The sequence below is a fragment of the Poecilia reticulata genome, linkage group LG4 (assembly GCF_000633615.1).
Source record: "Poecilia reticulata strain Guanapo linkage group LG4, Guppy_female_1.0+MT, whole genome shotgun sequence".
Lineage (NCBI taxonomy): Eukaryota > Metazoa > Chordata > Actinopteri > Cyprinodontiformes > Poeciliidae > Poecilia > Poecilia reticulata.
The window spans coordinates 9,248,237-9,320,325 of record NC_024334.1 but is presented as its reverse complement, the minus strand read 5'-3'; the positions used below and the strand labels follow the sequence as shown (position 1 = coordinate 9,320,325).

The window sequence follows — 72,089 nt, the reverse complement described above, 5'->3', positions numbered from 1 at the left end:
TCTGTGCGTAAATGCAGGCAACTTGTTTAAAACACGCTGCATGATGTGTGGTCACGAGGAGGCCAATTACAAGAGCCCCATTTGTTCCGCTCTGGAGGGCAGAGGGTAAGTGCTCATTCTGGTCTGGTTTGGTAATCTCGGCTATTTTCCCAAGCGGTGTGAAAATGTGTTTTTAAAAGATATCGATCGCAGTCATTTGAGCTTGAAATGCCAGAGAAAACGAGGCCGTCTCAGTCGGTCGAATGTCAGCGAGCTAAATAACACCCGATGACACACTGAAAAGGAGAAATTTGACTCAAAACAAATCTCACTCTGAAAAGCCACTTTGTCTCTTATCTGACATTTAAAATGGATGCCTGTGATTGAAAGCCAATTTCTTATTGTTAAGGTTTCAGCTCACCTGCAAAATTAAACTTTGATGCCACCGTTCATACAAGAGTTGACTTATTTTAGGTCCTTTTTGTAGCTGTGGAGTCTGAGCCCCAACACAGGCTTAAATTGGCATGTTGAATGTTAAAACCCGTGACTGAATGAACGAGTGAACAAGTCTGGCTTGTTCACAAGAGCTGAAGAAGGAAGTTTATTTTTGTTAAGCAGAAAACGGCAGCATGAGTTTTTAGAAAACTCAGTCTGAGTCGAGCACAAGACTTCTAGAACAATGTTCCAAAGAACATTGTTCTAGAACAATGTTCTAGAACATTGTTCATTGTTCAATGTTCATGTTCAATGAACAATGTTCTCATTGTTCATTGTTCAATGTTCATGTTCAATGAACAATGTTCTAGAACATTGTAAGGTGTTCCCGTAAGGGAACACCTTACCCCCTGCGCTGGCCTTGACAGATTAGCCTAATGTAGAGATGTGATGAAGACAAAAGTTTAAAAAGGAGAAGAAAACTGGTTACATATTGTCTAAAATGGTTAAATTATATAAGTAATATAATTTATTTGTATGATTAAATGTGGATTTTTCGCAATGTCATAATGAAGCCTCATTCTGAGTAGCATGTACCTGTCTCCTCAGAGCCCCKGACCCTGATGCTCACGACGCCCAGATTCCTGTTGAGGAACTTCCTCGGTACAACACACTCAGACACTTGCACCTCAGCTATAGTTTCCCAACTGAGTTTTGATATAAATTGTGTTTGTTTTAGATGTGAGTGCAGGGGCTGTAACGGCCTTCTGAGACCGGCTGTGGTTTGGTTTGGTGAGACCCTGGATGCAGACATTCTCTCTGAGGCAGAGAAAGTCTTGGACAGCTGTGACCTGTGTCTTATAGTAAGTGTTTGGGATGTTTTGTCATTTAAATAATTTCTGATAAACATTTTTACATCATTTTATAGCCTTCTCTTCTAAAGTGAGAAAAAAAAATCTTATTCAGCCTCAGTTTTAGCACAACATCATTTTTTTGTGTGTTGTTAAGGAAACCGTAAAGGGACTGGTGTAACATTGGAGTMTATGTTAAACTCCAGAGTCCATTTCTAGAGCTTTACAATTACTTAATGTTCACTTGCACTTTTGCCGAATCCGAGATTGAAAAATCAGACTGAAAGAAACTAAGAAGTCAACAAAAACAACAAATTATTGAATCACCAGGAAAAAAAACCCATGATGTTAGTTTAGTTAATGYTTATTGAATGTTGGTAAATTACTGTTAGATCTGGCATAATTTCAGCATTTTAATGTCATCTAAATATTATCACCTGTGGAGAGGTTTAGAAAGTTAGGAATTTTACTTCTGGAAACCCGAGAATATCCTAATTGTGAAATTTTACTTAAGTAAAAAAAAAAAAAAAAGATTTACACATTGTGAAACTGAGACACAAATAAAATTGACTAGACATACTATATTTCCGAGAAGTTGGATTTTGTTCGGAATTAATTGGATTCTTCACATCTACTCTTGTGATACTTCTTCAGATTCAGTTCCCAGAGTTATCAGTGCTTCTTAGACAATTTTATGGAATAAGTACAAAATATAATTATGAATCTATAGTCTATTTCTTAAAATGCAAATGAGCTTGAAAATTAAAAAAAAATGCTAATATTTTTCATAATTTAAAAAACTTTTTATGCATCTTTTATGCTTAGGTCCCACTTAATAAAGAAATTGTGAGGCTATTTAAAAGTTGTCCAAAAAGTCTTTTTTCATATGCCCATTCTGTTAATTGTTCCTGCAGGTTGGCACCTCGTCAGTCGTGTATCCAGCAGCCATGTTCGCTCCTCAGGTGGCAGCCAGAGGTGTCCCTGTCGCTGAATTCAACTTGGAGAACACTCCAGCTACTGAGCGCTTCAAGCAAGTTTTTATTTTGACCTTGACACAAATCTCGCGCTTTATGTTCATTCATGTACATCGSTCACAGTGACACCTGTCTTGTYGGTAATGTTTCCTTCTGGTTACAGGTTCCACTTCCACGGCCCTTGCGGGAACACYTTACCCCCTGCGCTGGCACGCCACGAGAGCGAGGCGCACTGAAAGCACAGCTGTGATTTGTCAAAATAGCGAGACTTGTGCCGGTGATGTGAAGGACGTGGAGAAGAGGACAAAAGGGAGACTTGTTAACAGTATGCACACTGTACAGTGATCTTCACGATTGAGCAGGGTTTTAATACGGTGATTTCAGTATCTGTGCTGTGGGGCCTGACTTGTGAAAYGGATATTTTTTTAATGAATGGCAATTAAAAAGAGAAGTTACTTCTACTGTTGTGACAGCAGGTGTCAGTGTTTAGCTGCTGCTAACTTCCAGAGGTTGTGCGACTGCTGACTGGGATGACAAGAGACCGAGCTATGGGTGTATAAATTTGGATTACGATGTCTCTTGTGTTTATTTTATTTTATTTTATTTTATTTTATTTTATTTTATTTTGAGGTGGGCAGGAGAAATAATATTTAATAAAAACTGCTGAACTCAATGTGTGCGTGTGTGTACGTGTGTAAACCAGCAGCTGAAAAAGAAGTATCTATAGGTTTAATGCTTCAGTACAAGCTAAAACTTAACCATGATCCTCTCCCTTTACTTTAACTTGTTTTATCTGAGCATGAGCTCTACAGTGGCCAAGTCAAGATGCACCATTGTGCAATATATTCCACAGATATATATCGAATACAGCTCAATGTTCATATTACAACAACCTATTGCAGCTTATAGGAGGGTACATTGCATAAAACATTTTTGTTCTTGTGTTGTGATTCATCTTAATTGCTGTTTCAAGATGTTTTTGCTGATGATGGAGAGAAGCAGATGAACTCCGTGACCTAGCTAGCAAGCATTCTGGATCTGAATCCAGCTGGAAAATTATAGTGGAAAATATTTTTACAAAAATGATCCATCCCACAGAGCTGATCTGTCATCTGCAAAATGAGGATGCTGGAACCTCATTAATAAACTACGCTGTTTATCATTAGTGAAATTGATGCAAAAGTACTAATTGTGGCGTTTTATTTCATTAGCATGTATTTTGTGACTAAGCAAACTGAACGTCTTCCACGAGAAATGATTCCATTTTACTGCCGAGAGTTGAATTTGTGCTGAGGGGAGTGTATYAGACAGATTCTTGGTTTCTAAGTAAAAATCTGATTATTTGTGACACTTGTGTGCGTGGGCACAAACCATGCCGCAGAGTTCACTTCCAGTTTCACAATATGAACATGAGCACAAGCTAAATTCAGGCTGAGTCCAGCTCTGACAACAGACGTTATCCAGATCTGTCTCATCATTATTGTGATACTCAAGGTAGCGTCTAGAACTCGCACTAGTTTCTTTTTCTCTGCTTTTACTTGCCCACCTCTCTCAGTGCTGTGTTGCGTCTCATCTGTACATCTGCCAGAGTGCTGTGTCTTAGACACCAATCATCCTTCCCTCCCTCCCAAGTTACGCCTCCATCACCTGCTCATTAGATAGAGGATGATGGTCCGATGGTCCCCCATGACTCCGCTCCAAAAATAACAGAGCCAATTTCCCGCCTGTTAGGCGGCGATTTCACACCAATCTGAGATGTACTGCCCAGCACGGCCTTTCGTAGACAAAAAAAAAAGGGTGCAAAAGTAAAGAAAGCAAGGCAGACAATAACATTGGTCATACACAAACAAAGTCTTACTTCTATTAACACATTGCCTTTGTTAGTACATTTCCATCAATCATTGCACAGCATTTAATAMTTCACATTCCAACATTTTAAAATCCCTCCTTCCGAACASAATGAACCAATACTGTACCTTGGATTAAAAAGACAGAGTCTTGTTTTCATCTCTGACATTAAATCAGACTTAACGTCTCCCTTTTTAGATCAGTTCAGGTCAATGTCTTCAGAATTTTATTTTTCAACTTTCTTCAAATTCAGAAGCTTACATATATATTTTTAGATGTCATACATTTCAAACTATGAAATGGATGACATGTTTTGGTATTCTTCCACAAATCTCTCATAATAGTTGGAATCTTGGGTCATTCCTGCTGACAGAGCTGGTAGGCCGCCTTGTTGCACAAACCTTTTAAGTACTGCCTACAAAACATTGTTTTTTTTGTCCACAATTTGATTGTATTTTTAGGGTCATAGTTCACATGGAAGACCTATGTGACCCAAGCTTGAACTTTCTGGTGGTTGTCTTGAGATGTTGATTCAGTAATTCCAAACATTGTTCAATCTTCTTAATGTCATCTATTGTGTAAAGAACACCAGTCTCTCCTTCAGTCCCTCCCCACAGCATGATACTGTCACTTCTGAACAACATAACTGAGAAGATATTCCTATGTTGCAAGATTCCCCATTTTTTCCTCCAAATGTAACAAAGGTTCCCTGTCCTTGCATGGTTTGTTTGCAAACTCCTAGACAGTTTAGAATGTTTGTCCAGCAAACTAATTTGCACTGGTGACTGAGCCATTTTCACATGCAAAACAGTAAAAGTTTCTGTTGAGCAGGCCCCATTTGAACCTTCATATGGAAATGAGATTTTGTCTTAATAAGATGAGTTTGCATTTTTTTAAATTGTCCTTTTGAACTTAGAAAATTTTAAAAAGTTGAAAAGACGCCTTGCTATTAAATTTCCAACACCTCTGCTGACAGGCTCTTGGCGGTGAACTGCTGAGCTGAATCAAGGATGTAAGTCTCACTTGAGCAATTTTGGAGCTCAGTCTTCATTTGTGGACATCTTAATAGAAATGCTTATTCTATATCCTTAGAATAAGACAGTTCACTAGTTTGCTGAACCTGCTAAAGACCCTTCCCTGATGCTGGTTAAAGCTGAAGTGGTTTGTTTGACTTCAGCTTGAGGGGAACAAACCACATTGGTGTTAGAAAATATTGCTTGGTATCTCAAATTAAGAAAGCAGGTGTGCATAGAGTCTTTACAAATTAATGTGGACTATTTTTGAAGAGATGCCCTTGTTTGCAGCAGTAAATGTAGCAAAATGTTTATGAATTTTGTAGAGCAACTTTTAAACTCAGGCTGCACAGTGGCGCAGTTGGTAGAGCTGCTGCCTTGCAGCAAGAAGATTCTGGGTTCAATTCCCGGCCCTGGTCTTTCTGCATGGAGTTTGCATGTTCTCCCTGTGCATGCGTGGGTTTTTCTCTGGGTACTCCGGTTTCCTCCCACAGTCCAAAAACATGACTGTCAGGTTAATTGGCCTCTTCAAATTGTCCCTAAGTGTGAGAGTGTGTGTGTGCATTCTTGTGTGTCTCTGTGTTGCCCTGCGACAGACTGGCGACCTGTCCAGGGTGTACCCTGCCTCTCGCCCGGTACGCTAGCTGGAGATAGGCACCAGCATCCCTCCTGACCCCACCGAGGGACAAGGGTGCAAGAAAATGGATGAACTTTTAAACTCCAACTTCACCCACATGCATTTTCCTATCATTTCACTTGTGCCACTGCTGCTAGCACCGTCGGGTTGGGAGGCTTTCACATCATAATGCAAAGTTGACCCAATTTTGCAACATAGTGCAAGTAAGTGTGGCTGAACTGAAAGAGCCATAGGGTGTACTTGTCTGTTCTGTTGTGCTACTTCTAATTCCAGTTTAATTGCACTGTCACTACATTTAAAGCTCAGCTTAGATGTGTATTTGTACAAACTAGACTTGGAAGAACAGTTCTGCAAGGTAAATTTGATTTAGGACATGGGAAACAGGCAAAAGCGCTTCTATGGGTTTGCTGTAAAGCAAGCGCATTTTAAAATCTGGATTAAGGAATATTTTTGAAGTTTTGTCTTGAGGCCTTGTTTCCACGAGAAGGAAAAAAAAAGGTTTTAGACAGTCAAATTGATTTAGCAAATAAGTTGTTGGAACAAAGTGTGGAGCATTAATGACTGTAATGCCAAGTGTTGGGCTGATCTTTGGAGCCCATTTTTAACTCTGCACGTGTGTGTGCGTGTGTGTGTGTGTTTAGGTTGTAATTTTGTTTTTATGGTATTAAGGGCCAGTTTAACTCTTGACCTACTGTCTTTCCAACTGATGGTCAGAGTACATTGTGTACTCCTTGCATAAAACACTGTAGAAGGAGTCCAAGGGGAGGACAAAGGTTGAGCCAAGCCTAAACAAAAACTGTCTACAGCAGATCAGCAGTATCTGAAAAGTGTTATCTTTAAAATGAGTTGCAACCATATGTCATACTGCGCTTTTTAAATTTTGTTTGGGAATTGAGCTTCCCCAACAACAGGCAACACTGTTTTTAATTGGCACTTTGCTCAGTTATCTACTAGGTATTTACATAATATCTTCCTATAGCTTGATGCTGCCAAATTCCTGTTTCACTATGGAGGTGGTGTTTTTCAGGAGGATTGTATTAGTGAAGTGGTGCCCAAAGTCTGTCCTCGAGGACCAGCATCCTGCATGTTTTAGTTCTCTCCCTGGAGGTAGCAACACCTTTCTCAGCATATCAATGATCTTCTCAGGCCTTCTAATGAGCCATCATTTCACCCAAGTGGGTTAGACCAGGCGGAGAACTAAAACATGCAGGATGCCGATGTTCTCAAGGACCACTTAGTGTTTCATATGAAGCCCAAAAAAAAAATGGTGTCATGTAACCAAAATAATGCGCTTTGTCACAGAAACTATAAAAGACTTTAAGAAAGCCTGGAGAAAAAAAATGCCTAAGACTGCTTTAAATTCTAACCAAAAAACTAGATTTTTTAAACCAAATAAATTGACATCACACAATATTGTATCTATGTTCTTCAAGCAGTCAGAGATAGAGGTTAAAATCGCTCGGAGCTGACCAAGTGTGGCAGTGAAAAGAAGAGTTACAGCATCCTGTCCTCCTGGGCCAAGGCCGGATCAAGGTTGCGGTAAATGTCTACGTCAGTGTCACTGTGTCACCAACCACGGCTCCAGTATGTTTATATTTCTTCCTACTGTAGCCCCTCTTCGAATTCAGTTTTATGAGCTGGGTGCCCACATGTTACCTCTAATGGAGACGGGCTTATGTATTTCTGGGTGGCTGTGGGTCTTAAAATAAGGAAACAGTTTATCTGTTTTCCCTGAGGTTTGTATACTTCATTTTGCACAAACATTTGCAAGTAATAAATAACTATTTGTTTAGGATTAGCACCGGGAAACACATGTTTGACTTCCTGTATTCCTGTCGATGAAATGGTAATTAAAAGGAGAAAAAATAGGATGCACACTAATTATAGACCAAGAATGAGGTTGCAGAGATATAAAACACAATTATTAAAGCAAATAACTCTACAAGGATTTTTTGTGCTATTTTGATCAGTGCAGATCCTGATTTTCTAGCGTCCCAAAGGACGAAGCTAATGCAAACACCTCAGGTTAACCGAATAGACTAACTAGATTAAATGCACAGTGTCCATGAGTGTGCGTATGAATAATTTGTCTCCGTGTAAATTCTCTGCAAGCCAACAGAAATTCCAATTAGAGAATATTTTCCCTGCAAACTGGAGCATCATGTTTTATTTAGTCATTTGGCAAACTGTGAAAGTGAATTTACTTTGAGCCTGGAGTCCAAACGGGCCGCCCCATGTTCAGCAAATATACCTGCTGCTTTCAGCGCCATCGATTTTTCATTCACACCCAGAAAAAAATGTATACTTCATTCATTCTGTGGAGAAAATAAAACGAAAGCAAGACCTTCTGTGGTTTTACTGTGCAGTATTTATTCAATACAAGTGTTCACAAAGGAGGAGTTGTTTCCAGGATATGTCTATAAAGATCTTGTTAAAAATGAGTCAAGTCATAAAGGGGAATAATTCTATGCACCTTAAGTGTTGCATTTAATCATGATAAACTTGATCACGTCCCCTTACTCTTCTGTTAGTTTAAATCACAACAATCACAACCACATATTTTATTCCAGTCAGAGTTAACCTCATATGAACATGTTTTCTTACACATTTGTTAAAACTGTCAACCATACTTGTAAGCACATGCTGTCACTTCACTACTCCTTCTCTAGATGTCACCGAAACAGGACCTGAGCCTGTGAACTGGCAGGAGGAGAGTTCACTTTAAATAAGTAGACTTTGTTTTCCTTTGTTTTATCATTCAGTGTAATCTGTAACAAATAGGCTACGTAGGCGTGTACGCGCGCGCGCTTTGCGCGCGCACACACACACACACACACACACACACACACACACACACACACTCCCGCACGAGGCCTTGTGTCAGGTGTGTCGTGCAGCGTTACTGTTTCTGTGTGCCATGTGCATCTTCCGCATGTTATCTGCATTTCTGTGGATCAGGTGTGTCTTGTGCTAATTTTGTGCGCCACGCGCATGATGGGCATTGGGGAATTTGTTGTGTTCGTGTGGGTCAGGTGCGATGATGGCTTTCCCGCATGCGTCCCTGGCCTCACGCATTGCCTCCCCCCTCTCTCTCTTTCGTTTGTCGCTCTCAATAACGTTTTAGTCTCACTCTTAAACTTGTGCTGTCCTCTTCATCATGCAGCAGCCCAGCCATTCGAAACCCGTTTTCAAAACGCCGTGTTCAAAGTATCTCAAAGGACGAAGATTAAATGCACAGTCCGAAATTACGTTCCTGACTACGTCATTTCCGAAACGTAGTACGGAAATTACGGTAAGTATTTTCTGTCCTACTATCAAACAAAGAAAGAAAGAAATAAGCATGCAGAGTTAGCTCAGTTCCATTTGAACTGGTGTGCTTCGGTAAATGAGCTGTCGCTGGGTCTGGCATGAGACAAAGGATGAGTTAGTGGAAAGTTACCTTATGATTTGTGATGCTGTGACAGAGATCAGAGATCTCTGGTAGATGCTTTTCAGGCAGAAATCAAGGATATCAACGTACTCTCTATTACAAATGAATGGTTTTCACTTTGTCATCAGAGATGCAATTTTATCTCACTGATTATTATTATCTATTCAGAAAGTTGGAAAAAAAAAGTTTCACTGGAACTCAAAAATATACATTTATGTAAACACATATACTTCAAACTTGACATATGAGTATGCCTGAATATAATAGCCGTATCATGTCAGCAATTGAACAAAAACTGTATTTCTTCCCATGCTTTCTGCAGATTACAGTTCCAGACTCTTATCTTTTTAAACAATTGTATGTAGTAGAAGGTAATAAGGAAATTGTGTTATTTACTGCTGCATTATGTTCTAAAATAGTTGGTTAATAAAAACATGCATTTGCCTAAAATTATTGACCTATTTTTTTTATAATCATAATGAACTAACTGAAGTCCATCACTAAATTATTCCACAACAATGACATTTTAAAATGTATAGGTATCAGCGACACTACCTTTGCATTTACTTGGTATTGGATAAATACCAAAATTTTCAGTATCTCRCATCGCTAAGTCAATTCAGATTTTCTTTCCCAATTTCTTGAAACTTTCACTTCTGCAGGTAAGGTATCTGAAGTTGAATCACCAAATTAATCCACGCTTCAGTTTTTCTTCCCTTTACCTAAGGGGTCATATGTTCTTCCTACATTTTCAGTGGGAATCTTGCAATAAAAACTTTATTTGATGCATATCTGAGTTAAAAAAACATTCAGATACAAATAAAGGAAAGACAAATTTAGGCAAATTTAGGGCAGTATTGCTTCTTAATGACACAATCTGTGAGATGCCCGCTGAATAAGACTCCAAAACACTGTGTGTTGTGACTGCAGAAGTTCAGACTGAAGTCAACAAGTACGATTGCCAGAAATGCTCCAGGGTCTTCAGTCAGACATTACGTCAACATGGAGTTACATTCAGATTAAATGAACGAACTGTGATTGTGTCTTTAAGAATCCGTGTGCTTTTTCTCTCAACTCGACATTTCTTTCCTTATGCTTCTAGTTCACATGCTTTCTTCACTTCCAAGGAGTCAGTGACCGCTGTTGACAGGTCACTTCAGACTGCGTTGTTCCTGTCAGGGAAAATCAACCATGATTACCAAGTCTGCATTCATGGAGCAGTTTTGGCTTAAAACTTGCTATGCACCCTAATTAACTGTGTTCAAATAAATATTTTCAAAACACACGTGAGTCCAGGGAAGCACTTTATTGTTGCAAGCATGTCTGTCATTGTTTTCACMGGAGGCCAGCAGGTCTTGTACAACAGAAGAAAACTTTCAGACCAGTCACTTTTCTGTGATTTCTAATTGAGTGAACAGAAAGCAAAAAAATAGAATAAAAACTGCATCTTTACAGCATAATCGACCAACTCATGATTTGCATTGCATTTGGTGAATTTACAGAGCCAAAAAAGTAAAAAAGTCAATTTCATTTCAAATTTTTGCATTGGGACCCCCTTGGATTGGGTATTGCTTGAGAATTCTTTTGCAGCATCCTTGTTCATGTATTTATCAAATTTAGACATTACAATTCATTCACAAGTCATTTTCTGCACTGTCAAGATTAGTCCTATTTTTGACTCAGTCCACGACATTAATAACGAGCAGCATGTGTTAGCGTGTGTGAGCATAGGCATTTCTAAAATTCTTTATTCTGTCATTGTTTAAGAAATCCTAATATGTCCACTGTCTTTCAGGACTAGTTGCACAAAAGTTCATCAGAAAACTGTTGAGATGTTACAAATGAGATTTTCAGTTTAACTAATAATTAGCTTTCTCAGAGCAAGATTTTTCAAATTCAAATCTCATGATTGTAGAATATTTTAGCTAGCTGAATATTTCAGCTAGCTGACAGTAAAAAACATTTTTCTACTTCTTTCAGTGACTTTTGTACTTTTGGTGCTTGTTTTTGGTGAAGAATAGTACATAGAAATTATAACCTGACACAAAAAAAAGGCAAAGAGCTTGTTAGTATCAAAGTATCCAACTGTTTGAGGATAAGAAGTTGAGAAGAGCAAACTATGGCTAGACATTGGAGCTGACGCCCCTGGCAGAGGAATGCTGTTGTCCCCTGATTTCTGTTTGCTGAACAAAACAGCATCAGCAACAGGAAGATTGAAGATTTGCACATCTTCAGCCATGTTTTAAGATTCACAACACAGCAGGCGTTTTACTGATTGGTGCTGAGTAATATGCTGGTAATCAGGCTCTCAGTGGCGTGTTTGTGCTGTCTTTTTCATTCCTATTTCTATTAATATTCTTGTACCTTCTGCCATGGTGCGTGTGTTTATACCTGCTGAATATATCTGCGTGCAAGCATATATAGATATATGCTATTTCTGTGTGCTCGGCAGGGTTTAACTGAATTAAGATGACTGAGGCTGGTGCTCTTCCCAATCGCCCCAGATTGGGTTTTTGGAGTGAAAATCCTCCAGGGAAGCACTAATCCCCGACTGTCGGGAGCAATTTTTATTCCGTAAGCAAAGCTTTCGCTCTCCATCTCTATCTCTCTCTCTTGCTCGCTTGCTTCCTCTCATGCTCCATCGCTCTATTTATAGCCCTCTTAAGCTGCTCTGCGTTCCACTGTTTACATTTAGAACCCCAGTCTTTAGGTTTAGACCTCAGCCCCTTCCTCCCCTCCCCTCACTCCTACTTATCCTCTGGTTTTTCAGAAAAAGAATATAAAAAAGATATCTCCAGATATGTAAAGAATGACGAATATGGTGATTTCATGTGTAGGAAGAGGTGAATGGATAGAGGTAAGTGAAAGTGAAAGAAAGTGGAGGAAAGACAAAGACAAGAAAGATGTGAAGTGACAAGCAGATTCGAATGAGTATTCCAGGCAGTCAGGCAAGCTGTCTCTATCAGAAGACAAATTCTAACAGAAAAATCGTTTGCATGAGAAAAGGGGTGTAGAAAATGAATGAATTGTTGAAAAACAGGTTTAGTAAGATCCAGATTTCTCTTTTCCCCCCATCCCCAAGTGACTGAAAAGTTGATGTTCCATTAATTTTTTTCCACAGAAGGTTATAGTTTAAACTAGCAAGAACTAGTTGTCCCCAACTCAGCGTTTCACATGGGCTGATGTTCTGTAGGTTTCAAATGATTCCTGTTTAATCTCGTCTTGGTAAAAAAAACGGCCTCAGGAATATTGTTTATACATTTTTTTTACTTTCTCCAGAGTTCCTCAAGAGTTAAAAATATAACTGATCTATAGCAGGTGATTAGCAGAGCTCAAATACTAAAATATGAAATTGAAAAACATATTTCATCATAACAACTTAAAATCTAATCAATTTTGGGCAATGTCACAAACCTTTTTATTAAACCACAGAGCTTTTGCATCAGATGGTTTTTTTTTCATTAACATGCAAAAATTCAATTCCTGACAAAGCTGCGCAATGTCAGCTTAACGTTCTATAAAAGTAACTCGCAAGTTCTCTGAAAAAATCTTTAAAAATCCGAAAAGTTCCATATATTTCTGAGAGAGTAACTTGTTACTTTCAGTGGATAATCTAGAATACAACATCAATGCTCAAATGTTTTAACAGAACGAGAGTATGCTAGGCAGTTTTAACTGTTTCACAATATCTGATATAATTATGTGATATTCTGAAACATTCACTAGTAGGTTTAGAAGCAAATGCATTGACAAATTCAAATATGTAAGTGAAAAAAACCCACCGATTAGTGTATTTTAAAATCCGATGGTGTGCTATTTTTATGGGTTGTGACGGTGTATTCTAAGTACAAAAATTAGAAACGGATAGTCTGTTCCTTGTTGCACGATATCAGGTCTTGCGTGTTTGGAATTTGTTCAGATTTGTTCATGGTCCTGTTAAATCAATTTTAAATATCCCCTCAAAAGATGAAGCTAAAAATAAAATACCCCAAAGGAAATGCTGCAGCTTAAACCTGAACATTATGTTGTACATTATGTATTTGCTTCTTCTAGCGCATGTGTTTTTTTTCTTTCTTTTTTTCCCTCCTGTGGAGGTCAGCTTGCCCCCTTCAGCTGAGGAGCAGCACTTTGAGGCAGCAGCTAACATTTAGCTCATTATGTAAATGCTAATCATTAGTTGTAGCACAGACCCTGGGGCTTTGGAGGCGCTCAGACATGACCAAGGCTGGCAAAGCAAAGCAGCGAGCAGAATTAACAATTCTAATAAACAAAGTGATTTACGAATTGGGATGATCCACGTTTCTGAATAGCTTTATTTTTAGAGTGTAGTAAAGCAGCAACGATGTAAACTGGTAATGCCATTGAACGTGATGGAGCAGTCTTGTCCTCTGTGTATTTTTGCTCTCAGCTGAGGCACGTTTCCACTTGTGCTTCCTGCCCGGTGTCAATAACATAATCAGATGTGGTGTTCACAGCTGCTCTACCTGTGAGCCTTTCTCTGTCTGCCTGTGCACATGTGGGACGGGAAAAAACCCCCATCAGCATATGATATTTGAAATAAACCCTTTAATCTTCAGATTGAGCTGAGATTAAGAATAACTTTGATTAGGATGATTAGGATTCACATAGATCTTATTAATGAGGGAAGCTCACAGCACAGAGCTCAGTTTATTTATTTCAATATTATTCTGCCTTTAAAATGAATATAAATTAATTGTATATTGTTTAGCTTAAATTTATAGATTGCTTTCTGGAAAAAAAATTCTGAAGAAGTTGCTTTAATTAAAAGTAAGGCTTTACCCATTTTCTCAATATTCACTGCTAATCCAATTTGTTTTGTGACTGCATCTGAAATGACAGAAAGTTGTAGATTTTTATGTAACTTTATGTGCAAATTGATTTATATAAATATATATAATCTGACATATGTAAGCATAAAAATATCTGCTTAATTTCATTGTGATCAGAGTTATGTGCTTTGCCCACACTGTACAGTTGCAGTTTATCTGGAGCACCATGTTCGCCCACACATTAGTTCCTCTACTGTGAGCTCTGATCTGCAGCCATTGATTGGGATCAATAATTCACACCACCTCTTTAATATTTGATGAGTGGAGCTACAGACAGTGAAGTATATGAGCCAATCTTTAGGCCAATGCACAGGAAGCTCCTGCTAGTAGTGGCTATTTGTAATTTTGTTCATTAATCTAATCCTTTTGGACTGAAACTGTTTCACAACACAACCAACACAATGCTGAATATTTCCTTTACTGCAAAGTACCAGCTCTTCCACAGAATACTTTCTGGAAAGTACCTTCATGAAATTTATATATTTATATGAAGTGTACAGACTCCTTTCCAAACTTATATATTATTATATTAGAAAAAGCATAACTAAAAACCTCTGACCCACATATTAAACTGAATTATGTTTTCCTTTTGTGCATACCAGATTTTTTTTGTTTTGTTTGTGACCAGAAGATATGACAAAGATGAACAGAGAAGTTGTAGCTGTTTTCTCAGACCATCCTGTAGATAAGTAGCCAAATAAAGGATTCCTCAAACATGCATGAAAAAAAAATTGAAGAAACATTCCAGGTATGTTTTTGAAGAAGCAATAAACCTCAAAAAGTTGACATAAGCTCCCCTTACTCCCTTGCAAGAGTTAAGAGAGTCTAAAGAGACATCAGCTGTTTTATTTTCATCAATATGAAGGCCAAGAACATTTGTAATCTCTTGTACTTCAGCAGCAACATGTTTTTGCAAATTATATACTCTGTCAGGATTGTCACATCTTCGACTTGAGGGTGGAGGTACATAAAGTCATTATACATGTGCTGTGGGATGTGATTGAGACATTTGTGCTTTTCACAGGCTGCACCGTGAAGACGAGTGAGAGCAAAATCAATTTACCTGCCACTTGAGAGAAAACCTAATCCTGCTTTGCAGTCCACAGTGACTTTGCAGACTCCTAAAAGCAACAGGATAATAGAAAGTCATTAGATCGACAGCAGTTACTCCACAGGGAATTAATATTGTCATTCTCTAACTTGAGGTTAGGTATAATTTGGTCAATGTGACTTGGTGGTGTCACTGGAGCTAAAGAGTCTCTATTTTACTCAGCATGGAGAAGAACAGATTGTTTTGGATTTTGGTGTACCTTGGTGAACAGATTTTTGTAAAAAAAAAAAAAAAAAAAAAAAGATGAATTGATCTGTAATTACATCACCCTAGGATCACATTCGAATGTAGAACATCCCTCACAAGCACTTGGAAAAAACAACACAAAAACCACAGACAATCCGGGAGGCTTTTTTCAATCGTCAAAAGATGCAACTGCTTCCATATGAAAGGCTCTTGAAACTGTACAAATGTGCACAAATGTGTACGCCTGCACACAAGTAGATGTGTGTGAATTTAAATAGCAGTATYGGAAATGTTTCAAGCTTCCCTCTGATGTCTCTTGCGAAGGGAGACGAGAGTCAATGACATATAGAATTAAAAATATCTCTCAATAACACTCCCACGCGCACACTGCAACGCAAGAGCCCCAAACCACACACACGCGCACGCACACACACACACACACACACGCACACACACACACACACACACACACACNCACACACACACACACACACACACACACACACACACACACACACACACGACATACTTTGATTCTGCTTCTGAATGCATTTTCTTTCTGTGCTTTTTAATCCCCACCCTATGCATCAGAATAAGCATGCAATCTTTCAGAAGATGTGATGCTTAAAGAAACCCCCCCAAAAAACCATGAAAGATATATTTTGCCAGATTATTTTTATGACAAACTTTTATTCCTCAGTTTTATTTAAACTCTACTTGTCTCCACATATACAGTTGATAAATGGATTTTGTGTATCAGCACAATTATGATCACAATAGTTAATGAGGTTTGCAGCGGTTTCATTAGCATTTATGCATATAAGAGGAGGTTTCTGTGTTCATCTGTTTCAGTTCCTCACAGGTGAAGCATGGAGCTAATTGTGTTTGCATGAATGACAGGAAGCAGGTTTATTCATGAATGCAAACAACACCATGGCTGCGACAGTAGCTTCCTTAGCTCTGTTGGAGAGCGTCTATTCATGAATGCACTAAAGAGACCAGTTCCCATTTCTCTTCCTGCCAACTGGCTCACACTGCACACAAAATCCAAGTTACACTGTCTGTGTGAAGGAATCCACCTGACTGTTATAACTCTGCTGATTAATCAGAGGCACAGTCATCATATCGCATTGCTTGAGACAACCGGTTATGTCAATCGCATGTTTTACATTTCATCAGATGTAATTGTGTTTGAGATTTTCTTCTGTTTAGCTTGTTTTTATCCATTTTGTTCAAAATACACACACACACACAAAACAAAAAAACAGGAAAGTAGAAAAAATGCTCCTATATTCAGAACAATTCAGCTCAGCTTATTGGTGTAGCATCAATTCACAACAGATGTCTTGATGAGGTACCTGACAAGTACCCTGTCCTGTATAATTTGAATCCAGGACCTTTTTCCTGCAAGGCAACAGTGCTTCCAATTGTGCCACTGTACAGCTACACTGCTGTGTATTTAAAAAAGAAAACAAAACAAAGGAAAAAAAACAATAAAAGAGTTATTTGTTGTGCATGGTAAGTGAGTGAACAAGACAAGTCCAATCTTGTTGTAGGAGCCCACCTGCTGCGTGAAGGTGCCAGGGGTCTGTGTGGTCTGGTCACCTCTGAAGCGTCATCTTCACTTCCCCTTGTGTCATGTCAGAGCCTCAATTTGGAGAAAATGTCAGTGAGCACAATGAGGGAGCAGGGCTGGGCAGGGCGCCTGTGTCACTGTGGCACCAAAGAGGGATACAGACACTCATCATCTCCAAAAAAGAAAAAAAAAAATCCACCTGACATGCGAAAGAGGAGAGTGTGTATGCGTGTGTATGTGTGTGAGACAGAGAGAGAGAGAGGCGAAAGTAAAGAGATACCAACAAAGACTGAGAGCTGGGCTGTCAGATTGGGAAACACCTCAGCAGCGTATCAGCCACAACTTACTGCCTCTGTTGCCATGGCAATGGGGGGATTGTCAGGGATCCTGAAGGGAGGGGTGCTCCAAAAAATATGCATCTGTCACTTTTGTAGTCACAGAAATGAAGCCAATCTAAAACTTAAAGAGAAACCTGTCCGAGGCATAGTCACCTACACAGGTAGGGAGGACGCTTTGAAGGGGATGTGGAGAAAAGTTATCTGAAAACAACCCAAACATATTAAAGATCACGGAAGGTCTCAGCAGCTTGTCAAAAGAATGTCTGGTTGTATTTTGTTTGTCTTTGATGTTTTTTTCTTCTGAACTATTTTTCTATGAAAACAGGATGTATGACTAGGTAATGCACCAGTTCAATGCTATGAAGCTCACCAGTAATTGCCTGCGCTGTAAACAAACGCCCCCCACCATGAAGAGAGAAGTGCCAAGCTGAATGAGATGGCTGTCAATGTTAATTCAATATTTGAATGCTTGGCCAATACAGACTAAATGGCTTCATTCATTTCCTCTGCTATCATTGCTAAAACTTCAGGCAGACTACCGTTACAAAAATAGTGCAGAAAATCATAGTCATCGTTCTCAACTTTTCCTTTTGTTCGCTGACTAGTTGAAGTCCAATCAGACAAATCGAGTTCAATAGGTAAATCCAAGATGGAGTATCGAAGGAAGATGAGAATCAGTCATCAAGAATGGAACTTTTTGGGTTTTCGGGTTTTCTGTTGCCAACGGTTTCCGACTTTCCCAGATGCTATCCAGAATGCCGATGAATAAAGCAAGAAGCCTTGTGCTTTTTCTTTTGTAATTATGGACCCGTTTTAGTGAAAAAACTACTCTGGAATCTACATCATCAATGCTAGGCACTAGGCAGTACTTTGTTAAATTTGTTGCATGAAACTTCATTAGTTAATTCTTCATGATGATGTGTTGAGGTGTAAAACAAAGTCTGCAGCCTCATTTCAATTTCTTCAACTAAATGTCTTAATTATTTGATTGATTTATAGTTTCCTCCCAGTTTAATTAGCCTTTTAGCATTAGTAGGATTCTGGCTTTGTGTACTTACCTTCAGTGTAAAATGTATTACTTGGCAGTAAAATGTTTTACTGTGAACATTTGTTCCAACTTTTACAGCTGAGGCTGTTGGACATAAAAAGGTTTATTATGTAGCAATTGAGTCAGCAAAACTGAAAATACTATGTATTTGTGGTCAAATTTGGACTTTTTCATACATTTCATATTAGTTCAAAATGAGTAGTTAAATGTAATTAGCTCCATTCAGTTAGATGTCAAATTGTCTCTGATCTATTGATTTTTTTAAGTCCACTTCATAATGATTGAAGGTGAGGAAAAACATATCGGATACTGACCAGATAGTAATTGAGCATGTGCATGAAGAGATATTTCGTTTCAACAGTCCCAGAGTGCCTCACATCGACTGACTTGAAGCATCGATGAGGTGGCTCATTGATTTCTTCAGACATCCAAGCAATCTAAACCACATGTTGAAAGGTAAACAAGGTCAATATGTGACCATCGAAACTGCATCTGTCTTCTAGAGATGAAGGGTTCATTGATTTTCAAAAGCTTTGATTGTCTTTTTGTCTGATCTGATGGTTGAAGACACACATGAAAGTATGTGCTGATGGAGGACTATGCTGCATCTTTATGGTGCAAAGGCTACAAAAGGACATATATATATATATATTGACCCTTTGTCAATCAGAAACTATATATATATATATATATATATATATATATATATATATAGTTTCTGATTGACAAAGGGAATAGACATTCATGCAGGATGATTGATGTTTTTAATGGTAATTGTGAACTGTTTGAGAACAACCTTGAACTAAATACTACAGAATCTGACCTGACATAAGCTCCAAAGTCTAATATGGTGATAAAAAGGAGCATAAGCACAAATCAATAAAGCTTTGTGTATGCTGGAGAATGTGGCTGATCGGTCAGGAGGTGGGAGCACAGATAAATATATGGATCAATAAATGCCTGTGTAAGGAGTAATTTTACTCCTTTACTCTTTGGGTAGGGAGTAAGAGTTACTCATCAATCTCGAAATATGTTTTAACTATGTGTCAGTATCAGTTATTTTACCTTCACTTCACACTTTGGTTCAGATTTTACCGCATTTATCTATGACGGGGGAAATTAATCTAACTCTCACATATCAACGGTGCACACTACAGTGAAATACTGAGAGCAGGGTTGCATAATTTCAAATATGCAAAACATACCCTCCACCATAACGGAGCAGCACATTTTGGGATGCACGTCATCATTCATACATGCGCTGTTTATTTATTTATTTATCATTATTATTGTTATTCAAACCTCCCTCTGGGCGCAACCTCCGCTGGGTTTATTCCCGTTAATTCTTTACTTGCTAGAAGGATTTTACTCTGCAGTGAAATGTCTGACTGTGTTTGTGGAGAAGGGGGGCTACAGAGATGTGGGAAAGACCAAATTGTTGCTATATTGGACCATCCACCGGTGCAGCTGGTCTATTTTTAGCCGGGGACTACATCAGCTATGACTGCAGACACTGAGAGGGGAAATCACCAGCGCTGCTGCTGCTGCTGTCTTCATCCAACCAACCACTGACCCTTCACTGAAGCAAATCAAACAGCAACAAGGGAGGCTCTGAAATATTATGCTTTAAAGGAGGAAGATAATAAAATGTGCTTTTTAAACGATTTTTGTGGAGGAGGATGTTTTGCTTTGCTTTTTCTTGGAGATGTGTTTTGGTAATTAAACCGGATTTTAAGTTAACTTGGAGCGCAGGTGACCCCCATCTGAGGCAAGGCAGGTGGTCTGCGCGCGCCGAGAGAAATAGAGAGAGAGAGAGAGAGAGAGAGAGAGAGAGAGAGAGAGAGAGAGAGAGAGAGGCACAGTGGTCGGGTTGCACACCAACAACCATCAACCTGTGGATAGAGCGCGCGCGATGCGCCATAGCCACCCTCTCCTCCTCTGACTCCGAGCCCGACATCCATCATCCATGACCCGGGAGAGGGTGCCAGCTTCATTCTCCAGAGGGGGGGGAGCAGCCTAAAAGTTGAGGGGTCGTGCGCCAACCCCCCTTCTCCTCCTCCCTCCCACCTCAGCTTCATGAATGGCAGGACCATGGAGGAGATGCCGTTCGAAAGAGTTAAGACGCGGCGGAGAAAGGGTCGCTGCCCACCCGGCGCGCCGCTGGGAGCCATCGCCTGCGAGGACGAGTTCAACAGCCAGGAGCTGGAGGCTCTCTTCCAGAACTACAACCTGAAGCTGGAGCAGACCGCCACCCTCAAGGCTCTGGCGGTGCTCATCGTGGCCGCGTCGTCGCTGTCTCTGGTGGAGCTGCTGTCCAGCCCCCGGCTCACCTTGTCCAAGGGCTCCTACCCGGTGCACTGCGTGGTGTTCCTGTCGCTCTTCATCGTCACCAACGTCAAGTACCTGCAGGTGACGCAGCTGCAGCAGATCGCCAAGCTGGCCCTGCTGTTCAGCTTCACCTTCGCGCTGCTCTGCTGTCCGTTCCCGCTGGCGCTCGGCACGCCGGAAACGATGAGCGCCGCCACCCCGGAGCAAGGCGTGTGGCAGCTCATGCTGGTCACCCTGGTGGCTTACGTGCTGCTTCCCGTACGGACGCTGCTGGCGGTGCTGTTCGGGGTGATGCTGTCTGCATCCCACTTCATAGTAATAGCGACGTCCGTGACGGGGATGAAGCCGAAACTGTGGAGACCGGTGAGTGCTGCACCTGCACCAGAATGCACCCACACCCCACAGTTTGGGTAATCTGAAACTAATCTGATGCGGGATAACATATAGAGAGCTCTGAGTCCAAGTTTCACTGTTCAACTTCACTCAAAGTATCTCTGACCTGTGGGAGGGATTTACTTTGCTTCGCTCTGATAGTTAAGAGGCAGCATGTTTACGCATCCAACTTTCCCCGGAGAAGCAAAGGTTAATAAAACACTCGGCATCGATTTTCGCCCCAGGACGAGAAGACGTGTCGGTTTTTTCCGCAGCAGATGAAGCGGACGAGGAGCTGTCCGGCTCTCGGTGCTGAATCGGGATTCAGACAGAGCTGCTGAGCTTTATTTCTGAGATGCACATTGCTGCGGTCATGTAGCACCGTTTGCTTTTGTGAGCTTTGAAATCTACAGCTGCATCCATGTAATTAGAACGTAATTAAAAACTTTGTTTTCCAGTAATTGCATTAAGGAAGTGAAACTCGTAACATGCTTAAAATACTTTGTGATGCACGTACTATTTTATCAGAGCTTATTTTTGCGCCAGTACATTGAGGCATACCAGTGATCAGTCTATTTATTTTGCGTTTCCAGCTCTTCCACGCTGTTCTGAGGGTTGTCATTTTCCACGCCATGATATCCAACTGTTCTCTTTAGGGTTTTGGTTCAGTGAGTCTGCTGGTGAATCAAGCATGGTGATACAATGGCCATTTAAGAAGGAAGTTTGAAGTCAGTAGGTACTGCAGAAAGAGGAAATGATCACATCAGCTGTACACACACACACACACACACATACGTGCACACACATGGTGCCAAGACTTTCCTGGGAAATGGCTGCATTTACTTTGGCCTTTATGCCATGGTTTTCCATAACATCAGAGACTGTGAAAACGTCACCCTGGATCTCAAGAAATTTGGATTCTGTGCCTCCCCACTCTGTCTTCAGACTCTAGGTGTAAGAACACTCAGTGGGGACCCGGAAATTCAACCACACGCAGGAGTACTCAACAGGAACAAACAAGTTTAATTTTAGTTTCAAATTCTGGTTGCTACTAGGGATGAGGTCAACAAACACAGCTCTGAGCAGACAGGGGAGAAGGCTGGCGATGCACAGATAAAGCAGATGTATGTTTGAAATGTTCGGCTTCACTGACCTGTAGAGCAGTGGACGGGTGGAGCAGAAGAACCGAGGCTTTGATGGCAGGGAGGTGCAGGTAACCAGATTGAACAGGCTTCTGTGAGTGCGACGAATCAAAGAAGAGCTCCACAGAGAGGTCCCAAAAAAGCAACATCGAGGGACTTTGACGATGATCAAACTGAGATCACACACAGGAGGACAGAGAGAGCAAAACTTAGCAGGAAGGGCAGGCAATACTCGGTGGTCGCGAGGCACAGCTTGGGTCGGGGTCCAGAAATCCGAAACAGATGGGATCCGTAAAGAGCTTGGCAGAAGGGGTGGGCAGAAAATACACCGAAGGCTTGGAAGAAAACATTGGATCTCTACTGGCTCGGGGGCGGTCGATAATCTGGCAAGGGGGCAGAAGATGAGAGGTGTTTAAGTAGGGCGGGACCCAGGTGAGACAGGTGAGCTGAATGAGTGGCTAAACACGGCATGAACATGACAAAGAACATGAATCATGACTCTAGGACCTTGATTTCCAAATGAAATGGAATATTCCCATTCATATGAGAAGCCCAAGTAGCTTGATGTTGACTTCGTCTCAGGGATGCTTGAACACCCGCAATAAAACAATCATATACTGGATACATCTGTTTATGGTTGGTAACTATAAACATTGAAGACATTTGACCTTAATCATTTCTGCCAACATAAAATGTATCTAAAGCTAGCTAATTATCTCAAATTAATCTCTGTAGTTTTTTTTTTTTTGTAGTCTTTGAGAAACCCAGAAAATAATTGAAACATGATTTCACCTTGATAAAAAAAATAGATCTCCTATACCTTATGTAAAATAAATAAATAAATTCTAAGAAAGGACTGATCCTTTTCTTCCACGTATCTGTGTTCATTATAGTACAGGTTGTTCCCAGCATATATGCCTCTGTGCTACAATACAACTGCATGTTTTTGTCACTGGAGGAAAGCTTGAAAAACAAAAGCATGATACAACCATACATTTCACATCCTGCACTTGAAATGTACATTATCCATCACCCCTCTTCATTGGTGATAATGGATACTGACAGTACTGCCCAAAAGTCTGTCTAATTTTCTATATTTATCTTCCAAGTAGTCTTTTTTTTGCCTTGTAACTATTTTAAAGAAGTCTTTTTTAACAGTTTTCCAATGCTAATGAACCTCTTTCAGACTTTGACTGCCTTTTCACTGCATGTCTTGCTTTCTAAGAACGCACTGCATAATAAGCTGCCATGCTCTGATAGGAGGAAATAAGTGAAAAATCAGCCAAAGCTTTTTCAGGAAGCCTGGAAAACTATTCATTAAGACCACTTTAAAAGAGCAGCAGTTGTTTGAGCTGGAGTTAGGCACACTATGCTACCAACTAGGATGACATTGGGTCCATAATTTGAAGATTTAGGAAACTAAGTAGGGTTTTTATTTTTACCCAAATTTGAATATATCAATTTTTTTATTATGTTATTCCAGGTGCATCTCAATAAATTTCAATATCTTTGAAAAGTTGTATCTTTTCAGAGTTTCAATTCAAAGAGTGAAATTGGTATTTTTGAATGAATTAACTTCACAGAGTAATATTGCAGTGACATTTCTTAAGCATTCATTGCTGTTAACTTGAACAGTTATGGTTTGTAGGTGATGAAAACCCAAATTTACAACATTGTGTAATAACAAAATGTATTCGTTTATTTCTTTTGAGCATCTGTTGTGGTTTAGGTCCGGCCAATTTGCTAGAGAGACAAGCAAGGTGACACTATTGTTGGAAAAGGCGATATTGTTAATTTTGGCAGTTCTACCCTAAAGTTTGTCAGCAGATGAATGCATAAAATGCTTCGAATGATCCCGTTTGACAGCTGTGTGAACTCTGACCTTGATAAACATAGTGAACCGACACCAGCAGATGACATGGACACCCAAGTCATCAGACTGCGGAGACTTCACACTACAAACTACTTGGAATCTGTGCCTCTCCATTCTGAAACTTTTATCCACAACTGAAGGCTAAAATGAATTTTCATCTAAAAGGAGGACTTTGTACCACTGAGCAACAATGCAGTCTTTTTTTTTTTGCACTCTGCCAAGACAAAATGTCTCTGTCTCTTGTCAAAAATGTGTCACTATGTCAGTAACTATACTTTTTGAAACTATTTATTGAAAAATAACTTCCATGATATATTCAGATTTATTCGAATGCATCTTTTGTAAGTCTTTTGTATTACTACATTTCTTTAATCTCTAAAATCTATTTTGTTCAGAATTAAATATACAAAGTAACACATTAGGTGTTGATTAGAGATGCATTTTGCCTTTTCGCCTTTCGTCTGTACAGTTTTTGGTCTTCAGTGGTGTAACCCTGCTCTCTGTCCATCTCTACATTGTTCTACTGGGGACTGCCGGCTGCACACAGAGGCTTACATGTGCAGATGTGTGCAGCTTCATTAGGCATGTCTGCTCTTGTTTGTCTGCAGCTGGCGGCTAATGCCGTGCTCTTCACCAGTGTGAACCTGTCGGGGGTGTTTGTGAGGATTCTGACCGAGCGCACCCAGAGGAAGGTCTTCCTGCAGGCGCGCAACTGCATCGAGGAGCGTTTGAGGCTGGAGGACGAAAACGAGAAGCAGGTGAGGAGTGAACTTCAAACTTCACAGTTTCTTCAGAAGTTTTTTTTTTTTCTTTTCTTTTTTTAAAGCGTTCAGGTGCCAGCATATTCCAACAACCTGCCCACAGGCATGCAGTAACTATGACAGCAGCTATTTAAGGAAAGAACAATTACTGAGGCACAAGCTGCAGTGCCACACGTTCCTCCCCCTCCACGCACACCTACATGGAGGGATTTAACTAAGCAACAATCAGGCAACTTTAACCCGCAGAAAGTCTCTTTTTCTGAGCCGCACCCATCTCATCCTGTACTTGTTCAAGAGAAAATTAATTATTTAATGTGTTCAATACGCCTGAACGCACATCCTTCCTTCGTTTGACACAACGCTTGCACACTTCGCACCTGTTCTTTGTAGATTACGAGAAGATATGCTGTGTTTTTCCCCAGCAGTAACAGGCTCCCTTCTGACAGGCAATTATACAAGCAGATTGCTTCCATGGCCTCCCTACTCTAGTAAAGGTCATGGTTTATTTAGGAAAGAGAAACACACAGACCTCTGATCAGGATCTGCCAGCAAACCTCTGCTGTGGTGTCCATGAGCACAGGTCTCAGAGTTGATGATCGCCCATCAAGCGGCGTGAAACACGTCTATGTTTGTCACTCAGGGTGTGTGTTTGAACAGGATCCACAGTTCTTATTGATTCCCGAACAAGAAGGGGCTATATTCGGTACGCCTGTGGGGTAAACCGGCTCTCCTGCTCAATTTTCAGAAATGGGAAGCGATTCAAAACTTCCTCTTCATTCATTAAATCAAGAAAGGAGGAATCTGTGACTTTTCATTGCCTTTCCAACAAAGGCAGTCTGATTGAAAGGAGATTATCTGAATAAAAGGTTCTCCATTTCTGAGAATGACTGATCTGAAATGGAAATTCTCGATCTTTTTCTTCTCGTCTCTGAATTTAGGAAAAATTCATTAAGACAAATATAAATTGGATTATTCTGTGAATGGTCTCTGTGTTGCCCTGTGACAGACTGGCAACCTGTCCAGGGTGKACCCTGCCTCTCGCCCGGAACGTTAGCTGGAGATCGGCACCAGCAGCCCTCCCGACCCCACTAAGGGACAAGGTTGTAAAGAAAATGGATGGATGGATGGATGGATCGATGGATTATTCTGTGAATGCAGCTTGGAGTGACACTGCTAGAAATTCTGTTTGTTTCCATTTTTTCTTTTAATTCAAGATTTGTGCAGATGTTTCTCAGAAACAACAGAGGTGACAGTGAGTAAATTTTTCATCTGCCAAAAGTATTCACACCCACTTGAACATTTTGACACTATACAATCAAATGATAAGTGGCTTAAAAAATGCCTTCAGTATGGATTTTCCAGATATGGAAATGAGCCAAAAAGTTCTGTTACAGTCCCATCCCATTTACATTTCAGTTTAATTTCAATCACCAATCTGTTATTAATCCCAAAGAAAATTGTCTACATGTATGGTTGCAACATACATGTAGTTGACATATGAATATTTATTGAAAGGACTTAAAATATAGAAATCCAACCTGAGTGCACTTATGAGAGGGAAAAATCAAGCAACAGATACACAATCACATGTGAAACAGCAGAGAATACAGAGAAAATAGAAGGATCTGACAAGGATGAAATGAAACCGTGTGGCTGTTAACTGCTGAGTCGATGTGAACCAGGTGACACTAATCAGGAGAGAGCAACTGGATCAAAGTTAGAYATATACAGTAAACAACGGATCTCACTAAGGCATAAGGTAAAAAACATCCCCAAAAACAAAAATCTAAACAAAGAAAAGAATGCACTAAGCACTGAGAACCACAAAACATTAGTAAGTAAATCATGTATGAAACACCATAAGTGTCAAAACAGTTGACATAGAAAATCAAAGTGACAGCCAACAGTCAAGAACCAAGGAATGACAACATTAGACATTGTGTTGGAGCTCTCATTAGTCACTATAAATAATTAGCTTTGGGTGGGAGAATTTCATGTAGTGCAGTTGATTTGAGTATTCCCTTGACCTCAAATCTCTTTCGTTGAAGTTTTATGTTGGGAAGAGGATACTCAGGGTTGTCTGGAATGTTTTCGTTCATGAAACAAACATCCTTCTTTCCATACTGAGCTCCAGAGCAATTTCCAGAACAGAGCCAAGTTTCTTTGTAAGCCCGTATATAAGCCGTGGACTGCAGAAGATATTTGCCTTCTAGACTGCAGACTTGTTGAAGATGCTCAACATAGCTCTGCAATATTACCGCAGCAACCTAAGCATCCTCAAGAAATACATTTGTATTTGAGTAGATAACCTTCTTCTACAAAAAAGATACTTTTGTGTCTTCCTTTAACAATGCCTTTCAATCTCACTTCCCTAGAATTCAGATTTATTAATGCGTGACWAATAATTGTCTTCTAAACAAATACTCMCATCTGATCTGTGAGGAGGCATCACCGGCCTCTTGGCTGCTCCTGTTAAATTCTCTCTGTCTGACCCGTATGTTTATGATGCCTGCTTTTCAGCAGTGAGCTGGGAAATATTCAGAGGACTGAATATGGTCTCTAAATCCTTTGACTTTCATGATGCCGCTGATGTTCACTAATGTACTTTAAATAACCTCTGAGGACTTCAAAGAGAAGTTGTACTGTATTTATACTGAGATGAACATACACAAAGATGGATTTTATTATTGGCTACTTCTGAAGAAACTTGTTTGTACTTGGTTTTATTTAGGGGTACATGTGTAAAGGATGCTGAAAACAAACGGAAAGGCAGTGTTTTATTTTATTTATTAAAACTTTTGAGCCACCTCTCTCACTTTCTTCCTTCATCATATAGTTAGGCACTACTTTATGCTATCTATCGCATAAAATACATAGAGATTTGCTGATATCACATTGTGTGTAAGAGTTCAAAGGATAATGATAGTTTTGGTGGATAATTTTGTCAGGCACTGTTTGTTTGAAACACTGCAAGAGCAGAACTCTTGCAGTGTTCTGCTCTTGCAGCTGCTCTTGCAACTGACCAACAATATGGTCAGTTAAATAACTGACCATATTCAACTGAATATGGTCAGTTGACCATATTCAACTGACCATATTTCAGTTGAATATGGTCACAGGGGATGTGAGTTAACAGCTTAGTCTGTCCTAAGCAAGAAAAAAATATATATTTTAGCCATTTCATAGCAATTAGGTAGTTGTAAAGCACTAATAGTTTGTGGAAAATTCATCCAAAGCATCATTTTTGTAACATGATCCTGGGATCACTCTCTGCCTTTGGGTTTGGTTGCACTGCTGCTTCAGCACACAGTTCAGAATCAGATATAAGGGGGGGTAATCTAATTTAGTTTCATTATTCGACTGGCTGCAAATCAATTAGCATGACTGATTTCAGTTCTGCATGAAAACAAACATGACCACAGCTCATTGGACTAGCCTGAGGACTTTTGGCTGACATTTTAAAAAGTTATTCATGCAGGCATTAATTTCACCAAGCCACCATGCAGAGTAGWGCAAACCAAACTCCACTTCTGAYAACAGTTTGTGATTTCATGCATTACCCTGTTGTGGTTTTCAGCTTGCATTTTTGTCCTTAGTTTTATTTCTGKCTTCAACTTTCTGTGTTTTCTATTTCGTTTATACTTCCTAGAAAGAAAAAAAATAATTCTAGTGAACCTCTCAAAAAGAGTGTTACCACAAATTTGTTACAATAAATAGAAGAGCTACAATGACGCCCAGTTGGCACAGATGGCATATATTTAAGTTGGGCTTTTTATGGTTTATTTAAACCTTTCAGTTGTTTATTGTGTATTGCATATAGGTTACACAACAAACAACTTCAGTGATTTTAGAAGCAACGATTAGATGAACATTCATACATACAAACCTATGGAAAAAAAAAATTGTGTGATGATTTTAGTTCAATAATAATTCCCGTCTCACACAGTCTTAGTGAAATAAAGTGGAAAGAGATGAGGGATTTTTTAAATATTAACAGGCAATTATAAAAGTGTCAGACAATAAAAGTGGAAGAGATTAATAAAACAAATGACTTAATATTTTATGCAAATGGTCACGGCTTTACGTTTCTGCGTTCATAATTTCCACACTCAATGAAATACCTGCAATATAAGCGAAACTGGTTTTATCTTCAGCAGGTTTGACGGCTGCTACTTTACAGCTCTTGCTTACTTTTTTTGTGAATGGAAATATGGCCTTCCCTCTCCAAAGCTATTCAGCACGGCTGCGAGATGATTCATAGTGCGTTTACAGTCATTTGACATCCTCTGAGAATTTGAAGTATGCTTCGTGGTGCTGCAACTCAGATCTTTTGGAAATAAAAAAAGAGCCAGTCGCTGAGGACTGAGTGTATTCTTGGCTCCTTCTCTCAGAATTAGTCAATGTTGTCTCTAAATTAATCTCTTTACTTTGTAACTTGAAGTAAAACAGAAGAACCTACCCATAAACTYTGACTCCACTGGCAGCAGAGGTTACTGTACTTCTTAAACAAGCATGCAAGATTCAAATTTTTTTTGATTTTTATCCCTTTTTAGAAGCAAATACACTCACTTATGCTGGTGCAAAGAGTAGTGGAAGATTTAACTAAAAATGATTCCTCCCCCTCCCCGTATGCTCAAAGATTTAATTCCAAAAATGGCTAAATGTGGGCTTAATGAAAAGTACTTTCAATATTTGCTTATGGTTTTACTTTTCAAAAAATAATTTTAATGTGACAAATAAGTCTAATTGGATTACAAATTCTAATTTATTTAACATGACTGTAAGGTTTTAAAAGAAACKCCTGTTTAAAAACTTATAAGGGAAAAAAAAAMMWYTWTWTTTYYMCMMSAKWTWYAMARMRSAKWTYWCWMWAWAYAYRTRWAARAKAYMYSTKWWRARMASMRSAKRKGRKMKYWWWWKYRSRSKSYRSRRGWGTKKTSTCYMMAAWMWMMWYTKTKYTCWMRARMAMAWRTKYWMRRKSTYTKWGAKRTMTYKWSAYWTTTWKWSKMKWYTSTGTSTSKGRKWYKSKSTYTTTTTYYYCWMRARAAMASMWSYRGWTWTATMTSTKTWTWTTTKSMAWTTYMRRAAAAAWAWAMASASAYWWYWMYAMWWTTWWWRRAKKWTTTWYTWYKWWRAARWMRKTRKTGYYGCCTCTGTGCCSATTACCAYCAAGGTTGAAAGATTGAGCGAAGAGGAGAGAACTCCAAACATACAGACGTTTTTTTGGTCTGTACAACACACAAAAAGACAGATCCTTGTGTCAATAAACTCTTTGGCCTCCACCTGTCTTCTTCACGTCTCTGTCTTCAGCTAATATTAAGTCAGTTAACCTTTAGCTTGATGTATTTACTCTTCAGAAGTCTGGTTTGGCTGTATAACTTGTGGAGAACTTATCAGACGTATTGAACTGGTGGAATGTGCGCAAGGTTCTGGTTTAAACTGCGAAAATCATTGTAACTTGGCTGTTGAATAGGCCAATGGGCGTCTTGAGCTGAGACAGTAAGCACACCCCTACGCAGTCAACCGATGGAAAACATGCACCAATAAGTGGCACAAACACTGCTTTAAACCACTGACAAATGGTGGGAAACCATGACGTTCTTTAATCCTTCAAAATACAAAGTTACACGATAGCTCGCACAATCTACTCTGCTCATAAAAACACTTCTGTCTCTTCATGACATGTTGGTTTGTCTGTGTTGCAGAATGTCATCAGCTCCTATAATTTGTTCCTGTGAAATGTCTTAGCTTTTTAATCTCCACCTTTAAAAAAGGTGGAAACAATGTGCTGAGTACATAATGAGCAACGCGCTGCAGATAGAAATAAGGTAGCTATATTTGATTAAGTACAGCAGCAATTAGAATCCTTGTAATTTTATCCATTGGTAACAATGCCTTGGATTCAGGAAGGACAGAATGCTTTTGGTCCTGGTTGTAAAACACTGGAACAGCCCCCACATCGTCAGCAGGGATGTGGARGGTGCATGGGACTTCGCCCAACCASTTTACATGTGTTTTGTGAGCTTGGAGAAAGTGTTCAACTGTATCCCTCTGGGAATCAGTAAAAWTTTTTAACAGGTGGTCGCAGGTGTCCTCCAGCAGATGTTGTGAAAAGATCAAATAAATACATAAAAATATGTTTTTAGTTGTTAACTTTGTACCAACGCACACATGTTCTCCCCATGTATGTGTAAGTTCTCCCTGAGCACTCCAGCAGCCTTTCTAAAAAATACAAATTAAAAAATGTAACATGTAAACATAAACAMGTGTTTTCATTAAATTGCCGAATACATTTTTTTWAATCTTTAATTCTCTGGTTTGCTCCCCMCAACTTGTGGGTGTGCCTCTAAATTTGATAATGCGCGTGGATCCCTTTACAGAATTAGCCACAACATGTAAGGCAGGGTTACAATGTTCCACAGTCATATTCTGCATTGTTAAYTTATAGAGAGAACACCATGATTTTAAACACAATTCAGAAATGTTGATAAAAATTACTTGCAAAAACATAATCCCTGAGCAAACACCACAGTAGATTTTTTWAAAAACTTTTCTTCTGCTCCTAAATAACCACCCGTCTTAATTATTTATATATTTATATAATTTTTGTTTTTTGCACAGTTYGTTTAATTAAAGCACCTCTSATCTCCGAGAACTTGAAGCTATTTGTTCTGGGTGTAATTTACATAACAACACATAAATACTGTTGGGCATTCCCTGGCATGCATGCATAATRAATTACTTAAATGTGGACAAACTGTGTCAGCAGAGAGAGATTGCATTTGCTGTGTTGCCTTATTATTTGCCTTATGAGTAAATGTGCCACTGTGTTGAGTTTTAAAATGAAAAGAATGCATAAAGTCAGATTTGCACTCATTTAGCACCAMCAAGTTACTTTATGAAGTTTGATGTTTGCAYGTGAATTGTGCATTTTGCAAAATATCCCTGTTATTATGGAGAGGATCTTTGTTTAACTCTGACATCTCCAGCTGMAGATCCCAAATGCCACAACTGCTTTCACTGCTCACTGTCTCTTAAGTACATYATTAGTTGCCCTATGTCATMTCTTGATCTTGTTTTGTKTTATAYCTTATTTAGTTGTCTGCTTTCAGGGCATGGTTTTGGACTTCTTACCATTTGCAGAATTTGTGATTATATTACTTCTATATATTTTTATTTTCTATTTCATTTATTCTGTTTAAACAAGCACAGAATATAATTGTTTCATCGTTATTTTTATAGAAAAAAAAATGTCCCAGCTGCGTTATGTAGTAATTTTATATAGATAATGCATATTTAGAAAAAAAACAAAAAAACATTAAGTTTCTTAATCAAAAATTTTAAAGTAAATTCACTGACAAATGAAAACAGTCACAGATGGGGATTACATTGTATAAGGCAAATATGCTGAAACTATTCCTCAAGAGTTCAGTGTTTAACAATTTTTTTCCTCTACATTTCTAAAAATAAAATCCTCACATCTTCAGCGAGAAAGAGACAACTCTTGGTGACTTYGTTTAATACAGTTAGAAGTCCTAACACTGCCTTCTTTCTGCCTTCGCCTCCTCCCTCCTCAGGAGCGTCTACTAATGAGCCTGCTGCCCAGAAATGTTGCCATGGAGATGAAGGAGGACTTCCTGAAGCCACCAGAGAGAATTTTTCACAAGATCTACATCCAGCGCCATGACAATGTCAGGTATGGGGATGTCATGACAACTCAGGAGGTGTGCACAGGGAGTGTTTTCATTTCAGGTGTCACATTGCGGTTTACCAATCAGAGAGGAAATCAGACCAAGCATTTACATAGACTTACTTAACAACAGTTGTTAAGAAGAGTAGTCATGTCTCTTAAATTTGAAATTTCTGACACTTCTTCCTGTTTCAGTTTCTGCTTCATCTTCCTGGCTGTCAAACATAATGCCAAAGCTGATTTTTGTGTTGCATCTCAGTGCAATGTAAGAATCATTGAGCTAAGCAACCACCAGCAGGCAGGAACAGTTAGAGACTAACTGGTAAAGATATAAGCAGATGTTTCCCCTGAGGGGTCTGAGTTCAGAACCAGAGCAAAAAAGTTAGAGAATAACAGACTACGTGTTCAGTTACCAAAACAAACATGAGCTGCAGAGAAAGAAGTTTGTTTTCCCTCAAAGGGAACAAAACAATTGTCTTTAAAGATTGAAGGAGTGTTATTAAACTATGGCGGCTTTTAGAAATATGCATAAACTTCATCATTTCGAAGCATTAGCATGTAGCATTTGAGTCAGTTAGAATCTSACATCCACTCTTCCGGGGCATGAAAGTTATCAGAATTCTGGGCTTTTAACAATTTACTTAAGCTTTTCTGTATATTGATTAAGTAACATTAAACTGGAACGATATAAAAAAAAAAACTGAAACAAATCAAAAGGTTTATTTAATTCAAGGTACATAATTTATGGTTTCAATAAGAAACCTGTAAAAAAAATTATAGGTTAAATTATGGATGGATGGATGGACGGACAGATGGATCAGATTTTCTTATTTCATTTTTATCTTTAAATACAGGCAAATGTCCAAAAAAGCTACATTTGTGCAAACAGTTGACTTTATTTTAACCGCCTGTCTGTCATAATTGAGCAAATGACCAGAGAACGTAAAARGAGCATTACCTGAGGCATACAATAAACACTGGTCTTTCCCTGTATTTTTAATTAGCTTTTTTTTGGTGCTCCCTCTACTTCACAGTTGACATAGAGTGTGAGAACCTGACCCGACTCTGAGCTGATTTCATTCCAGTGAGGCGGTAAAGAGAAAAGGAGAGGTGCATTAGTGCTGCTTAGTGTAGGAGTCGAGTGTTAGGTAGCATATCAACAGCACTTCTGTCAAGAGGGAGTCCTCAACTCTTGTCTGTCTGCCTGTATCATTTTAGCTCTGAGTGCACATCTCCTCTGCGATCACAACATGGGAGCGAGCAGCCTCGCCACCACACTGGCACGCCGCCAAATATCCYGTTATTTCTTCCAGCAAGCTAGCTCCTGCTCGCCTCCAGGGCTCTGCTGCAAGCACACGCATCAGAACAGGGCTTAGGAAAAGAAAAAAAAAGTAGGAAAAATATTCTTTATGTAGCTGTGCGGGGGGTTACACCCACGATCAGGGTCCCTTTGATGTTTCCCTGAGAACATTTAATCACACATGCACTTGGCCAACCCTGCTGCTCTCGCCTCACCATCCACACATCAGTATGACCTGTAGCACGGAACCATTCATTGAAATATTATACAACAGAGCTCTTCAGCTGAGCGACGGTCGTGATCCCAGCTTTGCAWACATCAGGCTCCAAAGCAACTGCTCCAAGCAGCAAAAAGAGCTTGGTTGACATAGTCACGATGCAGGAAGGGGAAAAAGAAAAAAAAAAAAACCAAAGTCTTCTACATGAAAATGCAGCAATAACTGTAATCTCTGAGGAAGAATGAGAAGAGTTTGGCACCATTTATCTGGATGGATCTGAAATCGTGCTTCACTCTGATGTGTTTGGACGAGAAAGTTTCTCAAAACCATCCTATTAACAACTCTAACAAAAGTGGGGCTTYAACAATGGATCATAAAAAGCCGGATTTTTATGAATCAATATGATATAATCCAGAGCACASTCTTCTGCAAGGTTTTAACCAAACCCTACTCCTTAGTCTACACATGCGGTGAATACAGTAKATTATCACATGTGCAACAAAACCAGAACTTGGTTGAAATTATTTATTACAAAACACAGAACTATRCCATTGAACATTRATATTTTTCAGCGCTTTTTGTTTCTAATAGGTTACTTCATAAACATGTACACATTGATAAAAAGGTTAGTTATATACAATTATTCAGTTGASACTAGTGTCCAAATAGGCACCAGGACCCCAAATCTGCTCCACCACCTGAAATCTGTTCCGCATAAAGAACACAAAGGAAATATGCAGAGCCGAGCCAGCATGTTAACCTTACACGGATGATGCAGACAGAGTACTTTCCTGTATTTTTTTCTGGATGAGGTGTCTCAGAACTCGAGAGTCAATTATCATGATTAAGCTAAATCCCACTCAAGCTTTGATGCATGCTCCACTGAGAGCAGTGAGTTTCCACCGAGTCAATAAGATCCATAACACCTTGTTTTGCTGCCATCTGGGCTGCCTCTGAGCAAATGAATGAGGGGCTAAGTGGTTTTCAACACCTACTTCGTGCACTACTTCAGTTAGCCAGCAGCAGGCAATTCAGCTCCGTAATTGATTTAGCGGCTGGCCTAAAAGACGCCTTCACTTATCAGGGATTGGATTATAGTACTTGCTGTTTGCTTCATTGCTGATCACTGTTAGCCAATTACTCTTGCTTCAAAGTGATCTGTGTGTTTAGCTGCAAGGATGGGAAACACAGCACAGTAGCACAACGCTCTATCCACATTCTCTTTTGACATTTTTGTATTAAAACAGCAAGTRCTTTAGTTAGTCTAGGGAGGAATAAAATGCAGATTAAAATGTCTTCTTGTTCTTTCCTCCAGCATCCTGTTCGCAGACATTGTGGGATTCACCAGCTTAGCTTCTCAGTGCACTGCTCAGGAACTGGTCAAGCTGCTGAATGAACTCTTTGGGAAGTTTGACGAACTGGCAACGGTAAGTTGCCTTGATTATCCCATCTGGCTTCAAATGACAATGACAACATAAAGAAATTTAAACAAGAGATGGAACAGATGGAGCTATAAGAGTCCCAGTCAAGTTTTTGTCAGCCTGATGAAAATRTAAAAATGTTTGATATGAAAATATCATTTCACAGATCAGTTGAACAATTTCCCTTATTATTTTCTATTGTTGGGGAAAAAAAGTAGCTGACAATTGCAGGATATTCAATGTCTAAGTATGTCTTACAGCAGTGGTTCCCAAACTTTTTCTCCTGCGCCCCCCCCAGTTGTTTCCAAACATTTTCTGAGCCCCCCTATGGCTTACAAATTGCTGTCTTGCTGAACGAGGCGTRTGAGAAAGATGATTCTGAGACTCCCATTCTGCAAGAAAGGGGGGAAGTGGGGGTCGACTTTTTTGGGGGCAAAATGAATGTACGTAGACAACAACACCAGTAGCCTACAAGCTACTTGTTAACAAGTTTAAGGTGATGTATTGATATTAGCTAGTCATCTTTTAGCTAACTTTACCTGCATCCAACAGCTTTACTCAACAGTCGGTTAGTTTGGGGGAAATACTGTGAAAAGTKTTTTGCTTTTGCTGGTTTGCTGCCATGATTCTAACACAGCTCTGCRCAGCAGCAGCAGGTGCGCGTAGCGCTCATGTTGCGTTTAAATGCAGCTCGGAAAAACAGGTTACCACATGTTAACAACGGATTAAAAAGTTTTAACTGCTGATAAAAGTGACAGGGGACACATATATGGGAAGTTTGGAAGCCCCTACTGTATCAAATTTACATAAAAATAACAGAGAGTTGGCCACTCTGAGGAAAAAACCCAGCACATACAACTTCAATGTTTCGTTTTGTTTTTTCATCCAGACGGCTTCCCGCGCCCCCCCTGCAATGGCACGGCGCCCCCACTAGGGCACACGCCCCACAGTTTGGGAACCTCTGTCTTATAGGGTGCTGTGGTTAAAAGAATCAAAAAAGCAGCTAAAGTTCTGTTTAATCTGATGAGTCTGAAGGCATATGCAATCTTTATTAGTGCATTTCCTTTGATATGATGAGCTCTTATCCCAGAATGTGTTTTTTTTGTTTTGGAATTCTGCAAGGTTAAATGAGTTTAAGTGATCCAGAAGAAGTTTCTCTAACATTTTACTCAAAAATKGTCGATGTTCTCTTTTCTCTCCTTCACAGAACAACTGTATTTATACAGACTGCAAACAGGAAACTTTTGAAGYTAGGCTTGAATGGATTTCACAGAATTAAGATAAAATGGGTTGAGACTATAATTAAATATTCTTTTCTAATTAGTGAAACACTGAGTCTATCAGAGAAATGCACATTTGTCTTTAGATATTTTATTTTGAAAAATCAGAGATCAGGCTAGAACGAGGTAGAGAAGAAAGAGGAAGAAGAAGGAAGAAGAAGTGAACCTTAACACAARTAATTCTTCTTTTATATCTTTTCAGTCACATACACAGAGCCTTCCACCTCCTTCCTGTAGGTAGTTATTAACCCATCTCTGTTTAATTTCTACCTCTGTCCCTAAATCAAATCCGGTTCAAAGGAGTTTYTGTGGAAAGGAGAAGAAAAACATCTCCTCTGAAACCTACGTTACCAGTTCCATAATAAAACCACCTACTCAGGAACCTTTATTATCAGTTCATTCTTCCYAGTAAACAAGACAAAGTTTTATTTTCTAAGACAAGACCATATACACAGCATGTTTCAGATCTTCGTCTGTAAAGAAATACTAAAAACTGACATTTTTCCGTCATTAAGCTTTGCTTTTGTAATCTGACAAAATGCAATAAGTTGTTAATGTTAACACTTTTCATAAACCCTGTGTATTTTTTTGAAAACTCAGCAACTTTGAAAACTGTTGTGTTCTACCCAACTTACTTGCTAAATGCATTTTTGGCAAACCAACAGGACTTTCTGTACTATMTGCTACTCTTTGGTCTGCTTTAGTAGTTTCTTTTCCAATTAGCTAAACAAATGTAATATGATATTGGAACATACCATCTGAAATGTGCATAGTTCTATCATYGCTTTCTAAAGAGCTTTTCATACTGATTTTGTCTGCTGACAATAAGAATGTAGTTTAAAACTGTCCACACATTCCAAATCCAAACAATTCTTTCCATTTTATTTTATTCAGGTAATTCTGGGGCTGTTGCAAGAGCTGAAGTTTTATTTGTACYGTCTGTRCTCGGGGTGCAGATTTTTTTTTATTTGTGCACTTTAGCTGACAATAAATATTGAAAACTTTCTTCTATAACTTTTGTTACGAAGTAATGTCACCGAGCCATCCTRCTCAGCCCACAGCCATGGAGGCAGCTAGTGAATTCGTGTTTCAGTGAGCTGTTCGTCTCCAAGAAAACTGAATGTATTATTGAGTCCTGGAACTCATTTATTATACCAAGCCATATACGCATGTATTGATCCAAATTGTGAAAGTAAGGCTGGAGATACTGACTGACACTGAGGAGGAGGAAGAGGAGTTGAAGAAGGTCAAGAAGTGGAKATGAGAAGGCTGATTTTCACAGAGGAGAGATGAGGGCTGAGGAGGAGGATTGTTTTAAGTGCGAGTGCGTGAACATGTGTGTGATGTGTGTGTGACGCGGCCCAACCGAGACTACTGTTAACGTGCACAGAAGCACACACTGTGCACCAGTAAGCCAACGCAGTGTTGTTCTCCAGGAAAGGAGATTAGGTGAGAGATAGGTTATCTGCCGGCAGACCGCTATAATCATATTAAAACTGCATGAGCCACACAYAGCCAAACACACGTTCCCCTTTCGGTCACCTCAGAGGACATTTCATCGACTTACATAAATTAAAACCTCACAACATCGCCTTCGCTGTTTCCATCTATCCACATATTTTCTAAAGAAGTCTCGTCTTGGTTGTAGCTGCAGGGAGGAGGGTATTCCTGCTGCGATACAGCGGGAGGCGGATAACTCTCTAGACAGGTTGCCAGTCCCTTACAAGTTACTGGTATCCTAAAGCAAGTATTCACATTATTCTTTTATAAATTGATGTGTAACACATTTTTCTGTGGGTTTGCTTCTGTCTTTATAAGAAAATGTGTTGCTGTGAGGTTTGTATTAAACCCTATCTTCTGAAACAGTCTAAGAAGATCTTATGAGTCACCCTTTGACTGGTCAACATTCTTGTGACTGTGTGGACTATGTGAGCCTACACATAGTCCACATAGGTTTATGAATATATTTTCATAAAACCGTGATTAAAACTCAAAAAGTGGTGCCAAACAAAAAGCAATCATGATTTTTGACCTGTAATAACTAACATAGTCCAGATTGGTCAAATAACCTCAAAAGCTTTATTTTTGTGCAAGCCGCTTCGTTGTGTGCGCCACGTTCATCTTGTTGCTATGAGCAGTAAAGTCTGTAACTTGCTAAACAGGAGGTCTATTCTGCTCCTACTTGTTGAACAGAAGGATATTTTCTCTGTCGTGACGTTCACTTTTTTATAGAACTTCATTAAAAGCCGTGCATCTGAAGTGGCAGTGAAATGAAAAGCCTCCTCCGTTTATAAGGACGACTGAACTTGGTTGAGAAAATGCCTACGCTCGAGAAAGCTTTACACTGAGTGATATATAAGAACAAAAACAAGCTTGAAAGCCTTAAGATGCACTACTTTCCATTCTCTCCACTTGGCTCTCTACCAAATGTCATTTCCATTATTTAAAACCACATTCAAATCCTTTCAGACGAGCATTTCTGTTTGACTCTATGTCCTCTTTATTTGTCTATTTCATTCATTTACAGTTTAAAATGAACATGCCACATGTTGATATAAACAAAAGTTCTGAGTGAAAATGAGTAGTTGGCAAAAAAATCTTATCTGACATCCGTCCGTCCATCCTCCCTCCCTCTTCTGCTTACTCCGGGGGAGAGTCACAGGATCAGCAGCCTAAGCAAAGAGAATCGGACTTCCCTCTCTCCAGTCTATTGGGTTAGCTCCTTTCGGGGGAATCCCAAGGCATTCCCAGGTCAGCCGAGAAGAACAGTCCTTTCAGTGCGTACTTTGTTTTCCTTTGGGTCTCCTCCCAGTGGGACATGGTTGAAACACTTCACCAGAGAAGCGTCCAGGAGGCATGCTAACCAGATGTCACCTCAGCTGGCCCCTGTCCATATAATTTACTGGTTTGACCTATCACTGCTTGGCGTAATTATTTATTTTAATTGTGCTGTGCAGATATAATGCTGTTTTTATACAGGTCCAGACAAATCATAAGAATAAATGCTCACTGAGAACTTTCTCCTAACCTCTCCTGCCTCAAGGCCAGAAGATCTCATCAGATGGTTTACTCCTATTTTACAACAACCATGCACATGCACACCGGGCAAAGTCACATGATCTGCAGAATAATCCCCGTTGAGTTAATTCTCCATTGCCGCAATCAGTCAGGGCTTAACGTAGGGAGATTGACTGAAGGGGCAGAGAGAGCAAGATATAAGGCGATATGTGACTCACTAGCACTGAACTAATGCTCTGCAAACCCACATTATGGACATCTTGTGATGAGGATATATTGCATGCATGTGTGCAGCAGCTGCATCCTAATTGAGATTTATACCCTGTCGCGTTAGCCAGAGAGAAATTTGCTTTGAAACCAGCTCTGTCACAGCTGCTGAGCTTGACTGTTGTACGCTACACGACACATTTGTTCCCTCAGGGTTTAAACTAAACTTAACCACCATGGATACAAACCTAAACAAAACCTTCCACCAGGTGACAGGTGAAGGCAGGCGTGCATCACCCTGGCCTCTCAGTCAGCAGGTTTAAACTCTCCATTTTTTATTTATTTTTTTCCCGGAAAGCAAACAGTGCTCCTGTTCTCCTGAGACGTATCTTTCCGTCAGTTGACGACTCCTCTCTCGTTTCTTCTCACGCAGATGCACAAATACGCACGCACAAACACACTTTTCTGATCCTTGGGCAGGGATAATCATCCACGTTCCGAATTCTCATATCCTCCCACGCCAACATCTTTCTGCTCCCGTGAGCAAAAAAAACCAGAGCACCCCGTCTTCTCTCTTCTCATCTCTGCCTCTCACCCTGCAGTCGCCATGAATCCTCCCTATATCTGTGTGCACGTGGGTGTTTYGCGTGCACGTATGTGTGTTTGTCACTCACAGGCTGCCTGCAGGGGAAGCTTTGTAGGGTTTGCCATCATTATGTCTGATAACCGAGTGAGACAGGGAACCCTGTGCATGAAACCAAATTGAAGTACAGTGTAGTACAGGGTGTTCACATGTAAGAATGCGGCTGTTTTGTGTTTTCTTGACTGGTAATGTGCTGCTAAGGTGTGAGCTTATTTTTGTACGTGGTCTGACTTCCACAGCTCTGCGCACAATGTGCTCTGTGACAAATAGAAGGATCTGTCGGGGGAACGTGTGGGCGGGATTCTACTTCAAGAGCATGTCGGAGCAATTAGAGTTGGCCCCAACAACAAACGCACAAATTGTTTCACAACCACCATTTCTGATTTACATGATCAGGGGCGCAGCTGCAGCTCGTAGACTGCGTCAGTCATGTGTCAGGTGGAAAGAGTTGATGTTCGTTGATGTTGAAGATTTAGCTGACAAATGTAGAAGCATTTTAATTTTGTCCCAAGTGTTTTTTTTTTTCTTTTGTTTTTTTAAGTTGCCTCTTCCTTGATTTCAACTGAACCAAGAGAATCAATTTTGAAACGTACATTTTTGGATGTGAGTCAATGAACTATTGAGTTGTTGAGGTGAAACGACATCTATTGATATGACATTTCTGATTTAGTTATTGGTTCTTAAGGTTGGAACTGGGACTTATTAAAAAAAATTGGGGTTTTATGATATTTTTTAGAATTCAAAATATATAGAGAAATGATAATGGCACAGAAAAGATAAAAAAACGGTATTTATGAGTGGGAAAAAGTATTTTTTCAGCTGATGTGGTTGAGTTGTCATTGTCATTCTGTTTTCATTTGGTGGTGATGCTTGTATATTAAGCTACGTCCAACCTTAGTTGGAAGTTGAATGGTATGGCTTTGGCTAAATATTCACCAATCTAAAATATTGAAAATATTGGCACCATTTTGTGTATTGTCAAGCTCTGCAATTGCCTGCTAATTACATCATTATTTGACTTAGATGTGTGCACAACACATCTAAGCACCTTCATCTAAAAGTTGCAAGTGAATTCTTATTTGTAAAAATGGCAATAATTTTGCAATAGCCAAATGTTTGCTGCACAGCAATTTTGCTCATTGACATCATGTCAATTATGAACAACACGTTCTTCATTAGTTATGAAGCCACTTCAATTTAAAGGATATTGCATGTTTTAAAATTTGGATAAATCGGTCTCTCCAAAGAACTGAACTAAGTGCTTCATGTTTTAAGTCTTCCCTTGCACTCTTCTTCATGTCTTTGCAGGAGAATCACTGCAGACGCATAAAAATATTGGGGGACTGTTACTATTGTGTGTCAGGACTTACACAACCCAAGGCAGACCATGCCCATTGCTGTGTGGAGATGGGATTGGATATGATTGATACAATTGCGTAAGTAACGAATACCCACAGTGAAAACAAATTCATCCCCGACAGGCCCGCGTGGCATCACAGAAGGTGTTACTTAAGGGAAACTGATTAATTCTTCTTTGAAGGAAAATAATGAATTGAACGTTTCACTTTGACTTTTCTTTTAAATAAATTGTCTCAACTGAATCAGTTCCTTTAATTTCAGTTTTTAGATGTTCTTCTAGGTTTATCTACCCAAGAGAGAAATACGACAAAGTTCACTGGGATTTCTGGAAATTAAAATGTTTTATTGTACATAATCTCAGATAGAAACCAAGTTTCTACAAGTGTTTGACGAGTTTCTGAAAGCTAAATCTAAATCTTTTTTAGATAAAGAAAATTATACTGTTTTCAGTGACAAAGCCAACTGTTTGCTGGTTCATCAAAGTATAAAACTGATTTTGTCAGCAGACATGAAAATAAGAAGAGAAAATAAAAATAAGAGTACCGTGAATAAAAAGTTTGAGTTAGATCTACTGTTACCTTGCTTAGTCTCAGGGATGAACAAATAAACAAAACGGTTTATTTGCAATAATTGTAAAATAAAATTATTCTATATGATATTTAAATCTGACCCCAAATTTACAAAAACTAACATATAAAATACTACACTTATTGGAGGAGTTTTGAAAAACATATGTACAAATTATGTAAAATGCTATTTTTAAGTAGGGTGTCATAGTTGCCATCTTCTTGCTCTTTGGTTTATTGTTGTCTTTCACAAATGACTGCACAGTGTAATTTAATTCAAATGCATTATATTGTTTGTACCATTTCCATTAATTCTGATCTTTATTTGTTCCCATGGATTCGGATAAAATATGACAAATATGGCCACAGACCAAACCAAACTAACTGATTCAAAGTGAAAACATTCATATGTGGTGTTTGAAAACATTTCCCTTTTTTACCAGGGATTTCCTCTTCCTCAGCGTCGTATACAGCTGACTGGCAGCTGAAGCCAGCTGAAGGACAAAGGGGAGTGTCTCTGTATGTGACAGACAACCTGAAAGATTTTTGGTCTCTGTAGTAATTTTAAAGATGTCCCAAACTACAGAGAAACCAAAAACACCTTGAAAAAAAAAAAAAAACGGACACCAGCACACATTCTCTTTCAAACACGTTGACACAAATGAATGGCACCTTTACCTGTTTGTCCCCTGCTGCTGTGTCAGAGTGGAGGGATGCAGCTGAAGGGATGCTTTATCTCAGAGGGCAGACTTCTGCTGTGAATACTCACCCATTTGCGTGTGTGTGGATGAGAGAGAGAGAGACACATCCCTCCTTTAACTTGGCTGGCACTTTTACTTTTTCATTCCTTTTGTATAAACACACAAACCCATCATTTGTAAAGCCTTTGCTGCTCTCAAATTTCTTCTTCAGCTCCACGTCACGTGAAAGTGACAGATATCGATGAAATGCTGAGGTGGTTCACTGGAGAGGAAAGGTTTCGGCAATAAGACAGTGCTATAGGCCTACTGTAAAAGAACTGCAATGTAAAGTTAAAAGTGATGGTTACATATGTATATATTTATAAATATATAGTTAGAAGTCACTATTAACAATACTAATGTGCAAATTTGTGGCGTACAAGGGCAGACTGCTATGTTTTGATCCTGATTTTGGTCCCCTTTATTATTATTTTTTGTCGTTTATTCACCTTGTCTGGGATGAATGCTGATTTGAAAAGTATGTCCAAAGATTTTACTGTTAAGTTTAGCTAAAAAAGCAATCCATGGGATGCTGCTTCTGTGAATGGGTACTTGATTGGGGTTGGATCAGCCTACACCATGCAAAGTAAGCAGAGAGCGATGCAGCACTGTTWAAACAGTTAAAAACGGTTCTAGAAAATCACGCTGAGATGAAGTGACTTTTATTTCCAAATTAAACAGTGATGCAGTCGTTAACTAAGGCTGAACCAAGCCATAGTGAAGGAGGGTGGGAGAAAAATGTAGCCATTATTTCTATTTTATCTTTTTAGTTTCATTAAAGCATTGAAACAATACCAAGTTACATTTTAGTTTTAAAAAGTGATACTTGAAATGAACAAATCCTTTACAAATCTGCGAAGGAGTGTGTGATCAGAATTTTTCGGAGTTAGCGATGATCATTTCCATTTATTTTGCGTAATTTGCAACGTTTTCTGTCGTCCAACAGGTCAGTGGTGGAAGCAACCGAAGTGGATCTGAACATGCGTGTTGGGCTGCATACAGGACGGGTTCTGTGTGGTGTGTTGGGCCTGAGGAAGTGGCAGTACGATGTCTGGTCAAACGATGTCACACTGGCAAATGTGATGGAGGCTGGTGGGCTGCCTGGGTCAGTACCGCCTGTCAGAACCTGTCAGACTGAAATGAAGCAGCACTCACAGGGAAAAGAAAGGAAAAAAAAAACTGTGTTCTAAATGTTTCAATTACATTTAAGTTGTGCTCCATATAAAGAATTACGGGAAGTCAGAAATGAATGAGATTAGCCAGATGTTGATGTACTTCAAACACTGCTGACTGCAGCTGGATTTCCTAATTAGGAAAACAAAAAGCTGTGTATGAAAAAAGGAATAACTGCGCCCTTGCGGCTACAACTCAATTTGAAAGGGAAATTAGCAGCCAGGTGCTGCTAATCAAACGCACTGGATTAACTGATCACCATCAGTGTAACCGGCTCTACAGGATCAAGCTTTGCTCCAATGGGTTTTTTTTTCTGTTTTTATCAGTTTTCATCAACTCTGAAAATATTCTCTGTCACTGCAGAGGCAAAGCTGCCCCACAGCATGATGCTGCTGGCACCAAGTCTCATTCTAGGCGGTCAGAATGATGTGGAGTTTTTTTTATTTTATTTTATTTTTTTGTTCAAACATACATGTCAAACAGACCAACTTTGGTCTGACGTTCTCCTCGACTTAATCCCTGACCTGATTATGATGCTGTTTGTTCCCTTATGTTCTCTAAAAAATCTCTGAGGCCATAGATTGATTATTTACTAATTAGGTATCTTTTGATGATACTGGCAATATGTTTCTGTTTATTTAAGGGATCTTTTTCGTTGAGAAATATTGCTAAATAAATGACCAGAATTCTACAGATGCTACCGACTGGTTCAAGGTGGGACAGGAGTTACCTCAGGAACGAGTTCTGAGCCCCTTTTTGTCTTTGGGAAATAATCAAAGAGACTATATTAAATCAACTGGTGTAGCTACATGTCCAAAGATATGAATAAAACGTCTTATTCCTTCTGAAGTCACATTATTCATAATGTTCTGAAATTATTTAAAGCCTTTGTGGGATTTTTCCTCTAAAAATACAGCGTCGAGAACCAGAAACAGGGCTGAGCGTTGGTAATAAATTTCAGTTTACAAAAACCCATGTACAGTAACAAGCAGATTTGCATTAAAAACACTGTGAAATGAGGTCAACTCTTTGGCCCAGTTTGGTCCAATGTTKAGTAACAAGATTTTACCTCTCCACATAAGACTAAATGAGTCATTAGGATGAAAATGTTCTTGCTGTGAAGAGTTTTGAGCAAACTGAGGGACTATTAGCCTGATAAAAATAATGAGGAAGGAAATGATTTAAAACCTCAGCGGCTACTTTTAACACTAACTACTTTCATTTTGCTCTCAGTAAAGTGCACATCACGAGGACCACCCTGGAGTGTTTGAACGGAGACTATGAGGTGGAACCAGGCTTTGGCCACGAGAGGCACGCCTTCCTGCAGAAGCACCATATCGAGACATTCTTCATTGTGCCTTCGCACAGACGTAAAGTACGGTTCAACGCCTCTTTCATGYTCCTTTTTACCCACCAACAAAAACTTGAGAAGTGCCACAGCTGTCAGTGTCGTACAGTAATAATAATCCTCTCATRCAGAGSGAGAGACAGAGCATGTGCTAAGCTGGCGTACACATGGGTAGTAAAACTGTCTCTCACACACTGMACATGTGCACCGACAGTGTATGTGCGTGTGTGCGCGCGCGTGTATGCGTGTCATAGTGTTTTAAATCATCAAAAATACACAAGCAAAAGCTTGAGATGTTGAGGTTTTGTAGCCTTAGTTTGGTTGTTTTTATATATATATATATATGTATATATATATATATATACAGCAATTTTATATTGTTTGTGATTTTAAACTTGGTTCCTGATTTGTAAAATTTGAGTCTTCTGATTCAGAAAAAGAAGATAAAACACATCATGATTTTTAAATTTAAACAACTCTGCAAACATCGTTTTGCTTCCAGGCAGAGAGACGACATATAAATAGTTTTTTTTGACTCCAAATATATTCATATTAGAACCTGGAAAGATGGGAGTTAAAATAGGTCCAGTTTACTATTATTGCTAACACACCTGTTGTCTCAACTTTCAGATTTTTCCTGGGATTATCCTGTCGGACATCAAACCAGCCAAGAGGATGAAGTTCAAGACAGTGTGCTACCTGCTGGTGCAGCTCATGCACTGTAGGAAGATGTTTAAGGCYGAGATCCCCTTCTCTAACGTCATGACCTGCGAGGACGACGACAAGGTATGTGACTTGCTCAGCCTRACTCRACATCTCTCCATTTTCTAGCCCTGCGAATGTACACACAGGCTGATTAAACATTATSATTAAGATTAATGAATATTTTTACATTATACATACTGCATCGCTACATTACATTGGACAGGATGAAACAAGATGTCTTTATTCACATCACTTTAGCTCTGCAGAAATGAATGTTTTTACCAAATAATATTTGCGTAAAAGACATGTTTTCTGCAACAATCTCATTTAATTTGTTGTGTAATTTTAAAAATTATTTTAGTATTACTARGTTAAATTAGCAATGATAATATGAAGGTAACCATGGCAACACTAGTTATGAAGTAGGTCTGCACAGTTTCAAGAAGACATGATATTGGTTAATGTTCCAATAAAGACATGAATAAATAAAATAAAAAAATAAASGTAATTCTAAGGCATTTTTGCCTTAGGTTTATAAATATTGAGCAGTTTATCAAGTGATTGGGAAACAACACATATAAGCTTCACAGGAGTGGCCTGCCTGCCATAATTACACCAAAATGCATCAATGTTTTATCACAAAGCAACCAATATCAATATCTGAAGTAGTACAAATATTACTTCCCTCAGATATGACTCATTTTTCAGCAATATAAACAACAAAAGGGAAGAGGCAAAAATTCATCCATGAGAGAGTTGTGTAGAACGAACACACACATCAGTACCCCAGACAAAGGCAGCAAGTACTGAGGTATGATGTAAACAAACAATGTCTTGAATAAACAAATGGCTCACACACTGCAGCACTCAAATCCTGTCTCATTCATAGCATCCAAAGTATAGCACTTATAGGTAATATTTGAAGCAATTAGAATATGACTAGAGTATGACTTTATACACCAAATGTTGAAGATTTTTGGGAGAATATTTTATGGACCCATGCAAGAAAAGTGGACCTTTTTGGAAAGTGTGCATCTTATTATGTGCTTTGCATTTGTTACTGAATTAAGTTTGCTTTTAGAAAAGTCATCTGGATTCTTAACACGGCAGTAACTCAGTTTGATGGCTTGTTCCTCTGTGGGTCGGTCAGTCGGGGTCTTTGCATCACAATGTCTGGTCGTCAGAAATAGCCCAGTACCTTTAATCCGTCCAGCTGCGTGAGCTCGGCCAGATTATTAGTACCTCTCGATTCTGATGACGTTGCATTATGTGTGCTGGTAATCACCCACAGTCTGGTATCATCTCCTCTAATAGCATTACGCACATTGTTACATGATTATCCAAGTAGACAAAATCCTGGCATTGTGACACTGAAGAGCTTAGCATAGAATTATAACACTGGGATGTGTTGAGATTGAAACAAAGTGTCGTCTTAAGTGACGTTTCGAGTTAAAAAATATTAATTTCAGTGACTTGTTAAAATATAACTATTCTGACTTCTTCTAGAAGTTTTTAAATAATTTTTTGTTGTTGGTTTGTTGTTGAAAAATKTATTTTTTTCAACAGGGCATTGTTAAAAAATATTGCATATTTTTAAGTTTTCAAAAATATGCAATATTTTTGAAAACTTAACCTTATTGTCCTGGTTGTTTTAGACGTGTTGTGCTCCAGAGTTTGGACCACTTTTGACGAGGATTTAGTTGTTAGTCATATAAAACATATACAAATACATATACATATACATATTTCACTCAAAAAGACTTCTGTATACAGAGAAGTTCATGGTCCACTCAATGACTGAAAAACACTTTGATCCTGTAGCTGAAAAACTTCAAATGACCCCATCATTTGGCACCGTGCTTGGCAGTTAGTATGAGGTGTTTGCACTGATATAACGTTTGATTTTCTGTCGACATAGTGGTCTGAATTGCAGTGAAGCATATCTATTGAGTCTGATCTGTCCCAAGAACAGTATTTCTGAAGTATTGTGTTTTATTCAGATGCAACTTTGTAAAATGAAGCCCTGCTGCCATTTCTATTTAGAGAGAAAAGGTTTTCTCCTTCAACCTAGATTTATTCATTCTTTTTCCAACTGTCCTGACATAGACGTCAACATGTAACATGCAAACTGAGGCATGTTACTAAGGCAATGTCTATTTGAGTTACTTTAGGGGTTTTTTTTACATTACATTACAAATTTTGTTGAAGGACTCAATTATCCTAAGTTACCTTATTCTTGGACAATTTGGTAAGCAATGTAAAAAAAAATCCCTACCTTTAGAGAACAATATTTGACTCTTGCTGACCAAGCTCTAAATCTGTGTGCCTGACTTTCAATTTGAAGCCCACCTGTGCATTGAGTGATGGCGCTGTCTTTTCCTGTCTGACAGCGGCGAGCCTTGCGGACCGCATCGGAGAAGCTGAAGAGTCRGACATCCTTCTCGGCCACAGCTGTGCAGCACTCCCCGGCCACACGAGTCAATCGCTACATCGGCCGGCTCATCGAAGCGCGGCAGACCGAGTCTGGGACATCGGATCTGAACCACTTCACCCTGTTTTACAGTAGCAGAGACAGGGAGCGCAGGGTGAGGCTATGCACACACCTGCAGGGAAACATTTGCTTTACATTTGCAGCAGCACACACTCATACATCAAATATGAACTTTTCCTTATTACACATGAGGAAAACTGCTTCGTGACTGCATGATCTGCCTCCCTCTGTCTCATTCCCGCACATCATGCCCTACACAGTTTATAATTCTGTTTCTCCCACGCTTGTTGTCTGTGTGTGTGTGTGTTTGTGTGCGTGTGTGTGTGTATGAAGAATCCACCCACCCTCTCAGGAGGGGTTTCAGATAATGATTTGGGAACGTCTGAGCGACACACGTGACATTCTTCTCATATGTGTGTGTGTGTGTGGGTAGTGTTATAAAGGAGACGCAGGCCGGCTTGTCGGTTTGTGAAACTGGTTAGAGGAATTAAAATGTTCAGGTAGATCAAAATTAAAACTGAACTGAAAAAAAAAAGTTATCCTTCATGAAATAAATTAAGCAGGGAAAACAGAAAGACACAAATTAGTGTAATGATTTTTGTTCACTCCCACACAACACATTTTCTTTTACAGAGCTCAGGACTTCATCACTGCTGGGCAAATTTAGATCTAACAACATCAGAGCTTTAAAAATGAACTGAAATACGGCTAATTAAAGTAAGTTCAGAGCCAGATTGAAACATTTGAAATCCAATATCTATAGGAAACACACATATACTTTGATTTAGAGTTTCCTTTATAAGTTTTAAAAAGAAATAATTTTTCAAGGTTCTTTTGAGTTTGTGATTTACTGGTAAAATTGAACTTTACCAGTAAAGTAAAGTTTACTGGTCAGTAAAGTTTACTGGTCAGTTCCACAGGACGGTGGAACTGACCAGTCGCAGCTGTCAGCTTTGGGATAGCCACCACAATCAATCTGTGCTACTGAACCTCTGTAATGTTAATGGACGATTTCAGCAGAAGTTTGTTTTTTCAGCTGGGGTTGTGTAAAGCACTTATGAGCAGTCAGCATTTTACATTTTCTTTGCAATAGATGCAAGCTCACTTGCATATCTCACTTATGTCAAAGTCCTGGCCCAATTTATTCTTGCATATATGTATTTTCTTTGTCATGAGGGGAGTGTGACATACTGCTCTTACATCTTCAACTTCTTACAGTCTCTATGTTTCCCCAGTATAACCAGGTGTATGATGACCATTTCATCAGTGCGGTGGTTCTCTCTCTGATCCTGGGTGCCCTGTTTGGCCTTATCTATCTGCTAATGATCCCACAGTACGAACATCCCTAACACACTTACTCTGACATATTCTTTGTTTATCTAAGTGAAAACTTTAGGATGTGTTTTAGATCCTTATTTTTATTTTCCAGGGGGGTCTTGGTGTTGCTGCTGCTGGTGCTGTGTGTGTGTTTCCACGTGGCCTGTGTGATGTACCTACATCTCACCAGAGTTCAGGTAAGACCTCCTGTTCGCTCTTCCGATCTGTTTTAATTGCACTTTGTTTAATGTGGTATGCTTATCATCATTCTGAGGTGGCCTCATGTCTTTTACAGTTTCATTGTTTGTTGTATGAAAATATATATATAGCATATCATAAGCCACTCCACTAAATATTCTAACTTCTTTTAAGATAAAATAGTGAGTCCAATATACTATGGAAATACACTAAGAGGTACTTTGTCTGCTGACTGTTTTTACTGTCAATCCATCAGATTTTTTCTTTGATTGTAGTGCCAACCAGGCTGTCTGACCATCCAGATTCGAACAGTCCTCTGCATCTTCTTGGTTCTGCTCACCTACTCTGTTACTCAGGCCTGTGTGGTAAGTCAGTGTGCTGGACACCAGTAGATACTTGTAATTATTTGCCCCCATTATGCTGCCTCACCTTGTTCAGTCATGTTCCTGGAAACATTAAGTAAGCAGGTCTCTGAAGACTTGAGGGGCCTTTATGTTTTGTACTTAAAAATATTTTTTTTTTGTCTTTTGTCTTACATTCACAAACATAAAGGGAAATATTGTAAAATGAGGTAGTTAGACTGCACTAACTACCTCCACATGTAGGTGGCCAGGTGGGATGTCACCTGGTCATCTGGGACTAAGAATGAAACTTTTATGCATCAAACACTCCAGATGGATCTGACCAAATCAAAATCATCCTCAGTCTAAAGTACAGTGTAAAATCTGTGGTTATTTGAGCCTGATTTGTGTTCCAAAAGCCCCCGGGAACCTTGCTGGGTTAATGGCATTTTGAGCTTTTTGAAATACAATTAGTTTTATAATAAATATCTACTGGACTTTAATAAAGAATTTAAAATGGGCAAAATAGTTCCTTTTAATGGGAAATGGAAAAATTGTTCCATGGCCCTCTCAGTCTGTTATGAAGGGAACAATGTTTAGAAAATAAATGATAGAACCAGACATTTGTATTATGTCCCTATATATAAACTGAATGGATGTCTTTTTTTCCCATTACTGTAAAGTAGAGCAGCTCCTCACTCAATTAAATGCCGAGGATGCCTTCTTTTAAGGTGTTGCTACAGCAGGGGCTTCTTGTTTTTCTGCTGCATTTACTGTGTTCATTTATTTAAAATGCTGCAAAAAGCTTACTTCAATCCTTAAGTCATTAGAAAAGTAACCTTGCTTGACTCACAGTTTTCTGTTTTCTTTTATGTAATATTATTTTGCTAATTGGATTGTCTTTTTATAGTAAAAATGAAACACAAGAATGAAGGATTTCGTCTTGTCTCATTAGTTTTTGGAGGGAATTATAGATCTATGTATTCTGATGGGATTCAATCCATTCAATTATGGATTCAATTTCCTGATTTTAGCCTTCATTGAAGTTTTCAACAAGGATTTGATCCCCAACACACCTGAGAACAAGGAAGTTTTACCGCAGTAAAACAAACACATTATTTTGATCCACTGTGAACCGATTCATGCCATTTCTTCATGATCATGAGGTAATGGATTACTTTTCAGATCACTCAAACTAACCTGCACTCATATCCTATGAATCCTGATTGGGACGTTGCTGTTGCATGGTCATGTTTGATCTCTTCCAGGCGGGATGTGTACCGTGGGGTAAAGTTGAGACGAACTCTACCCGTTTCGTGGAGGACATCGCTGCGGACGCCCTCGGGGTCGGACCTGCCAACAGCACCGCAGTGGACAAGACTGGTCCCAGCATGGCGTACGCCCTGCTGTCCTGTGTGGCCGGGACCCTCACTGTGGTCCCTTACCTCCGCGTTTCATCGCTCCCTAAGCTCATCCTGCTCCTCCTGCTCTMTGTTACCTACACGGCGGTCATGGAAAGCAGCGGCTACCGCCAGGCTGTGGGGTTAGACCTTCTAGCTTTAGCTTGGAGCTGGTTTACAAAATGTCAATTTTATCCAAACAATTTTTTTTTAAATTCCTGTAAAATATCTGTTTGACTATAACTCAAACAGGAGTTCATGTGATAGCTAATGCTCTTATGAGCTGGATTTTCACTTAAGTAGAGTCCTGAATACCTCATCTGTAGCAATTTCTTAGACAATTTCTAAATTAGTCAAATTTTTTACTTTGTGTGGATGACATTTTTGTTTTTACATCATCATTTAGTGGTGGCTTTCTGCACACCCGAGGCTATGATCCCGTGTTGGCTGTTCTGCTGTTTTCTGGAGCTCTGGCTCTTCATTCCAGGCAGCTGGATCTGAAGCTGCGGCTCGACTATCTTTGGGCAACTCAGGTGAGAGTGCATGCAGGCATTTAGAAACCATCTCTTGTTGTGAAAATTTGGAGGTAGAAATGTATTAAATCGTAGGTTGTGCATCCTCCCAGTGACTCTTGGTTGGATCCCAGGCCAAAAATCATGCCACACTTTGAACACTGTTGTTTTAAGGCTCCCAAAGTCAAGTGAGAAAGAAAGAAGAAATTCTTGAAAGGTCACATTAAAAATGAAAACATTTTAGTGATTTTGTCATTCAGTTCTATCTATATGAGTACTATCTACACTGACTGGTGATTTATATAAAACAGAATTAATCTAGAAAATGTTAGAGTAAGAAGCTGAACAGGACAGGAATGACGTAAAGGAGAACAATTTTTCTCAATGTCGCTCCAAACACAAATATGACAAAACCACCTCAAATAAATAAATTAAATTCACTTTAATATATTTAAATACATTAAAGTGAACAACAAATGCCATCTCAAGGTATTTTACAAAAAAATCATTTAAATTGAGGCATGTATGTTACAATTGATCCTAATTTTCTGTGTGGTAAGCTGTTATTATATATAAGTAGTTTGAAATTTTTTTATATAAGGAAGCCCAGCAGAGACCATGACGTAGTTAAATGGACATTAAAATGGAACATAAATATCTTCGTTGATAATGATTATTTTGTAATGTGGATTACTTTATGAGAAAGCTAGTGCAGTATTTGTATTAATAAACAAAACAAATTCATAAAAGCATTATACTTTTCTCAATTTTGGATTGTTCTTACAATTGATTGTTTTTCACAGTAAGTATTCCCCTAAAAGCTGCAGTTTTCTTGTGTTCTGTCTGTGGAACAAAAGCCTGACTGTTGCTATTTTAAGAAAAGCTCTATCTCTGTCTTGTTTGCAAATCATTATCTCCCTCTAGTGATAAGGACTTGCCATTACAATTCCATGTAGAGCACCCCACCATTTAACCATTAGTGTCATTTCCGGTGTGAAGAAAACTGTCCTTCTCCTCTGTTGTTATGATTCCAGGCAGAGGAGGAGAGGGATGACATGGAGAAGGTGAAGCTGGATAATAAGAGGATCCTGTTCAACTTGCTGCCGGCTCATGTGGCTCAACATTTCCTAATGTCAAACCCCAGGAACATGGTGAGGAATCTGTAAGGTTACAGTAAAAAGAAATGAAGCAACAACCCTACAAAAAGTATGATAAATGCAGAAAGGAAACCTAAATCTATTCAGCATTCCCCAAAGCTGAATTTTTCTCTGTACATAAAAGAGTGAAAAAATGATAACAATTTGCAAAAAGCTGAATTTCACCCCAGTGGCTTCGAGGTAAAAAAGAAAAAAAAAGAAAATAGGTGAGAATAGGTGACATTCTTACATTTCAGCTATAAACTGTGGTTCAGCAGCTGCTCTGTGGCCTTTTTTTTCTACAATGAATGTGTGAAAATAGTCAATAATGGTATTTCCTCCCGTTTATGTTTCCCTGAGATGACGAACGGAGCCATGTTTAATCCTGTTACAGGCCCTGATAAAGTTTGTGCACCGGAGTAGAGTTTACAAAAATAGGCTGGCCCTCAGCTGTTGTTCTGAATCATAATGTTACCAGTCAATAAAACCCATGTTCTATTGGCTTTTGAAACTGCAGGATTTCTTTAAAGGTTTCTGTCTCAACCACCCCGTGGTTTAGGATGTTGTCCTTATAAGGACCTCCACCCATTTAGCAAAAACACATGCATATCCTAAATAAACAGCAAAAACGTTCAATATATTTGTTCATCTAAAACAATAAAAATGTGTTTTACAGGAACAATAAATAATATAATTAAAATTAATAAACCATGCCACAAAAATGTAAAAATGTAGCTTTCTCTACCAAAAGTGCAGTAATATTTTGCAGATAAGCTCATTCTCTGCATCATGAAGTAGGTTAATAGATCCTGAACCACAGTGAGACACATTACCTCTAAATGCAGAAAATATCTGAGAGTAGTTAACTTCCCCAGGAGCAGTGGTGGAGAAAGTACTCAAAAAATAAAAGTAGAAGTACAAATACACAGACAAAAATGTACTCAAGTAAAAGTAAAACTATCACATTAACATTTGTACTTAAGCAAAAGTAAAAAAGTACTGGCTTTTAAAAATACTTAAGTATTAAAAGTAAAAGTACTTGCTGAATGGATTACCTAATCGCTAATATCATTAAGTGAACCGATCGTATTTAAATTTATTACATTAGAAATGTGCCATTTTAATGAACAATGCCACAGATAAAGCATGTTTTAATTGAGTTTACTCTGTAACATAGTTTAGACTTAGATATGTGATTCTATGCATCATAATTTCAGGGATGGAAACATCTTGTCTCCTGTCCTAACATAGCATGAACTTAACTTTTTTTGCTACTAGTGGCATTTATTTTTAAAGAAATCCAACATAAAGGGGATGGAAAGAAGGTGGGTGGGAGAGGACAGGAAACCAAGGAGCCAGTAGCAGTGTTGTAGTCAAGACCACCTACCCAAGACCAAGTCAAGACCAGCACCCTACGTGACACACAAAAAAAAACTTTTACCTATCAAAATTGCTTCTCAAATTGATCTGAAAGATCCACATTCCTATAAAAAAAACTAGATATTAAATACTTAGAGCTGAAATTAATTTCATCAGTAAAGATCAGTCCAGAAGAATCGGATCATTCCTGAATATCGTACCACTATATTGCACTTTGGTACCAGCGTTGTCCCATATATGTGACACCTCAGTCAATACCTCCACACAATAATTCAGCGCATGAGTGACAACTTTTTTTYMWYGCAGATGCAACATGTGTCTCAGTACAGCTAGCTTTGCTAGCAACACGTCCACGGAGCTTACCTTTCTTTAAACTTTCCTTCCAAGTGACGCTAAAAGTTGGACGAAGTCCCACCGTCTGTGAAAACGAAGCGCTGCTGATTTTACGTGTCGCCATATCGATTTATGCAGCGCTATTATATTACTGACGATTAGACAGACATCGCCTCCCGCTCAGAGGAAACCACTGCGCATGTCTTGGAGCTCCGCGTGCGAGTAAAGGTGGAGGCGATGGGTGACAACAGACACTAAGTCACATTATTGCTCGGATTTTACGGCGCCACCTTTCTTTTTAACGTAAAAAAAGAGCAATGCGACTTGGATGTAACGAGTAACGCGACACTTTTGTAGAAATGTAGTAAAGTAGAAAGTACAGATACTTACTGTAAAATGTAGTGGAGTAAAAGTAGAAAGTATCCATTATTAAATCTACTTAAGTAAAGTACAGATACACGAAAATTGTACTTAAGTACAGTAACGAAGTACTTGTACTTCGTTACTTCCCACCACTGCCCAGGAGTGAATACCAAAGTTACTCCAAGAGAACATCAAAAACTAATCTAAGAGGGTTACTAAACAGTAAGGCACCGCAGGCCTGACATGCCTCAGTTAAAGTCAGTGTTTATGATTCAACGATAAGAAAGAGAAAAATAAAAAGTGACACTTTTGGGAGAGTTCTAAGGACAAAACTACAGCTCAACCCCCCAAAAAAGCAAAAAACAAACAAACAAAAAAAAGTATCTTGATGCTTTTTGCAACACATTTAGGAAAACATTATGTGGACTGATGAGGGAAAACTTGAACAAAATAATACTTTGAAATCTGCATTTTGTGTTCACCTTTGTTATATTTGTCTCATTTAAAAACTTAATCTGAAACATTTAAGCCTTGTGTCTAGAAATGGGGTCCAACCGAAGCCACACATGTGAAACTTGTAACATTTGCCACAGTCCTTTATGTTTGTCTCTGTCCTTGCACGCACAAGGGTTATTAAGTATAAACTTTAAGCTAAACTTATTTAAGGTTATTTTATGTGGAATTTAAAGAAAAAAAATACCTAAAGGTATTTAGTATGCAGTTCTGTTTCGCAGCAGCTGAAAAAAGTGGACAGGTGTCTGCTATTTCTTAATTATCTCCTCATCGTTTTAACAAGTAACAGAGCGTGAGCTGAATTTATATGTGGTGTTTAAATTAAAAAGCTTAAGTCATGAAAGTAGTAAATGCATTAAAGAAAATTGAGCTTTTGGACATGTTCATCTTGGGCCTTTAGCAATTACTAAAATAAATCAGAGGAAACAGCAGGGAAATGATGTGCAGTAAAGCAGAATAACTACTACATTCTGATTTTTAAAAAGAGCTAATGGGAACTACAAAGACTTAATAGAAATAAAAAGTCAGTACATCTACATTCTTTTCCCAGACACAACCCACAGCCAGACATTTTAAGTGCATAAAAGACTTGAAGTGACTCAAGATAAAGATTCACCTTTAGTTATTTAGTTTTTGAAATCTGCACAAAGCAGTGAAAAAAATCAATGCATCCACGTCATGCCTGCAGAGTTCTAAACAGCACAAAAATCCACATGGGGATATTTTTAGCATCTGTAAGGGAATATTACTCATGCATTTAAATAGTTATTTGTAACAGCTTTTGGAAACAGCACATTCACATTTATGGGTTTTGGAATTCACAAGCAAAAATAGGAACAAAACAGTAGTTTATCCTTCCAACAATCAGCGGGGTAATGCATCAGACGATGTGGATCAGCAAGGAAGTTTGTTTCCAGCTGACCCCCACAGAGATGCAGCGTTCAGAAAGACTTCCTCTGTTTCCTCTAGGCTAAAGTTCAGCCATCGACGGCACGGCACTGTGGGACTTAAGGTTCCAGGCCACTAACAGTGTGGTTACAGAAAGTATTCTCACTGTGTGACGCTTCTGCTTCTGCCTGCGGACATTTCGGCATTGTCATCGTCAGCCCTGATGAGGGTTCTACTTCCATTTGGCGATTTTGCTCCATTTTTGCATAATTTCATATTTCTTTTTGAGCAGCTGAAAGAGAAACTCAGATTACATATCATGCACCATGCAATACATCCAGGTGGTCTGAAGAAGCTTTATAAAAAGAGCACTAGGGTGCTCTTTTTATAAAGAGCACCTGCCACATACAGTCAAAAGAGATTGTATGTGGCAAATAAACTAGCAGTAAAGAAATACTGGTAGGTACTTTTTGAACTTTAAGAACAAACAGGTAAAAGGAAAAAACTATTTTATAAGAAAATTTCAAAGCTTTCCTTATACTATCTGTGACTTAGTGTCACTGATACACTAAGTCATATTGTATCACAAACACACAAATACACAAACAACTTTATGAAATATAATGAATTAAAAATATATATATATATACAAATACAGCATTTCTCTATCACCCCTTTAGGATCTTTACTATCAGTCCTACGCTCAAGTTGGTGTTCTGTTTGCCTCTATTGCCAACTTCAATGACTTCTACATCGAGCTGGATGGGAACAACATGGGAGTCGAGTGTTTGAGGCTGCTCAATGAGATCATTGCGGACTTCGACGAGGTTGGTAGAACGATTCGTTCCATTCGCCCATCTGTACTATAAATCATCTGTTTTTAGATGTTTTTTCCACATTGCAGATCTCAGGTCCACGAGTCCCCTTCTTGCTGCAGGGTGACATATAGAGCGTCATCTTTTAAAAATGAGATTGTGGGCTGGAGTGAGGTTTATAGAAATACCATGTTTACTGATGTAATATGCCGAGCTTTGGTTATGGTTGGGAAAGTTCTTCAATGTAACAAATTACTTGCAGATGACTTTTGGCCTGGTTGGATCTGTAATCAGCAACACGAAGCACTCATTTACAAAACATGCTCCAGATATTCTAGCTGCAGTACATAAATGCACTGATAATTTGCAAATTAAAAAAGAAAAAGTTTTATGGGAGTGTTTCTTACCATTTTTAATACCTTTTGCAGCTCATGGACAAAGAGTGCTACAGGGATATTGAGAAAATCAAGACTATTGGCAGCACATACATGGCTGCCGTGGGGCTGGTTCCTACGACTGCTTCCAAGGTACTCGTGGTATTTGTATTTAGATCAGGATTAGATTTTGTGTCTGTGAATGTTAGCACAGTATCTGACTTCATTATGTAGAGATCCAATGTGTTTCAGGTGCCTTGTTTGTTAATAGCACCAGCACGTAAAAAGTGAGGGATTGCTGATCTCTGTGGCATTAGTACATTCCTCATTCCTGTAGCTTTCTTAACCTAAGCTAAAGATGACAGACAAAGGAGACCTTTCTGAAATGCCTGCAGAGATTAAAGGAATCTCAAGCTATAGTTGCTGTTTGGAGGGTGCTCTGTTGTAGCATTTCTGAATTTTTACACAACTAATCCAGTTAGTATTACATAAAAGGAGGTTGATATACATTCTTAATGCAGTTGTACAGCAAAATCCAATACTGAGATAACATCTCATTTTATTTATTTTGCTCAGTTGTTATGTTCTTAAGCAGAAATCTCAATCAGCTAAAATCAGTTTCAGGCTTTACAAAATCAGTGAATAAAAGTTAGACGTAATATTTCACTTATAGTACCAGCTGAAAGATGACTCTTCTGTCAGATTCTTTAAGTCTGTTTGGTTATTTTTAAAGACAAGTTCTGCTGAACATAGACTTTTTTTATGTATTTTCTTTTCATGTTTCACACTAATTTGTCCTTTTCACTTGTGTTTTTTTGCTTGTTTGTTTGTTTGTTTTAGACTAAAAAGTCCATCACCTCACACTTATGCACAGTGTCAGACTTTGCCATTGAGATGTTTGATGTTCTGGATGCCATCAACTACCAGTCCTACAATGACTTTGTCCTGAGAGTAGGTGAGTAAAGAGCCAGACTCTCTCTCTGAGTGGTCCAAACATTAAAGACCTTTTAACCTTGGGGGAGGCCCATTCCAGTAAATTTGCCAGGAAAATACATCACAAAACAGAGCATCACCTCCAGGAAGCCTGTCAGCTGAAGTTCTTGGGTCCATTGTGTTCCGTATCCTGTGGAGAGTTTTGTTTAATCCCAGTATACGCTGGTGTACATAGAGCTATCCTGTCTGCCGAGTCAGGCTGTTTTATTTGCTTAGTTTAGTTGGCAGTTGAACAAACTTCATGTTTCTGGCATTAACATGAACCAAGAAAAAACACTTCCCTTCATTTGTTACGACATGACACCACAGTGTTCTAGTTGGAAGAAACATATTTCATGCTTTCCATCCGAAAACTGTAAATAGAGTGGATCATGGCGTGTACCTTTACTGGGTCCATTAGGGAGGAAGACTTTTATGAAGCACTACTAAATGTCAGATTGGAAAGTTTTCATCCATGACTCTTTTGGAACAAACTAGCATCACCTTTGAGCTTTTGTTTTAAGTGATACCACATTTATAAAAAAAAAAAAAGTTGTTTCTTCTGAGGGTAAGCGGCCTTTAATTAAAAATCAGGAGGTGGCTTTTCAAGAGGATACTTTGACAACTCATGGGATTTTAACATTTACTCACTCTAGACTAGTGGTCTCAATCTGCATTCTTTGAAGGCCAGAGTCCTGTAACTAATAGGTGTTGCTCTGCTGCAGCACATCTGGCTCCATTGTTAGCTCATTAACGGAGGAATGCAGTGTGAGACCCCTTTCTCTACATACAGCTCCCTCCACACTCACCGACACCTGTGGTAAAGATGCATAATCTCTCTGTGAAAGATCTAGAAAAGCCGGATCTTTTCTATCACATTTATTGATTGTGAATTAAAGCTGCCACATGTTTTTGCTAATTTGGTTGTTACTGACACCTCTGCTGTTAAAACTTTGAAGAAAAAAAAACACAGTTTACCTTCAAGCTACTCTTATTTCTGTGTCATATTTCCTAAAGTTGGAGTGTACAAGGACTTGGGTATTTAACCATTGTGGCAGTATCAGCCTCATATGCTCTCTTCCCTTTACCTTACTCTACAGGTTTTATATTGGCTTCTGGTCTTGGGACTGGGGTGGCCATGGAAAAAAGTTGATTTTGTGTGTGTTGATTTTGCTTACTAGAGGTGGTGCCTTAATGTTGGACTTTCAATAAATTAGATTTGCAACCTGCTGTAAATTTCACTTAACTTCCAGGTACTGATTACAGGGGGAACATTTATTATTTTTAATTGTATAAGTAAAAAAAAAAAAAAGTTAATTTTGGAAAAACTTTTGTCAGATTTTCTTTTAAAAAAATAAGCACAGATTATTTTCTTGGAGGGCATTTCCAGAACTGTAGATCCATTAAGATCAACTCATTTATAAGGCTTATACATCAAAGTCACATGGTAAAAAAAAAAAAAAAAACTGAAATAACATTAAGTTTGTATGTGATTATGGGGGCTTTGTTCACTATGTCTACACCAGGAATCAACGTTGGCCCTGTGGTGGCAGGAGTTATTGGAGCCCGGAGGCCTCAGTACGACATCTGGGGAAACACAGTCAACGTAGCCAGCAGGATGGACAGTACGGGAGTCCAAGGAAAAATACAGGTATGAGACTTAAACTACTGCTGCAGCATTTTAACTGCAACATGCTACACTGGGCCTGCAGAAAATTACTTGGACTAACTTGATGCTTTCCTAAAAAAGATAAGCATCAGAGATGAATCCATGATTTTTAATTGATTTTTCTATGACAAAAGTTGTTTATCATATAAAGCTTTAAAACTCCATCCATCCATCCATTCATTTTCTTACACCCTTGTCCCTTAGTGGGGTCGAGAGGGTTGCTGGTGCCTATCTCCAGCTAGCGTACCGGGCGAGAGGCGGGGTCACCCTGGACAGGTTGCCAGTCTGTCGCAGGGCAACACAGAGACACACAGGACAAACAACCATGCACACACACTCACACCTAGGGGCAATTTGGAGAGGCCAATTAACCTAACAGTCATGTTTTTGGACTGTGGGAGGAAGCCGGAGTACCTGGAGAAAACCCACGCATGCACAGGGAGAACATGCAAACTCCATGCAGAAAGACCGGGGCCGGGAATCGAACCCAGAACCTTCTTGCTGCAAGGCAACAGCTCTACCAACTGCGCCACTGTGCAGCCTAAGCTTTAAAACTTTTAAATAAAAAAATTATATATGTTTTTATATTTATATTTTAGCACACAAAAAAATCACACCACCAGGCCTTTTTTTTTTATCAAAGGTGGTTTAAGATGGTAAATGCACCCTATCAGTAAACAGGCAAAATACAACAATGATATTGATTATAGTTAGCTCATGTAAAGCACTTTGAATTGCCTTTTTTGCTGAAAATGTGCTATATAAATAAAATTACCTTACCTTAATACAAATTCATCAGGTGCTTTTCTTTCTTTACTGTTACACAACGTTTCTACGATTTTCTTCCAGCAGTTTTTGCATCTCGGTCACTAAAAACATCCATCAGGTGTGTGCAGTGAGGAATGTTGAGGCCATCCAACTGGACAAATCTGTCATTGCTATGCAGCAGATGTGAGATGTAGTAACCAACCAAATATCGCATGCAAGCACTTCTGATTTAGTGTGTTTTAAGTTTCACTAAAACTCAAAATGACCTCTTTATAACTGGCTAATAATTGCCCTCTGTTATCTTTATTTATCTTTCCTCTAAACATGAGATAATTCTGAGGTCACTGATGATGAGCACTTCAACAAATCGTCCCAACACATTTAATTTAGTATGAATTGCACAAACAACTCAGATAGAGCCAACATCAGCATGAACAAACCAGAAATTGTACTTATTTGTAGTTTATAAATGGTCTAAGACTGTGCAACAATGGAAGACAAACTGAAGAATTTTACTAGGTTGTTCCACACCTGCATAGTGATACATTTCCGATAAAAGAAACCATGTAAGAGGGAGTGAAAAAATGATTCATTGTGCGGAATTAATAAGTTTATTAATAATAATTTACTGGTTTTAAAGCATTGCTGTTACATAACACACATGAATCTTGGACAGGATATAAACATTTCTCTTCTCTGTGCTTAAGATTATTACAAAAATCATAGAGATTTACTGTTTCCTGTGAAGGATTTTCTTTCATCTCTGCAAACAAAGACCTGCAAGGCCTCTATTTGTATAACCTGTTGGAGCTGTCCAAAAAAACAAGTATCACTCTACAAGCAACAGCTACTCTGTCTGCAATGGCAAAGTGTAGATGTAAACAGTTTGTTTTCCCTCATTAAACATGTTGTTGAGATTGTTTAGGCAGAGCACCATGCAGCTTTCTTAGTAGTCACACAGACGTCATCAGATTTGTAAAAACAAGTGGATTTCTGAAAAGGGCCTCTGTTGTGTTGCTAATTCCCGCATGCACCCTGTGATGTTTTCACCTAATCTTAAGTGTTTTTTTAAGAAGCAGTAGTCATGCTTTTGCTTTAGCGACCAGCCGTAGCTCTAGGAAAGTTGTTATTAACTAGTGAACCTTCTGTGTAGTGTTTGTTTGGTGTTTTGGTGGAATTTTCGAGATAATTGTTTTGGTATGTATTATTTTCAGTGTTGACATAAAATATTGGTGCAGTTTCATACACAAACCTATATTTTGTTTCTAAGCAGCCAGACTTTCTTGTAATCCTTTAAATGGCTTGTTTTTTATCAATAGTTTTCTGAAGGCTTTATTAAACTAAATGTATCCATTCTGTTCATGCTTTGGACAGTTTTTCAGATTGTTGACCTTGAACAGGATGGGCAGAATTTGATTTGTGCATTTTTAACAGTCTTTATAATTGTCAAAAACTGAAAACAATGTATAGAAAATGTTTTAGTTTTGAGACTTTATTTCTTATTTCATTATATATGAAATATGAATTTTTGAAAAATAATGTGTTTTTGCACAGGGCCTGTTTTTGCAGCCCTGACAGTCTGCCACTGAATGTATATAATATATACATATATAGGCACATTAAAATAATTTGATTATCATTGAAAATCCAATTTATGGTAGGAACTTTATCACTAAGTGAAATATGCAGGTTAAGTATGCACAGATGAATGTCTGAAAGCCTTTATTTCTGTTAATTATAATAATTTTCCATTTACGTCTAATGAAAACATAACATTTAAATTTAGAATATTCCATTAGGCCCCTTAAAAACTTTTTAAATAAATAAATGTGGGTTTGTATAAAATCAGCTAACTGAAAAGATCAACAAAAATAAGTACATTTTGGAAAAAAGCTTTTGTCCCATTTTCTTGTTGTTTTTTTTTTAAAGCACAAATGACTTTCTTGAGGACACTTTCAGAATAGAGCCATTAACATCAACTCATTTGTAAGGCTTATATGCCAAAGTCTCATGGTTTTGGGCATAGAGTAAAATGAAAAGAATGTTTATTGTAATAAAAATTGTAAAAAATCTGAAATAGCATTACGTTTATGTGATTACATACATATATACATGGCTGGATAAGACACTTAAAAAAACATTATTAATGGATCCAGTCTCATCTATGGGTCCTCCGATCAGGGCTGTTCTGATGACAAAAGGAGGACAACACAGTATTAGGCAGGTAGTAATAATGTTATGTTACCGTGTATTTAATAGGCAATGTAGATGAACATTTAACTATTTAAAATGCTGGTTCCAACTAATATTAGTCCTCTTTTTTGTCCCTCCAGGTGACAGAGGACGTCTACCGCCTCATTACCGACTACTACAACTTTGTGTGTCGTGGTCAGGTCAGTGTGAAGGGCAAGGGCCAGATGCTGACATACTTTTTGGAGGGCCGCAGGAAAGGGAGCAGGCCCTCTCAGAGCCTGCAGCACATTAACAGCGAGCGCCGGTCGAGCGCCTTCACCCATGGCAGTGTTTGCACCAGGCTAAGCCCCGCACCCACAGTGACCAGCTACTCCAACAGCAGGACCCCGAGCCCGGGCGTGCCCAAACCAACCACCTCCACCAGCACCACCAGATACCTGCCATCTGCTTCTGCAGCAATGGTGTGATGCATGCACTCCCACAGAGAATTTGGGAAACAAAAAAAAAATAAGAATGGAGGTGGGTTAAAGAATCGCTGTAGCAGAGAAAAGCTCGTCTCCGCTCTTTGTTGTTGTGTTTCTGGAGCACAGGAAGGCAACGGATGCTGATTCTTCAGCAGGAGGCCTGGACTCAAGTCTGGTTTTTCCGTGGGACGGTCTGACGCCTCGATTGGACTCTCCCCTCCCCGTTCAAGCAGGTTGTCTCAATCAGGATGTGGGGGGATGCTTTAGCCACGTTGCTTCATCATCAACCCAAGGCCAAGGAAGTCTCTGGGATCTGCCAAAACCTTTTACCACAACTGACGGTGTAGCATGCAAGCCTCTCACAACAACCAACACCTGGGAATTCCTTTAAACTGACCATTTTATTAGAGTGTACATAAGACATCAGTGCTGTTGCCTTAGCAGTCAGTTCTTACAAATGTCTATGGCTCGTTTTTGTTGCCTTTTAGTTGATTTCTGGGTTTTTGAAGCTGAGTGAAGATGAATTGTTAACAGGGTTATTGCTGTCAGAGTATTTTTAAAGCCAAATGTTTGATCAGTGCAGGCAGGTAATGGAATAATCTTGCCAAAAAAAATAAATAAATAAACTAACAAAAAACAAGACAAGGCATTGCCTTAAGGCAGTTACGGGTCGGGGATGCCGTTCACCTTACTAAAACCCTCTGACGGCACACGTAACTTTTTTTTTTAAAGAAAATTTCTCTAAGTGCATGATGCCACTGCTGCATTTCAGTCGCGTTTGCCGTCCGTTTCCCTGTGATGCTTGACTTCCAGACTCTTCCTCGTCAAAGTGTAGCAATAAAGCAGTTTGTCTCTTATCTCAGCGCGTTCACTCTTTGCATGCTGTAGCCTGCTGGGTCCTAAGTTGACCTGATAGTGTTTGTAGCTAATAGAGTGTGCATAGCTAGCCACACTGGTCTTTATCTCTGTGGAGTTGAAGCATGACTTAGAGAACTTTTGTTTCAGTTTGGTGTGATTCCCTCTTTCTCTCTGAATTTTTTCTTTTTTTAAAAAATTTTTTTAAAGAAAACCTTTTTTTCTGTTTATGAAGACATTTATACTCCTGTTAAAATGTTCTATTCTGCTATTTTTATTCAACTCAAAACCGTCTCGGTTGAGAAAAGAAAATGTGTGCGTTTATGAGGAGACACCCAAACCTCTGGTTCTGGCTTCGTCATGCAAACCCAGATGATTTATTTTATAGTATAGCACTCACAGTACGGCTTACCACAGCCATTAACTCTCCTGTAATCAGTTTTTGCATGCAATGCCTGCAAGCCTGCGGCTCATACATGCATGCTTTGATGAAACACGGATGCAGGCCAAGCAGCACACACGCGGAGGCTCTTTTTTTAATGTCGTCCTCATGCATGCGCTAACAGTAGCGGTTCCTCTTGAATGTAAGGTGCTTTTTTGACACTTCTTCTTTATAAGCTTGGTGTGTGAATCTTAATGAGGATCTATTTCAGGATAGATGGACACCAGGGCCGAAGCAGATCGGTTTTGAATGGCGGGGGGAACGAGGGGGTTCCTCCTCCTTCTGAACCTCCTCCCTGCTTTTGCTGTTTTAAAACAGGTAGCTGTTTCTTTCAAACGTGCCAACCTATTTTCATAAACATATCAAACTTTTCGTGTCGAGCTGTAGCACAACTGAATGCGTGTGGCTACGGTTCTCGTGGGATCTTTTTTTTTTGTGTTGAATGCCTGTATTTTTACTATTTTTAATGTTCCTGGACAGTTTTTTTTTAAACTAAAAACAATGGCAAGTGTCAATTTTGGAGCATTTAAATGACAAAGGTGTTGTACTTATCTTTAACATAGATTAAATATCTAGTATCTCAGATGCTTTCTTTGAGCTTTGAAATGAGGATTTTTATAAAGTTGCTTTAAAAATGTTGATGGAAAGTTATTGGAAATTATGTGTGCATAATATTTTTCCTGTAAATTGGATATTTTCATACTGTATGATACGGGTTTTAGTTGTTATATGTAGGTATTACCTGCTGATATTGTCTATTTCTGAGATATATTCTAAATTATTTGATATTTGTCAGGTTCCTTTTGTTGAAGATGTATTTATGGAAATGTTTTATGTGAATGTACATTTTGTTAAAGATGATATTTTATACTAAGTGTTTGCACTGCGAGATTATTGACGTATTATAAAAATAAAGCCAGCAGGGTTGTTGTCTCCTGCAGTACGAACACACCTGTGCTCATTTTTACCCACAGAGAGGCTATCGAACATTGTTCAGCCTTACGTAAAGTCAGAAAAAAAACAAGTAGCCGATGTAAGGTAAACACGGAGGTCAGTGTCCGCTCGATGTTGCTTTCACAGTGATAATGCAAATATAATGACTGGCTGGCATGAATGGATGGTATTATTGTAAAAAAAAATAAAAATTCACAACCTCTGAACTTGCAACATTTTGTTACGCTGAAATGAAAGGCATAAAGGTTTTTTGAAATGTTATATGAGTAATAAAAATTCAAGTGTGGGTGCATCAGCCCTATTTTTCTTATGAAGTCATATTGTTAGTAAATACAGTCCACCATTGTGTATTTTGATCTCAGTTTAAAAACAGCTGTTCTGTGAAAAACCCAGACGTTTGTAAGTGGACATTAGTGAATAAACATAGCAGGCAGGCCTGGAGGAGAGGTTTAAGCAGTTCTTGGCTAGAAAACAACAAACCAAGCATTGAATATCTTATAGATCACTGCTCAGTCCATCACGTAAAATTCAAAGGGAACGGCACAACTGCAAACCTGCGAAGACACTGCCAGAGCATAGAAGGTGAAAACTAATGCAGAAGCAAAGAGACCCACAATAACGGTCTCTGTGTATTTATTTCAATTTAATGCCCTATAACAATGCATTCCAAGTGTCGAGTACAGTGGCGGAGAGGTAGTGCCTTGTGCTTTTCTGCCAGGACTTTGGTATGCTTTGTACAACAGATGAATATTTGCCATTCAGCTTATAGAGCCAAATGTGAGGGCATCTGTCTGACAGCGGAAACCTGTAAAATAATGTCTGAAAGAGAAAAGAATAAAAATTCTTCAGCGACCCAGTCAAAGTCAAGACTTCAACTTTATTTGAATACTATGTTAGGAACTTCAGAGAACTTTGCAGAAACAAATGTTTGAAAACCCAAGTTATTAGAAGAAGTGTAAGAAAAAATACAGGAGATCATTTATCTCTCTAGCAATGTGAGAGATTTCTACAGTGACAGAGAAAGTAACTAGAAATAATCGCTGCAGAATGATAGTTCTACAAACGGTCCAAATTTACAATAACGCCTCGTTGCTATCCATTTTTTACGTTTCATTCTGGAGATAATAGACTTACCTGTAGGCGTGTGTTGTGTTTTTATGTTTTGAAACTAACGTATCTCTGTGACGTATTTCGAAGGTTGAAATATGCAGTAATTATTTTTAAGATTGTCCTGAGGGGGAATTTTTCACATTCCTATCTTCTGAAAGAGTCCAGGGCCTCGATGGATCATGTTCAGGGGAGTTTCTTTTTCTCCCGGTTCTCATGCCTTGTTTTCCTTGTTAGGGGACAGAGAAAAACAAAACAACATTGGGGTCTTATCCTCATGTCCATTTCTGAGAGCAAAAGGATGTTTCAAGTCCTTCTGCAGGAAGAACTGACCTCCAAACATTCATCAGCAGTGTAAAAAGTGTGTGTGCGTACTTGGCCTCTGGTGTGGCATGCTCAGCATCCTGAATGACAGTTGTCATGGCAACAAAACAAGTTTATGCCCCAACATGTAAACATCAAGGTTGTGTTTTCCAGCTGGCAAATGATAAACCAGTGAACCCTTCCTCCTCGCTCTTTCGTCTTTTAGCTTTGTGATTCTGCGGTGATTGTGTGCAATCACCACAGAGGATGTCAAAAGTCCATTTGCTGATATCTGAAAAAAAATAAATAAAAAATGTGTGTGTGTATGTGCGCACGCATGCGAGTGTTTACCACTTGCTGGACTGTTAGATACAATCAAGCATGTCTGACTCAGACGTGCCAGCGTAAACATTCGCACACTCTGAGATAAGAGGAGGAAATGGGCCTTTTCGGGCCTCTTCTGCAGCTGTGGTGCAGCGGAACAGCCACCTGCATCACGCTGCAGAGAGAGAGGATAGCAGTAGGCCAGTGCGCTTTGCAGGATTAACGACCCTCTTCTGAATGCTTGCTCAATGCCCCTGTGTGTCATCCCTTACTGTAAACTCTGCTAGGAAACTACAGCGTGGGAGGACAAACACAACCCTTCCCCCCGAAAGCATCTGGTGAAATGTAAATGTTCCATTTTCTTGTATTTTTGTTTGTCCAGATCAGCTGGAATGTATTTTCAAGTGATTTACGTCAGAGAAGTTCCTCAGCATTAATACGTGTTGCATTAGCAGCACAAGCACAACAATATTTTGCTCATGAAAATCATGAATATGGCCCAGTTCTTTGAATCTTTAAAACGGTAAAAAACTGTAATATTGCTTTGTGATCTGTTTTGTAAGTCATTACTAAAGTAAATCAGACTGTAGTATATATATATATAAAGTGGCAACTTTTGTGGCACAGCTTAGATGCAGAGGTTTTTCCATTTTTATTGAATTTGCAAACAGTTTCATTTCATCTTGTCACTCACTTAGAATCTATTAAACCTGACACTTTTAAAACAGAGACAAAGTTTATGAATAGCAAGATTTTCAAAACTTTTCTCCCTATTCTACCATCAATCTCCTTTTTAGTTATTTAACTAAACAAAATAACAGCAACAACAAGATATCCTGTTATACTCTGGATAGTTCTGGTAAACTATTTGTATTGGTCCCAGAAAAATAAAACTTTGACATTCTGATCACTAGTGAAGCTATGAGGCATTTCTTCCAAGTTCTTAAAGGGAGTATTGTAATATACGACATTTCTGTATCTATTGTTTCCTCAGCTGTGATATAAAATTGAGTTTTGTGACAATAAGTGCAATCCCAGAAAAAAATTGCTGAGGCATGCTGTATAGAAAATGGCTGAAAGTGAAGAAATTATTTTATCACATAAGAGAACATTAGCTTTAAACACATTGTAGGCCAGCTCTTCACTATGCAATTTGAAAAGTTCTTTCAACAAAGTTTTTTTTTTCTCACAAAGTTGTTCCCGTCCAGCACAAAGCCCACCTGCTCATTTGTGATTAAAAAGAGGGGAAAACAACATCCTCCATCCTGACTGTTTCTCATCAAGAATTTCCCCACCGCAAGTATGTTGTTCTCAAATGCGAATGTTTTCCACACGACAGACTGTGCAGATACACAGCAGGTCAGTGAACTCCGTGTTGTGTAAGAGCTGTAGTGACCTTCTCGAACCTAAACTGTGCTGCTACCGCTTGTTTGGTCTCCTCTGATCACTGTAATGGAATATGAAGCGCTGGCGGAAAACACCTTAAAACATGCAGCAAATGTCACAATAACCTGGAAAGACAATGGATCACAATGACCTGTGGAAAGCTGACAAATCCTGTGGGAAAACAGAGTTGTGAAACAAAAATGTTAATCCTCGGACTCATAATTGTACAAATAACCTCATCAAGGACTGTACAAACATGAAAAGAAAGTATGTGTTTCCAAAAGATGTGTCCGTTATGTTTGTGTTTTATTACATGATGTCACATAACTTCCTGATCATGAAGAGAAATCCTTCATCGCGCACATTATTAAGGTCTTTGTTGCATGTGCTTGACACATTTATTTCTGGGCTTCTTTTTCTATGCTTTTGGGGTCAGAATGTGCTCTCTTCTCTATCAGGACAATACGTTTCCTCTTGAAACCTATTATCTTTTAATTATAAAAGATAATAGGTTCCAAGTTGGTTCAAATTAACTGATGGTTAAAATTTTGAAAACAATTAAAGCCTAAAGAAAAACTTGAAATATCTTGAAAGAGCCTGAAAAAATCTGGCAGTTAAAATGAAAACTAGTGACAACACGAATGACTTGTAGTTTTGCATATATGAGGTAAGAAGCAATTTTAGTCAACGTCTCTGACTCCGACCGGATGACTCAGGAATATGCACACTTGCCTTGAAGCCTAGAGGCATCCATCAGGGATTTTCCCTGGCATAAAGTTGCTTCTGTATCTCTGCAGCTGTTACAGAAAGGTCACTTTGTTTGCAAGTTTCTTGTGGTTTTTGGGAAACTCAGTGACATCAGATTACTTTGTGGTGTCTTTTTAAAAGCAGTTTAAAAGGGATCCTTTCAAACCGGCCTTCCCATAATGGTCATGGCACTAAGTTGTTACTCTGTAGTTTATTTTCATTGCGGTATTTTTAGCCATCCAACATTACATCCACTTTTCTTACCTCTTCAGTTGTTTTTTTTCTTCTTCATTTTGTTCATGCCATCTTGTGCTCACCTCTGTTTCATTTTATTTTATACTACATTGTGAAGCACTTTGAGATATTTTTAATGTCAAAAGGGCAACCTACATAAAATGTACGCACTTATTTTTGCTAAACAGTGCGGAAGCCTGTAGAAATCCAGTAAAATGTAACAAGTCAAGATGTTTGCACAGTGTTGTGTTTGAGACATATTTAAAATTTTACTTTGTGAAACCTACTGCAGCATGCTGTGCATATTTATCCGTTCCTCCCGGAAAACAATAAAGTTGAAAGTGAGGCGAAGTGGAACCACAGCGAGTCAATCCAGTCAACATCACAAAGGGTGGCGTCTGGGTTTATTCCACGGCTCTCCCTCTCTGCATATGATCTCCCAGTCTTTATTTACTGTGCTGGATTCTTTGATGTGCGTGTTCTGGACAGATTGTTCTGTTGTGAATGAAGAAAGGATCTGCAAACGGATGGAGGGAGAGGGGGAGGGAGAAGCGTGTCTGAAGAAACGGTTTGGATGAAAGCACCATTTTTTTTTTTTTATTTTCTTCTAGAACATAATAATCCTACCAACACAGATCCTCTGACCCATTCATGAGAGTGTTTCGAGTTAACACTGCCAAGTGCAATCCTCCTGCTTGGACTTCCTCCTCTGTCTCATTAGAGCCGCAGCGAGAGAGGAAAGCTCTGCAGCTAAACACACACACACACACACAGTCACTCAGAAGGACAGAGAGAGGAGGAAACCAAACACAATGGATGCTGGCGCATGGGAGACTGGATTTCCTGGGTTTCCCACACACAAATGTACAATCACAAACTTGCAAACATACACACTCATTTGGAAACACACGGAAAAACACTCACACACGTGGACCATCCTGCAGCATGCCAAGATTTTTGGGGTCCTAATGAATAAACCTCTCCCTCCATTCAGAACTGTAAAGCTGTGAGAGCAGTCCAAGACTCCTCCGTCATAAATGACCTCAGTTCTCCTCCAGTGTTTTTCTCCCAGAGCTCGGCCCATGATCTGCGCTCCTTGTTCAATAAGACAGGAATTATCCGATTAAGGAAATCTTGTGAGGAGGAGAAGAAGAAAAAAAAAACTTTGTTGGGGAGGATAAGCGTCATTGT

General features: G+C 38.9%; 2 protein-coding genes and 1 long non-coding RNA gene across 4 annotated transcripts in view; 2 read left to right on the top strand and 1 right to left on the bottom strand.

Annotated features, from left to right (window-relative positions):
* sirt5 (sirtuin 5) overlaps positions 1-2,711 on the top strand; it is a 5,250-nt gene extending 2,539 nt beyond the window's left edge. For both annotated transcript variants that reach the window (XM_008406719.1, XM_017304215.1), the window contains exons 5-9: positions 18-105; positions 1,024-1,077; positions 1,154-1,277; positions 2,180-2,295; positions 2,403-2,711. In XM_008406719.1, coding sequence (XP_008404941.1) covers positions 18-105; positions 1,024-1,077; positions 1,154-1,277; positions 2,180-2,295; positions 2,403-2,475 — 455 coding nt within the window. In that variant the 3' untranslated portion in view covers positions 2,476-2,711. The remainder of the gene's footprint in view (positions 1-17; positions 106-1,023; positions 1,078-1,153; positions 1,278-2,179; positions 2,296-2,402) is intronic.
* A 12,368-nt stretch (positions 2,712-15,079) lies between these two features.
* LOC108166254 (uncharacterized) lies at positions 15,080-22,844 on the bottom strand. Its single transcript, XR_001776560.1, has 3 exons — positions 22,130-22,844; positions 16,879-18,713; positions 15,080-15,138 (listed from the first exon to the last, which is right to left on the bottom strand). It is a non-coding gene; the product is annotated as an uncharacterized LOC108166254 (long non-coding RNA).
* Positions 19,049-67,092, top strand: LOC103463403 (adenylate cyclase type 1-like). Its single transcript, XM_008406721.2, has 20 exons — positions 19,049-20,967; positions 24,600-24,749; positions 32,330-32,448; positions 35,275-35,386; positions 41,837-41,964; positions 44,140-44,298; positions 45,600-45,741; positions 46,345-46,500; positions 48,810-49,004; positions 50,146-50,243; positions 50,340-50,424; positions 50,701-50,790; positions 52,035-52,309; positions 52,573-52,699; positions 53,713-53,829; positions 57,972-58,118; positions 58,535-58,633; positions 59,321-59,435; positions 60,979-61,103; positions 64,223-67,092. Exons 1-20 carry the CDS (start codon positions 20,353-20,355, stop codon positions 64,547-64,549), a joined length of 3,381 nt encoding a protein of 1,126 aa, XP_008404943.1. The 5' UTR covers positions 19,049-20,352; the 3' UTR covers positions 64,550-67,092.
* The last annotated feature ends 4,997 nt before the right edge of the window (positions 67,093-72,089 follow it).